The sequence below is a fragment of the Lynx rufus genome, unplaced genomic scaffold, assembly GCF_022079265.1.
Source record: "Lynx rufus isolate CCGP_SWC_20201006 ecotype Redwood Valley unplaced genomic scaffold, mLynRuf1.p SCAF_12, whole genome shotgun sequence".
In the NCBI taxonomy this organism is placed as follows: domain Eukaryota; kingdom Metazoa; phylum Chordata; class Mammalia; order Carnivora; family Felidae; genus Lynx; species Lynx rufus.
This window is the reverse complement of record NW_025814826.1, coordinates 46,485,827-46,557,915: the sequence shown is the minus strand read 5'-3', so window position 1 is coordinate 46,557,915 and position 72,089 is coordinate 46,485,827. Positions and strand designations below refer to the sequence as shown.

At 37.3% G+C, this 72,089-nt stretch overlaps 1 protein-coding gene across 2 annotated transcripts; it reads left to right on the top strand.

Annotated features, from left to right (window-relative positions):
* Window positions 1-32,221: 32,221 nt before the first annotated feature.
* On the top strand, window positions 32,222-62,225 carry RAD21 (RAD21 cohesin complex component). 2 transcript variants are annotated; one of them, XM_047074127.1, is made up of 15 exons: window positions 32,222-32,398; window positions 38,857-38,983; window positions 40,122-40,296; window positions 45,117-45,246; window positions 46,399-46,498; window positions 48,900-49,006; window positions 49,685-49,891; window positions 50,368-50,493; window positions 50,831-50,953; window positions 53,133-53,356; window positions 54,720-54,879; window positions 55,316-55,464; window positions 57,985-58,134; window positions 59,423-59,506; window positions 60,504-62,225. In XM_047074127.1, exons 3-15 carry the CDS (start codon window positions 40,153-40,155, stop codon window positions 60,693-60,695), a joined length of 1,896 nt encoding a protein of 631 aa, XP_046930083.1. In that variant the 5' UTR covers window positions 32,222-32,398; window positions 38,857-38,983; window positions 40,122-40,152; the 3' UTR covers window positions 60,696-62,225. The 2 variants fall into 2 exon arrangements, with proteins under 2 accessions (XP_046930083.1, XP_046930082.1); XM_047074126.1 differs by lacking the exon at window positions 38,857-38,983.
* Window positions 62,226-72,089: the final 9,864 nt, after the last annotated feature.

The window sequence follows — 72,089 nt, the reverse complement described above, 5'->3', positions numbered from 1 at the left end:
ACACACACACACACAAATGGAATATTACTCAGACATTAAAAGGATGAGAGCTTGCCATTTGCAACATGGATGGATCTAGAGGATATAATGCTAAGTGAAATCAGTCCAAGAAACATAAATTCCATATGATTTCACTCATGTATGGAATTTAAGAAACAAAGCAAATGAACAAACAGAGAAAAAAGAGACCAAAAAAAAAAAAAAAAAAAAAAAAAAAGGCCAGACTCTTAACTACAAAGAATAAATTGGTGGTTGCCAAAGGGAAGGTGGGTGGGAGAGGGGCGAGATAGATAAAGGAGATCATGAGTATACTTATCATAATGAGCACTAACGTATAGAATTATTGAATCCTTATATCGTACACTGTATATTAATTATACTTTGATAAAAAAAGAAAGAAAGGGGCACCTGGGTGGCTCAGTCAGTTGAGCATCCAATTCTTTATTTTGGCTCAGGTCATGATCTCATGGTTGGTGAGATTGAGCCCCATGTCGGGCTCCAGGCTGACAGCATGGAGCCTGCTTGAAATTCCCTCTCTCTTCCTCTGTCCATCTCACCCACTCACACTCTCTCTCAAATTAAATGTGTGTGTGTGTATACATACATAAAAATTTAAAAATAATAAGAATGTTCTGATTGGTTTGATAGTTGTATTTCTTATGGCAAATTAATAGGTGGCTCTTTTTGTTTGACAAATCAGAAAGCAAAAATGTGGCTCATATTTATGTAACCAGCTTGAGAGTCAAATAAACTTCCTATAGTACATTCTTTCCTCTAAACATAATACATAAACTTATTAATCAAGTGTGAACCTTTCTTCCAATGTCAGCATTATAAATCGACTCTGTCTTATACCTTAAAAATTTTCACCAGAATGGGAACATTTCTATTTAAATAAAAAAACTATAAGCCAAAGATCTTATTCTAGGAGTTGTTTAAATTTTTAAACACCTCTCAATGGATATTTATGAGTCTTGGACCAGAGAATCAATTTTTGTCTTTCTAGTAACTACTTGAGATTATGAAATTCAGTAGAAATATTTTATTATATTAATTAAGAAACATTGTAGGCACATGTTTAATAGTAATAGCAATCAAACAGTATTATTAATGAAGGGGTGGATGTAAAAAAATGCTATTCCTCACTAAAACTTATCTTGATTCACTTTCTAAAAATAACTCAATATATTTTATTTCTCTGATACATTTATTACAATTCTCTGTGAATATCATTTAGCCTAGGTAGGATATTTCATTAATTAAGTATAAATTGTACCTTGTCAAAGCAGGAACTAATAAAGTTATGTGTAAGTATTAACATAACTGAGCATAAATGATGAAAATTAATCTAACCAAGATGCCAATCATAAAAATAAATTACATGGGTTGAAGAAAAATGTGAACATCAAATAAAAAAGAGGAATTGCATTCTAAATCTAAGGCAAGGTACATGGGTAGGGTTGACTTCCAGATAAAGACAGTTTTAGGTTCACAACTATAACCAGTCTTAACTTCAAAGTAACAAATTTTAATTTAGTTTCTAATCCTGAGCTGCATCCATATGTCTCTATTTCATGATGAATACCATCAAGAATGACAATGCAGGATGAGTTAAACCATCATGAAGCTCCTCCTAGAATAAAACGCCAGCAATGTGAAGGTAAAGAAGACAAATTAAGTCTAAAATTAATGCACAGGGACATCTGGGTGGCTCAGTTGGTTAAGTGTCCTACCAGCTCAAGTCGTGATCTTACAGTTCATGAGTTTGAAACCCGCGTCAGGCTCTGTGCTGACAGCTCGGAGCCTGGAGCCTGCTTCAGATTCTATGTCTCCCTCTCTCTCTGCCTCTTCCCTGTTCACACTCTGTCTCTCTCTCTCCCCCCACTAAAGTAAATAAACATTTAAAAATAATTTTTAATAAAATTAATGCACATTACCAGCATCCCCAAAACACTGACTCATGAACAGGCCAATATATTGTTATATATTCTTCAATTTTCAATGTTTCCTGGATAACTCAGTAAGTATGGGATTTTTTCCAACAGAAAACAAATGTCTCTCCAAGAAGCTATGAGTAAATAGTAGCAATAATAGTGCTAATAGTAAATTGTCAGGAGAAACATTCAATGAAGGCAAAAAAAAAAAATACACTAGGTTATTTCTATTTCATTGTTTCCATTCATTTTTTAAATTGAAGAATAATTTCTTATATTAGTTTCAGGTGTGTAATATTCAACAGTTCTATACATTACTACTTATTATGATAAGTGTACTGTTGATTTCCTTCATCTATTTCACCCATCCCCCTACCCACCTCACCTTCCATCTGGCAACCACCAATTTATTCTGTGTATTTAAGAGTCTGGTTTTTTTGTCTCTTTTTTCTCTGTTCATTTTTTTTCTTAAGTTTCATACATGAGTGAAATCATATGGGATTTATCTTTCTCTGACTTACTTTACTTAACATTATTCCCTCTAGATCCATCCATTTTGTTGCAAATGGCAATGTCTCATTCTTTTTTATGGCTGAGTAATATTCCATTATGCACACACATGCACACACAAACCCACAGTGATCTTTCTTATATTGTACTTTTCAATGCTCACAAACACCCTGTAAAGTAGTCACTTTGAACTATTCCCATTTTACAGATGAGGAAACTCAAGCAGAGAGAAGCCAAGTAATCTTATGTTGGAAGATGGACCAGATGGTGGGGCTGGAAATATGAAGCCAGGCAGTCTGACTCTAGAATCTACATTTAAAAGCACTATCTGCCTCACTTCACAATCTTCTCTTTTTTTTTAATAGCATTTCAATAGAATGTCATATAGTTACTGAAACTCCAGGTTTTTTTGAGTTTATTTATTTTGAGAGAGAGAGCAGGGGAGGGGCAGAGAGAGGGAGAGAGAGCGAGAGAGAGATTGAGAGAGAGGGAGAGAGAGAGTTTCGAGCAGGCTCCACACTGTCAGAATGGAGCCCAATGCAGGGCTCGATCCCACAAACCATGAGACCACGACCTGAGCCAAAATCAAAGAGTTGGATGCTCAGCCAACTGAGCCACCCAGGCTCCCCACTTCATGATCTTTTCTTGATGTCAAGGGGACTCTAATACTTTGAGAACAGACATATAACCCCTTCTATTGTACTATTGAGTCTTATCATTTTAACAATTGCCAATTTGTGTGAGTTGCTTCCATTTAGTGGCAACAATGAAAGTGAACCCAGAAATTGTGATGGCCACCAATTCTAAATTAACCATGTTACTACCATGGCCATCTGTGACATTGGCTACATGTTTGTACAGGTTCCTTCTTCATTACCAGGACTAAACTTCCTCCCTTGTCTACCTCACAACTCTCAAACCTTCAACACTCAGATTAAAAGGAATCAGTTGCCTATTTTAAAACGTGCTGATACTCCTGAGACAGTGCAATGAGTCACAACATCCTCTGGACTCCATAGAATCCCTGGAATTTACTCATCTGTCACTCACTACATGAATTGTAGACAGTATGTGTACCTGCCTACATAAAAGCTTCATGGAGATAGGACCAGCATCTTATTTATCTTGGTCTTCCTTATCATACCAGTTATGTGCTTAAAAAAAATATAGGCTGTTTGGGGCACCTGAGTGGCACAGTTGGTTAAGTATCCAACTTCGGCACAGGACAGGCACAGCACACTCACAGTTCGTGAGTTCAAGCCCTGCATTGGGTGAGCTCAAGCCCACTTCAGGCTCTGCACTCTCTCCCTCTCTCTCCCTCCATTTCTCTATCTCTGTCCCTTGTGGGATATTCTCTCTCTCTCTCTCTCTCTCTCTCTCTCTCTCTGTTTCTGCACTTCACTCACTCTCTCTCTCTCTCAAAAATAAATAATAAATTGTATTTAATGTAGGCTGTTTCATGAATGTTGTAGAAACATAAAATCTAGTCCAATCTTATTTTTGCTGTTTGAATTCCTTGTACTACAATTCTTCTAGTATATCTACTGAGGGCTATGTGAATGTGAGCATAGGGTCCAGTTGTTTTGTGAGTATTTAGCTCTGGGTATGAGGAAACTCAGGAATTGAGAAGAAAGTAAGTAAACATTAGGTATAAGATATTTTTATTTGTTTTTATATAAAAAGTAATACTAGTTGTAGAAAAATATAATCACAAGACAAATCTGTAATGGCATCACATTACTTTAACATCTATATTCCATCTAATCTTTTTAATAGCTGTTCTTAAGTCATTAAAAAATAAAAAGGAATAATAATAAAGCCTCTTGAAAAAGTAAAATATTTTAGTTTAAATGATATGTTAAAAAGAGTAAAGGAAATGAGTAGTTACTAAAGACAGATATGGTGATCAATAGTAATTCCATTCATTCATTCATCAAATTACTGTGACTTGGCATAGTATCCTGCACTGGTTAACCCCTGATAGATTAAACAGAACTGCAGAAAACATTTTCTTTCTATCCAATAAGTTCACCCATGCAAAATTTCCAACCACCCACTGAGCAAAAACAAATTAGGGATAATCCCTGCCTTAGGTGAATATATATACTAATCTCTTGTCAACCTGTGGGGTCTATCATCCTGGAAAATCGTACTTTTGTCAAGCATTAGGTTGGCACAAACCAGGGTCTCATATCAAATAGGGAGTTATAATGATTGAAATGGCAATTTTAAAAATATTCTTAAAAGAAGCAGCTTCCAAAACAAATCAGATCCATGGCATTAAAACCCATACATATTAGGTAACACTTCTCATTAATCACCTTCTTCTGTTGTTCAGGATACATTGCTATGGTATCATTTTGCTAAGACAAAAATGATTTCTCCACAATTTTAATACCTTGCAGGTCTTTTAGGTCTTCATATGCTTGAACTAGCCCTTACTGGCTTGAAATGTAATGTGGTTAACACTTGCATTCTTGCTATTTGTTTCAACGTGCTCAGCAACATCTGCCTTATCATAAACGATCACAGTGCTTGAGGGCAAGGTTCTCCTGATCTCATATCTGTAGAGATGGAGCTTATACACACACACATACCACACACACACACACACACACACACACACACACACACACTCTTTCTGTCTGTAATATCCTCATTAATTATACACCTGTGATCTCCAAGAGTGAAGAGCTAAATTTGGGTTCATTAACAAGACTGAACTAAACCACATATTTTTTCATTAATGTTGTTTATATATACAAGACCTCATTAGCTTTGTAAAAAAAAAAAAAAATCAATGCCTAGTATGAGACAGAGCCCTATTTTGTAATGTTATTCCAAACCTGCCTCTGGGAAGAAATTAGCCCTCCTGAAAAAAATGGATAAGCATTTTCTCATGAGGTCTAATGGGTTTAAGACTTCTGAGAAAGCAATCATTCATCCACCCTCCCAGCTGACTCACTCAGTGACTATTACAAAACATTACTTTCTATGATTCAATATAGATTAGATAATCATCCCCTTTTCCTATAAGTGTCCTTACCAAGACTGAATCCTTGAGTTAAACTTCTAGATGCCTTTTTGCTTGTGTCTTGCTCATAATTAACTCCTCCAAAAACTTTTTTGAACATCTCCATTAGCATCATAGTTTACAAAAGAATCTTCTAGTAAAGAAGACAGTGAAATAAGTTGATAATTACAGTGCAGTGTAATAATGCCACTTTATAAATCTATCCAGTGTGATAGATGGAGATGTGTTGAAAGTAGACTGGGACTGGGTTAACACAAGAGAAATTGAAGGTTGGAGAATTTCTGTGAATATTTCATAGACCACTTTTCATTCAATGTGTCTGTTTAATCATTAGTTATAAGATAGGTATCATTTCCTACCTATTTTTGCTAAAAGTACATTGTTTTACCTATGTGACAGCTCACGCAAATCTTTTGGGAATGGCTTGGAATTTAACCACCATGGTAATGTCATTATTTATGAAAAAATATGTTACAAATTCTAACCAAAAAAAAAAAAAATCCCAAGTTGACATTTGAAACAGAGCCAATTGGTAATTCAAGACTTCTTGCTATCTGTGTGGGAGAATATAAAATGATGAAAATAATTCTTAGATAAATTCAACTGGATTATGCTCAGCAAGATCATTCTCAAAAAAGCAACTCTGATTTTTGAGTTAAAGTCCCAGGTATTTGATAATAGGAAGGAGAATTTCAGCTGATGGACACGATAACATTAGTCACAGAATATAAATCTTCTGTTATAAATCAATCCATTGGCATTCTGGTGTGTGAATTAGTCTTTTGTAAGTTAGAAATGTCTGTGTTAGGGGCAGCTGGATGGCTCAGTCAATTAAGTGTCTGACATCAGCTCAGGTCATGATCTTATGGTTCATGAGTTCAAGCTCTGTATTGGGCTCTGTGCTGACAACTCAGAGCCTGGAGCCTGCTTCAGATTTTGTGTCTCCCTCTCTCTCTCTCTCTGCTCCCCCCCACCTCTCAAAAATAAACATTAAGAAAAAAAAAGTCTGTGTTAATGCTAAAGTTGAGTCCTTGTATATACACACAAGGTAACAGAATCAGTCCAAAGGCTTTAACTAGATATTGACTCTGTCCTTGGTGCTGTCCAGGTAATATTTCTTATTCACTTCATTGTTTACTGTTAATAACTTGGATAAAGTTATAGCCAAAAAATTTCCAGAAGACACTGTTAACAAAATCAAAACTGAAAAAGACCTATATGAACTAAGATGAACCAAAAATTCACAAATAAGAAGTTAACTAATGTAGGAAATGTAGGAAACAATTGTAGGAAACAAATGTAGGAAACAAATGTAGGAAACAAATGTAGGAAACAATTGCACAAATCCAGGGAGATGTGACTTAACAGCAGCAGGTATAATAATAATTTTAAAAATCAGAGGGGCTTATTATGGGTTAAATGTAGGATACAGAAAAAAGGTCATATGAACTTAGCCTATTTTCAAATGCAATTAATATTTAGTAACTTCTTATTTTACACTATGTTTGGGTCTTCCATATTATCATTAAAGGTTTACAATGAGAAAGGAGATCAATCAGTTTTATTCTGTGAAGGTCAGACCCCATTTGAAGAACAGTGCTATGTTTGGATCAAAAGGGGACAGTTTTATATGTTGAATGGAATTGCATGTTTGGGCTTGCAAGTTTTTAGTGAAATAAATTCTCCATAGAAAATGTCTAACAGTATTTATTATAGAAAGGTGTTTAATACAGAATTTCATGTTTACCATTTGCTGAATTCTAAAAAGTGAAATGGTTAATAGAACAGGGTGAACTTGTATGGAACATTGTTCAATTTTTACCATCTGAAGAGTGCTCCTGAAAAGTATCTCAACCGGGGCGCCTGGGTGGCGCAGTCGGTTAAGCGTCCGACTTCAGCCAGGTCACGATCTCGCGGTCCGGGAGTTCGAGCCCCGCGTCAGGCTCTGGGCTGATGGCTCAGAGCCTGGAGCCTGTTTCCGATTCTGTGTCTCCCTCTCTCTCTGCCCCTCTCCCGTTCATGCTCTGTCTCTCTCTGTCCCAAAAATAAATAAACGTTGAAAAAAAAATTAAAAAAAAAAAAAAAAAAGTATCTCAACCTCAGGTGACTTCAGCTTGACAGTCTAATGGTTGAATCAACAATTTCTGATATTGGCTGATAGCTAATTTTTGTCTGCATCATATCTGTTAAAAAAAATTCACTTAATCCCATAGAGATATCTTCTTAAAGTCAAATAAAATGAGAATCACCTAATTAAATCAATGAGCAAACTTCAATCTTTGGCAAAACCAATCTCAGCATAGCAGCAAAGGTTTTTTTCCATCAGGGAAAAGGACTTTCATTCAACCCTGAATTTAGGACAAACTCTACAGAACTGGAGTTCCATGAACTATTAATTTAACAGATAAGAACTAACTCCCAGATGTTTCATGCTATTTAAAGTGAAAGATTCATTTGCCTCTGAGCTACACTCAGAAAACTTCAGATAGTAAAAGGCTTTTCAACATAAATGAACTAAGAAAATTACATGAAAGTCAATTTGCTTTCCTACTTGGAAACTTTCAACTTCTGGGATGAAAAAATGAGTACAATTTTCCATAAATTTATGGATCCAACTATGTGAATGCAAACACCAATAATATATCTTAATGGAAACATGGGAAGTTATTGCTGGCATCCTCTACTTCCCCATTAGAAAACCAAAAGACTGTCTGTTCTCCCATATTTCACGAAGTGGACTAGTTGGTCTCTATGGCCTGTATTTGGAACAAGAATAATAAATGCAATCTGGGATGAGTTGTAAAACCACACTAGATGGGCTGGAATGGCACAATTTAAAGGAGACACTGGGTTCTTAATCCCATCTTTAGGCTTCAGGCAGAGTTTTTATTTCCTTTTATTGGGAAAGACCTGCAGGATGCAGCAGAGACAACTGGCAAAACTGAATTTCCAAAAGCCAAGTACAACTGAGCACATGGTTATGGAGTCAGACCTCATTTCAGAGTGTGTCTGCCACTTACTACCAGATATTTAAACCTCCTTCCATCTCAGTTTCTCTAGCTGTGATATGGGATAAAAATATTACCTACAGCAGAATAAATAATATATAGATATCATAATATATGCATATAATATTTCTTTCTAGAAACTAAATAGTGCCATGTCTAATTTCACTCCCCACCTATCAAAGTTCCTTTAATATAGAAAATGCTGAAGAAATATCAGTGATTATCAATATCATTATTATAGTTTTTGGCAAGAATTAACAACATTAGCCCAATGGTTACAATCAGTCTATGAACCTAGACTAAAGGTTTAAATACAACCTCCACTCTTTCCTAGTGACCTTGGATAAGTTACTAAACCTCTCTGCTATCAATTTCCTTGTCTATAAAATGGGGATGGCACTTAATTCATAAGGTTTTCATAAGGGTTAAATAAATTAACACCTAAAATGTGCTTAGATTCTCAACAAATGATATTGGAACAACTGGATATCCACATGCAAAAAAAAGGAAAAGGAGGAGGAAGAGGAAGGGGAGGAGAGGGAGAAGGGGGAGGATGAGGAAGACCAGGAAGACCTTACACTCTTCACAAAAATTAACTCAAAATGGGCCACAGACCTAAATGTAAAACACAAAACTATAAGAAAAATTAAATGACTTTAGTTTGTTGATGACTTTTTAGATAAAGCAACAAAGGCACAATCTGTGAAAGGAATAATTGATAAGCTAGACCTCTTTAAAATTAAAATTTTCTGGGGGACCTGTGCGGCTCAGTTGGTTAAGCCTCTGACTCTTGTTAGGCTCAGGTCATGATCTCATGGTTTGTGAGATGGAATCCTGCATGGGGCTCTCTACTGTCAGCACAGGGCCTGCTTGGGATTCTCTCTCCCTCTCCCTGTCTCTCTCTGCCCCTCCTGTCTCGTGCGTGCTCTCTCTCTATCTCAAAATAAATAAACATTTAAAAAAGTTAAAGTTTTCTTATCTGCCAGATATCAAGAAAATAAAAAGACAAACCACATAGTAGAAAATATTCTCAAAATACATATCTGTTAAAAGAATGTTATCCAAATTATACAAAGACCTTTTAAAGTCAACAATAAGCAAACTACCTTAACACACACCTTACCAAAGAAAATGCATGATGGCAAATAAGCATACAGAGAGATACTCCGTATCATATGTCATCAGGAAAATGCAAAGTAAAACAATGAGATACTACTATGCACATATTAAGATGGTCAAATCCATTGACAACACCAAATGCTGATGAGGATGTGGATCAACTTTCATTGCTGATAGGAATGCAAGGTGGTACAGGCATTTTGGAAGATAGCTGTGGCTTCTTACAAAACTAAACATATTCTGACCATAAAATCCAGCAATCATGCTCCTTGGCATTTACCCAAAGGAGTTAAAAACTTATGTCCACACAAAAATCTGTACACAGATGTTTACAGCAGCTTTATTTGCAATTGCCAAAACTTGGAAGCAGCCAAAATTTGCTTCAGTAGATGAATGGATAAATAAACTCTGGTATCTCCAGACAGTAGACTATTATACAACACTTTTTTTAATGTTTGTTTGTTTTGAGAGAGAGAAAGAGGGAGCATGAGCAGGGGAGAGAGAGAAGAGAAAGAAAATACCAAGCAGTTTCCTGTGCTGTCAGCACAGAGCCTGATGTGGGGCTGGGTCTCAGGAAATGTGAGATCATGACCTGAGCTGAAATCAAGGGTCAGATGCTGAACCACCCAGGTGCCCCTCAACACTTTTCGAAAAAGAGCTATCAAGCCATGAAAAGACATGGAGGAACTTTAAATATATATTACCAAGTGAAAGAAGCCAATCTGAAAAGGCTACATACTGTATGATCCCAACTGTATGACATTCTAGAAAAGGCAAAACTATGGAGACAGCAAAAAGATCAGGGGTTGCCAAGAGTTGAGAGAGGAGGGATGAATAGGCAGAGCACAGAGGATTTTTAGGGCTGTGAAAATACCCTGTATGACACTATAATGGTGGATACATGAGAGAAGACATGTTGCTCTAGCTCATTGTAACACTGAGCATGTTTAGAGAACTTTGTTATGATCTGTGTTAGATCTCATTGTCAGTTGTACATGTGACACTTGTCCTTCCACACTCACCCTTTTACAGTAATTCCTTTTTTTAAAATTTGTTTTTCTATAAAAATTGTTACCAAGTGTAAACCATCCAATTTGTAACCACAGATAGAAATACAAACTACAGAGTAACTGAATCATCCTCTCATGATGTTTTGTAGCCATGAGAACTGAAGGGTCAAATGGAGCTCTTCATCTTCTTGATAAAATTGTTCAGGTCAGGGGTTCCTGGGTGGCTCTGTCGGTTAAGTGTCCGACTTCAGCTCAGGTCATGATCTCGCGGTTCGTGGGTTCAGGCTCTACGCTGACAGCTCAGAGCCTGGAGCCTGTTGCAGATTCTGTGTCTCCCTCTCTCTCTCTGCCCCTCCCCTGCGCTCACTCGCTCGTGCTCTCCCTCTCTCTCTCTCTCTCTCTCTCTCTCTCAAAAATAAACATTAAAAAAATTTTTTTTAATTACTCATGTCTGATGACTTCAGGGGTTCCCCAAACTGGCTTTGTCTCCCTTGTATTTCACAGGGTAGTAGAAAATATTAAAGATTATACATCATTTGCTTTCTAAACATGTTTTGACCTTGTATTTTCCTGGTTCTTCTCCTTCCTTTTTGATTTCTTTCTCTCTTACCCATTTTGCTGCCTTTTAGTCATTGTTCTGTGCTTCAACACCTGGTGTCTTTAAGGCTCTGGCTTCAGCAAGCAATTCTTCTTTTGGTTAATTCCTTTAATAATAGTCTAATCTACTCCCTTAGAAGATAGATGATATCCAAAAATATGCCTTTGCCTGTATCTTCCCATGAAGATTCTGGTGTCAAACAAGATATGTCCTTTTGGTTGTCTGGTTGTTAGACTCATATCTGGCATCAAAGACCTGTTTTAGCCTTAAAATACCCCAAACAAAGTCCTATTATGATAACACAAACTCTTATTACCAATAAACATTGGCCACCTTCCCAACTAACTATTCCATCAAAGGGAGTTTGCTTATGCTGGTCGCCATATCTGGACACTCATTTGCTTTTTCTTCCACCCACTTGTGCATCTAACAAGAGGCAGCTCCAGTCCAGTCCTTCTCCCTCCCTGAAAGTCTATTTCATATTCTTTTCACCCTTCTTCCAGCAAGGGTCCTGAGTACTATTGAGTTCATGGCTTATTCTCTCATTGTTTTATATACAGTAGTTCTTTTCTGTGCAACTAGATAATAAACTATTCTAAGGACTCAAGCCTAAATCCTCAGTTTTATTTCCAAAGCACAATAGCCCATTGCTAAACCTCTAATAGCAATGCAGTAAATAACTGGTGATTGACTTAGTATTATGATATGACTCTGACAGTAAGAGATACAGTCCCTTCCTTCATGTAGCTTACAATCTAGTCTGAAAACTAGATATTAAAATAGCAATTATTACCAATAATTATGTAACTAGAGTTGCAATTAATACTAAAGTTGTCTCTAAGATCCAGTTTTAAATCACTACGTCTCTCTTCACTGAGTCTTTCTGCTCCCATATTCATGAAGGGAGCTGTCTCTTCCAAATTTCAAGCTCAGATTTATTTTTAAAGTTGTTTCACTCCTCTGACTGTTACTCTGTGGTTCTCAAACCTGGGTGATTTTGCCCCCAGGAGACATTTTGGCAATGCCTAGAGACATATTTGGTTGTAATTTAGGGAGGGAGAGGGAGATGTTACTGGCATCTGGTAGGTGGAGGCCAGAGATACTTCTAAAAATCCTAGGCACTGGACAGCTGCCATGACAAATAATTGTACAGCCCAAAATAACAATAATGCCAAGGCTGAGAACCTCTGCTCAAATGCTTTCTCTCTCAGATGTCTTCTGAGTAGTTTTCTTCTCAGCCCACCTTCCATGTGTTTTTCTTAATCTCTAGCGTTATACATGATTATAATGACCACACAATGGTTTTTACAATAAGATCTCTTTTGCCTCAGACAGAAACTAATATTCATAGAATATGTATATTATTTGTGAGGGTGGAATATTTGTCATAGAAAGATAAATGTAAGTTGCTGTCTCCTACAGAAATGAGTTTATTTTCTCACTCTTAGCCTTCCATTGGAAATAGGTAGTATGTCAAAGACAGCCTGCTTATTATTCTCCATCCTTAAGACATGTTTCCATGATGCATCTGACAACTTATACTCAGATTTTCTTCAGATATAATGACTGTACTATAATAAACCTGAAGCCTATCGTAAAAATCCCCTAAATGGTTGATTTCATCGTGTAACCCATCAATTCTTCACACAAAAATGTTACATCAAAGATGCATGTATTTTTAAATTTTTCATTGATAATATCTAAAACAAATAATTAAAAAAAAAAACCAAACTACACATCACATCTTTAATAGCACAGAATGTTATCTAAAAGCACAATGGCTTCCAATAGATTGGTATCAGTTCTTTCATTTCAAGAAGCATATGTTAGTTTGAATCCTATTTGAATCTTGAATATCCTAGTTCAAAATACAAATAATACAGCAAACCAAGAGATTAATTACTTTAGAAATCTCTGAAGAAATTTTTACTTTGGAGTAAGTGTGAATCTCTGACGGAGACCTCATGTCTTCACTTCATCCAGCCACTCTGGTCTCCATACTGTTCCTTGAAACTTGCAGGGAAGCTTCTGTCTCAGAGATTTTCACCTTGCTCGCTCTCCCCAAAACTCACACGTCTCATCCTCTTACTCCCTTCACGTCTTCACATGTCACTTTCTTGGGGGGCCTTCCCTCACCCCCTCGATACTCTCCACATTTCCTGCACTACTTTTCTCCACTGCGCTCATCGCTGTCTAACATGCCATATATTTTACTTGTTTGTTATAGTAAGTATTCAATAAATGTGTGCTGCGTTCGTTTAGTAAATAAAAAGGAAGGAAAGATGAGGATGCCAGCAACATCCGTCCTGCTGGAGTGGATTTAGTAGGCATGGTCTGGCTCTGGAGCGCTATTTCTAGCGGCAGTTTGAACTCCAATCCAAAGCCAAGGTGGTGTGATCATGGAACCAAGTGTCCCAACAATGCCTTCCTGATTTTTCAGCTTCCTGACAGTGGTAGAAGTTACTCTTCCTCAGTTGATATTCTGAGAGTCACTCTTGGAGACACAGCTAGAGCCAGCCCTTCTCCACAATCTACCTCATTCACCTTAGATTATCCAGATGCTTCCTATTAGACACAACAGTATATCCCCATTTTACAACTAGGAAGCTGAACATCAGGAACACTAAAGAACAATAAGTCAAGCTTAAGTTTATATGATCCCACAAACGAAATGAACACTTCTAGATTCCTCTTTCAGTGACTCAGAATAGTTAAGATTTACTTGGTACCAGATATTCCTCCTCCTAATCCCTCAGAAACATCGATTTCTGGAACTGAGGAATACGTATATTCTTTCCAGAGGAATACGTATATTCTTTCCAGCCGCCCTTTGCCTGGAATAGTTTGCACCTGCTACTGATGCTTGTTAAGACTGCTCCCAAGAGGCAAGAAAATCTTGTATCTCAGTATTTGAGTGTTTTTACACAATGATCCTGTATGGTATTTTTGTGGAATTTTCAGTGTATGTTGTACTGGGAAACTCCAATTAAGTCACAAAAATCATTTGGTATGGTTATGAAACATCCGTTGTGGGTTTACAGTGCATATTACGGATTCAAATCTTCTTGCAACTAAAAGTGGCTTGTTTTCCTTCTGTGATTACTCAGTTGATGACTTCTGTGATTTGGGACAATGAAAGACTGAGAATCTAGCTGTTGCTTCCTGTCTTCTGCACATTCTGTTGAACCAGCTAAACTGTTTTTGTGTCTACTTATCTTCCGTGGATCTGTGGAGTTTGCTTTTGAAACTGAAAACGTTTTTGGAGAAAAAAACCATCTCAGAAAAATATCATGGGGGGAAATCCTCTCCATTATTTATATAATGTTTATACAAACAAGCCAAGGACAGGCTACTTCTCCGAAGAGACAAACTTGGTAAGAGAGGATTCCATAATATAGGAAGTAAATGAAGGAGAAGATATCAGAGGATGAATTTTTTCATAGATACTTGAAACTTAGTAATACAAGGTTGTCAAATAACGTGTTAACTATGTTATGGGGGTGTTTGGTGGGGAAGGGGGGGTGGGAGAAAGGAGAAGGAGAGAGAGAATCTTAAGCAGTCTCCATACCCAGCACGGAGACTGACACAGGGCTCAATCTTACCACTGTGAGAGCATGACCTGAGCCAAAATCAAAAGTTGGACATTTAACCAACTGAATCACCCAGGTGCCCACCTATATTGAATTTTTTAATAAATTGTTTTTTTCTGTTCACTTAAAGAGTTATTCCATGAGTGTTAAGAATTGGTCCAAGAAATTACAGAAGGAATGAACAGTCTTTCTAAAGTTGTAAGATAATAAGAAATTGTCATTATTAGTAAAAGTTATTAAAAGAAAAGAAATATTCTTTCTGCCATCAAAATCAACCATAAATCACCCCCTGCTTAGATAGAAATCAGACTCTCATAACAAAGAGAATGTGCCTGAAAGATGGCACTTTCATATTATTTAGCATAATAGTTTATTAGGTTTAAAAGAGAAGAGATAGGGGAGAGAGAAAGAATAAATTTTTTGCTACCATCAGGGGCACCTGGATGGCTCAATTGGATAAGCATCCGACTTTGGCTCAGGTCACAATCTCATGTTTGTGGGTTCAAGCCCCATGTCGGGCTCTGTGCTGACAGCTCAGAGCCTGGAGCCTGCTTTGGATTCTGTGTCCCCTTCTCTCTCTGCCCCTCCCCCTGCTCATGCTCTGTCTCTCACTCTCTCTCTCTCAAAAATAAACGTTAAGAAGAAAAATTTTTTAATCTTTCCTAGCATCAGTATAAATTATATTTTTAAAAATGATTTTATATTAATGAATTCTATCACAAAAAAATTAGAAAAAGTTATCCTAAAAACATTTTATAGCAAAAATAAATAATAGGATAATTCTTAAAATGTACCAGGAAGGCTCAAAGCAGAGGAATTACCTTAAGTATATAGGGATTGGAGAAAGACCCTGCTACGCAAGGTCAGGCGTGTGTAGAGTGGAAAAGGAATCCCTAGGAAGGACAAGTTTCATATTTGGATATGTAGGAAAGGCCCAGAATATAAAGCATTAGATTTCACAGCCTGACACATTGCCACGCACATGATAGCTCATTAAAATATTTGTCAAATGCAGTTTGATACCAATGATGTCTGCTGAGCATAGGTGCATATGACAACTCCTTTCTTCCTTCTTCTCGTCTTAAATGGTGAAGTGATACCTAGAGCAACAGATACCATGTTCCAACCATGAAGCCACAATATTTTAAGGATGAAAGAGCATAACTGTGAGGCTATCAAGGAACTTCTTCCACCAGATGTTTTGTCAAGCGAGATAATTAAATGTCTTATTCTTTGTTCCTGAAACCACTGTTTTTTATTCCTTGTGGGGGGAGGGGGTCATGTATTACTTTCAGAAAAAAAAATGCATTCTTAATTGATACACACATAAAAGGAAAATTTTATCTTTTATCCTCAAAAATAGGCCTGGTCTGATTTCAAGACCCCTTTACCACAACACTCCCAGACAAAGAAACAAACAAAAAAGTCATCTGCTTGTTGATATCTGCAATTCTTCATTTAATGGAATACTTTATCTAGAACATGTGATATTGACTCATAATTGATTGTATAGCACCTGCTTTGGGCATTATCTTTGGGTCTGCTCCAAAAGAGAACTTCCCGTTTTGGGAACTTTTGGCTCACAAATTCAGATAATCCTCAACATATCTATTTTTTAATTATTACAGGTTTCCTGGTTCAGCTATTGCTAAGCTTTCGTACTCAAATTAATCGCACTGCTACCATGCATTGCACACATAACACCTCTGAGGATTTTTCCTCATCAACCATATTTTTTCTGCATTCTTCCCTCAAATAGTCACAAAACACCCTTTGTGCCAGTTATCAATTTATTGTCTGTCAGCTCCAAATCCACCTTTCTTTGTCTTGCTTTGTGATACAGGGGCTGGACTAAGTGAACTTTTCCCGGTTGGCAGCTGGTGCAATGTTAGGCTTTGTCAGCAGGGGGCGTGGAAGAGACATTACTGGAGGAAGGGGCTGCACTTCCCGGTTCCTCTGTGCAGTTTTTGCTCCCCCACCCCTTAAAAGCAAGAAACCTAGGGGACGCCCAGGGGAGTTCGCACTCCAGCAAGTTTTGCCAGAACCACTGCAAAGTGTCTAGCACCACAGAGGGTGGCTTCCCAGTGAGTTTCCCCAACATTCCAGAACACTGATTACCACCTAGTTTCATTGGGGCCCCAGCAGGTGGTGGCAGGTGGTTTTTGGCTGGCCCTGACTGGTGGCACTGCAGCAGATTTCTCTGCTATTAAGTAGGGCACAGCCACACCCTCTCCATCAGGGTCTGGATGTCAGTGTTTGCTTCAAGTTTTTTCCTTTCATAGGTACTGATCCTGAGCTGTAGAAGTTATTCCCTCTACCTACTATTCTTGTAATCTGAGTTCTCTTTATTGCTTAGTTGTTAATCCTCTGTTATTAGTTAACTATTTAATCCCTTACTGGTTAATTCCATGGGATAAGTTTATTAGTTCATTATTAAATAGTAACACTTTATATTAAAATGTTCCACTCAAACTACTGAGCGATTTCTATCTCCTGGATAGATCCTGACTGACACATCATCTCTAGGTCACTCATAGGAATTCTGCATGGCGTATCTTTATTTTACACAAAGGTCAGGAGTCTACTAACTTCCAAATATCAGTTGTAATGTCAGGCCAAATTTCCAAACCTGGAAATCCAATACATTAAATTTAATCAATATATATTATTTTGCAAAGGTCCAGGAAAAGGAAAGACTCAAAAACATTGAATTTCAGTTGTGGTGATCTTCCTTAAACTCATTAAGATTCATTTTAATTGTGGTCCAAGACAACATTTCAAATATCAGTCTGAGAATTAAATTGCACATCTAGGGGCACCTGGGTGGCTCAATTGGTTAAGCGTCTGGCTCTTTGTTTCCAGCTCAAGTCATGATTGCAAGATTCATAGGATAAGCCCTGTGCCCGGTTCCACACTGACAGTGTGGAGCCTGCTTGGAGTTCTCTCCCTCTCCCTTTATCTCTGCCCCTCCCACTCCCAAAATAAATTTTTTAAAAATTGCACATCTACATATTTCAAGTTTGGGGGCGTGTTTGGGTATCAGAAATGGACTACTATTGCCTACAACTCAAGAATTTGAAATATTTTTTATTCCTGCTAATAATGAGACTATAGGCAAACTACATTTTTTAATCTACACTTGCAATCCATCCTACTGAATATCAGAACATTTGAGATCCTTAGGCTCTTCACTATCCTTTGTCAAAAATGACCAATTATAGAGAAAATATTTACAAATCACATATCTAATAAGAATCTATTATTCAGAATATGTTAAGAAATTCATACAACTCAACAAAGAGACAAAATAACCAATTAAAAATGGACAAAGTGTCAGAATAGACATCCTTCAGAGAAGATATATAAATGGCCAACAAGGACATGAAAAAATGCCTAATGTCATTAGTCAGAAAAATGTCAATTAAAATCATAATGAGATACCATTTCATATCGACTCAGAATTTTTTAAATGCAACATAAAATAACTAGTGTTGGTAAGGATATTGAGAAACTGGAACTCTGATACATTGCTGGTAGGAATCTAAAATAGTACAGACACTGGAAAAGAGTTATGCTGTTCAGTAATTACCATGTGACTTAGCAATTCCACTCCTAGGCATATACCCAAAAGAATTGAAAACAAGCATTCAAACAAATGTACACAAATGTTCATAGCAACACTATTCACAATAGACAAAAGATAGAACCAATACAAATGTTCATCAACTTATGAATGGATAAACAAAATCTGGTATATCTGGAACATTGTTCAGCCATAAAAATGAGTGAAGTACAGACAACAATGTGAATGAGCCTAGAAAACATTATGCTAAGTTAAAGAATCAGGCAAAAAAAAGTCACATATTGTGTAATTCCATGTATATGAAATATCCAGAATAGGAAAATCCATAGATTAGTGGTTTCCAGGGGATGGAGAGAAGAGGAAATAGGAAATAACTGCTGAATGGGTATGGGGTTCCCTTTTGGGGTGATGAGAATATTCTAGATAGTAGTGATGGCTATATAACATTGTGAATGCACTACACTAAATGCCACTGAATTGTACACTACAAAATGGTTAAATGGTGAATTTTATATGTATTTTACCACAGTAAAAAGATAAATTCTGAAAGGAGAGGAATTGGAGGTGGAAAACATAAACAATTCTTTCAAGAAGTTTTGTTCTAAAGGGAAAATAAGAGATGGTACAGTAGTTGAAAGGGGATGTGGAGGGACGAGTAAGTTTTTTAAACATTGGAAATCTTGCTGCTATGTAACAGTTATCAAATAGATGCTTATTGAATGGATGATTAGATGTAGGCAGAGCTTACCTGGGAATGAAAAGATGAAGACTACCATTGATCTTCCAGATCCTTGACAGATGACATCATGATCCACCTTTGCCTCTGATACTCATAGCCTCACTTTGCTAAAGAAATGAATCATGGCAGGAGAGAAGCAACATAAGGCATGGAAAACCATAGAGCCTAACTAATGCATTGCTTAAAATATCAAGTAGATTTCACCCCAGTTGATCTTCCTATAATGAGACAGTGGATAAAGGCTCTCTGCTTAACAACAAGGTATGTAAATGAGAAATCTTTTCAGTTTCCAATTGATGGTGAAAAATTTGTTGAACTGAGTGTTTATACGTAAGTGTACTTTAATAAATTCCAAGTGGTCAACAGCAAATGCCAGTTGAAAACCATTCTGTGAATCTTCGGAAATTTGCTTATTTAAGGTTAAAATTATTCACTTCTCAATCTCATTTTTTTTTATTTTTTAAAAATGTTCAATATTCTAAACATATGCAAAGATAAAGAATTTAAAGTGATCCTTTATATGCACTTCACCCAAATTTGACAACTGTCAGCTCAGAGCCAATGCAGTTTTATTTATAGCCTTACCCACTCCTCTTCCTCCTTCTTGGGGATTATTTTGTAATACATGCCAAACATCCTATCATTTAACATATAAATATTTTAGTATGAATCTCTAAAGGATAAGAATGCTCTTTAAAAATATAACTACAAGTGGAACAAGATGGCAACAGAGTAGGAGGACACTAGGCTCATTTTGTGTCATGAACACAACTAGATGACTATCAAATTATCCTAAATACCCCGGAAATTGACCTTAATACAGAACAAATTCCACAACTAAAGGGAGAGAAGAGGCCACATCGAAGATGGCAGGAAGGCAGGATGTGGTTTAGGGAGAAATGGATCATAGGTGCTGCAAAGGGAAGGGAGCCATGGTCACAGAAAAGGGTGAGAGAGAGAGAGGAGCACACAGGAGAACACACAAGGAGGATGCTTCCCCAAAGCCATTGGCCTGGAAAACAAGAGGGGCTGAATTTTGTGAGTTCATGAAACCATCAGGGCTTAAAGCCTGTAGTGTTAAAAGTCAGTGAGTTTGTGGGGCGCCTGGGTGGCGCAGTCGGTTAAGCGTCTGACTTCAGCCAGGTCACGATCTCGCGGTCTGTGAGTTCGAGCCCCGCATCAGGCTCTGGGCTGATGGCTCAGAGCCTGGAGCCTGCTTCCGATTCTGTGTCTCCCTCTCTCTCTGCCCCTCCCCCGTTCATGCTCTGTCTCTCTGTCCCAAAACTAAATAAACGTTGAAAAAAAAATTTAAAAAAAAAAAAAAAAGTCGGTGAGTTTGGCTGGGATAGACCCCTGAGGGCACTGTCCTGCTCCAGAAGAGAAGGCAGGCAAACAACAGGGGGAGGGGCTGGGACAGACAGTGTGAAAACAGCAATCTGAAGAATGCCTGGGGCACACAGTACGGATATTATTCACTAGTCTAGGAGCTTCCCTGTGAGGCAGTTTTCACAGTGATTCCTCTCCAGGAACAAAAGACCGTCTGGTGCCATTTCACTCTCCTACCCCTCAGCATAAACACAGAGCCACCCGCAGGAAGCAGCGCAGCTCCAACACAGGCTACCTAACTTGCTTACACCATGTCCCACCCCACTGCGGTCTGGAGGGATGGCTCTTCTCAGTCAACCTTGCCTCAGTACCAGCATGGCAGACCCTTTCCCAAGAACACTAGTGGTATGGAAACCTAACACAGGCTAAGGGCAAAGCACAAGCTAGCACATGACCACCACCACCACCCCCACCCCAGGTGGGATATGTGTGATATTCCTCAGGCACTCCTGGCTGCCCAAGAACAAAGGAAAGGAAAGAAAACAAATGGTTAACTGATAGAGATCACAGTCATACAATACATGGGTCTCCGTCAGTTTACAAATATCTTAGTAAATTACAACAAAAAGGCAATCTTATCAATAGCCTAATCTCCAGAAACCTGTAGACTCAGTTTCCTGGAGCCCCAACATCACCCCTCCATAGTGATATGGGGAACAAAGGCAAGAAGGAAAATAGCAGGTAAAATTAAATTTCCTTATAACCTGCAGCCCATTGACAAATACTTGGGACTGGCAGAGTAGAACATTTCTCCAGGAACTCCCTACTCTCTTAATGTTAATGCTCTGCTAGAGGGAAAAACAACCTTACTTTGACAATAGCTAGACCTCTAATATCCTGTGAATCTTCTTTAGCATATGAAAATCTCTTTGAAAACTTTCCCTTGACTTTACCTTCTCCAACTCCATAGTATATAACCTGTCACTCTTCACAACCCCAGTGCAGCTCTTTCTGCCTATGGGTCCTTTCCCATGCTTTAACAAAATCACCTTTTTGCACCAAAGATATCTTCAAGAATTCTTTCTTGGCTGTCCCCACCATCACCCCAAACCTCATCGCCAGCACAAACCCCTATCCACATAATGTCTCCTGACCAGAGAGTTCTACAGGGCCTCAGTTCTGGTGGAGTTGGTGTTGGATCTCATTTTACAAGCAGACCAGAGCACACCTAGTTAAAGTTGCCACATTTAGGCCAAGGACCAAACAATGCCCACTGCAGGCAAGAAGAGCCTCTGCAAATGAATGGCCTAAAGGATATAGAGCAGCCAAAACGCAACAGCAGAGCACATACAGTACACACTGGAGACACTCCATGAAGCACAGACCGTGGGTGCTACATGACCTCTTCTTCATAAAGCCATTACTTTTAGGAGCAGGAGGCAAAAAAGGCTTTTCTAGAAAACACACAGAAGAAGGCAGAGACTTAGCAAAATGCCAAGATGGGGGAATGTATCCCACATGAGAGAACAAGATAAGGTCACAGTCAGATATATAAGTGAAACAGATATAAGTAACATGCGTGATGAAGACTTTAAAGCAAAAATCATACGGATATTCATTGGGCTTGAGAAAAGAATGAAAGACAAGCATCCAACTCTTGATTTTGGCTCAGCTCGTGACCTCACAGTTTCATGAGTTCGAGCCCCACATCAGGCTCTGTGTGCTAAACTAGCTGAGCCTGCTTGGGATTATCTGTCTCCCTCTCTCTCTGCCCCTCCCCCACTCATGCTTTCTCTGTCTCTCTCAAAGAAATTTTAAAAAAGAATCAAAGATAAAGAATGCAATAAACAAGATTGGAAACAGCTTGATGCAATGAACAGCAGGCTGGAAAAAATAGAGGAATGAATTAATGACCTAGAAGCAAAGTAATGGAAAATAATGAAGCTGAACAAAAGAGAGAAAGAAAAATTACGCAACATAAGAATAGACTTGACGAACTCAGTGACTCCATTAAAATATAATAACATTTGTATTATAGGAGACCCAGAAGAAGAAGAGAGAAAATGGGGCAGAAAATTTATCTCAAGAAATAATAGCAGAAAACATCTCAAATCTGGGGGAAGAAATAGCTATCCAGATCCTTGAGGCACAGAGAACTCCCATTAAGATCAACAAAAGCAGGCCAACACGAATTAAATTTACGAAATACAGTGACAAAGGAAAACCTTAAAAGCAGGAAGACAAAGGGCTTAACTTATAAGGGAAACCCCACAAGACTAGCTGGAGATTTCTCGACAGAAACTTGGCAAGCCAGAAGGTAATGGCATGATATATTCAATGTGCTGAATGGGGAAAATCTGCAGGCAACAATACTCTATCCAGCAAGGCCATAATTCAGAATAGAAGAAGAGATAAAGAGTTTACCAGACAAACAAAAATTAAAGGATTTCGTGAGCCAGCCATGTAAGAAATATGAAAGGGGACTCTTTGAGTGCAAAGGAGAGACCAAAAGTAATAAAGACAAGAAAGAATCAGTGAAAATCTCCAGAAACAACAACAAATCAAGTAATAAAATGGCACACAAAAAAGTATCTATCAATAATTACGTTGAATGTAAATGGACTAAACACTCCAATCAAAAGACATAGGGTGTCAGAATGGGTTAAAAAAAATAAAATTAAATAAATAAATAAAATAAAATAAAATAAACCCATCCATATGCTGCCTATAAGAGACTCACTTTAGACCTAAAGACACCTGCAGATTGAAAGTGAGGGGGTAGAGAAACATTTATCATGCAAATGGATGTAAAAAGAAAGTTGGAGTAGCAGTACTTATATTGGACAAACCAGGTTTTTTGTTCTTGTTTTTATCCTTCTTTGGTATCAGGGTAGTACTGGCCTCATGGAATTATTTTGAATGTGTTCTCTCTGTTCCATTATATGTAAGATTTTGATAAAGATTACCATTAATTAAATGTTTATTAGAATTCACCAGTGAACCCATGTAGTCTTGGGCTGTTCTTTGCTGGGAGATTTTTGATTCCTAATACAACACTCGTTCTTGTTATTGATCTAAGATAATTTCCCACCTCTTGGATTCAAGATTCATGATTCAATCTTGATAAATTGTGTATTTTTAGGAATTATCTGGGTTTTTTCCTAAGTTATCTGATTTGTTATTATATAATTATTTACAGTAATGTTATCATACTATGTTATTTCTGTGGTTATCTGTTGTATTGTTTTCGCTTCCATTTCTCATTTTGGTTTTTGAATGTTTTCTCTTTTTTTCTTAGTTAATGTAGGTAAAGCATTACCAATTTTATTTTTTTTTAAACTGGTGATTACTTTCAATATTATGTTATTGTTTATTCTGGTCCCTATTTATTGCTGATTTTTCTTTGTTATTCTTTTTCCCTGATAAATTTCAGCTAAGTTCCTTCTTTTTCTAGGTCCTTATGATGTAATGTTGTTTATATTAAATTTTTATCTTAATATAAGCATTTATAGCATAAATTTATAACATTTGCTTCTGCTGCATCCCATAGATTTGAGAATAATGTGTTTTCTTTTTCTCTTATTTTGAGGCATTTTTTGATTTGCCATTTTATTTCTTATCTGGCTCATTGCTGGTGCAATAGTGTACTGTTTAATATTTACAAATTAAATATTTAATATTTATTTACATTGTTGATTGTTCAGTATGTTTTTGTTGATCTTTAGTTTTGTACGATTGTGGTTGGAAAATACAATTGGTATGATTTCAGTCTTCTTAAATTTGTAATATCTGTTACTTCTCTTTGTATGTGATTTAACCAGAGGATTCTTCTTTGTGTACATGAAGAAAATGCATATTCTTTCTATTTTTCTTAGACAGAATGTTTTATACATATCTTTTAGAACCATCTATTCTGAAGTATGCCTCAAGTAAAAAATGTTCTTGTTGAAAAAAATTACTTTAACTGAGGGTACTCACTCAAAATAAAACATATCCGAGGGGAGGTGGGTAGGGGGATAAGTGAAATAGGTGAAGGAGATTAAGAGTACACTCATCATGATGAGCACTGAATAATGATGTATAGACTTATTGAATCACTATATTGTATGCCTGAAACTTATATAACACTGTATGTTAACTATACTGAAATTAAAATAAAAAACTTAATAAAAAAGTTTTTAATTTTTAAAAAAGTAAATGGACAGAAAATATATATACCATACAAATAGTAACCATAAGAAGAGTGGAGTGGAATTAATTGCAGATAATACAGAATTCAAGACAAAGATCATTATCAATGATAAAGACATTTTATAATGATAAAGGAATTTGTTGTTAGGAAGTTAAGTCTTATAACAGAGTTTTAAAATATATTAATTAAAAATTGATAGAAATAAAGGGAGAGATATTCAATTCCATAATTATAGCTTGAGATTTTAACATGCCTTATTGATAGAACAACTAGACCAAAAAAAAAAAAATCAGTAAAGACATAAAGCATCAGAACATTTAAAAAATGATAAAATAAAAATATAACCACAATACCATTCCATATCTAAAATAAATAATTCTTGACTATCATCCTTTTGAACCTGACCTTCCATGAGCTAGTGGACAAAGAGTTTGTCCAGTTTTAAATGTATTTTTTTAATGTTTTTTTTTTTTAATTTTTAAGACAGAGCATGAGCTGGGGAGGTACAGAGACGGAGGGAGACAGAGTATCTGAAGCTGACTCTACCGACAGCAGAGAGCTCGATGTGGGGCCCAAACTCTTGAACTGTGAAATCATGACCTGAGCTGAAGTCGGACTCTCAGTCGACTGAGCCACCCAGATGCCCTGAGATTGCCCAGTTTTATTCTGCAATTTAAAATCCTATCAATGGTTGAAGTAAAACTTAACATAAATTAAATCCAACTGATTCCAGACAAGAAGTACAGTGCATAAGAAAAGAGTTTAATATCGGATGCACCTTTGCCAATAAACGGTGATCAATTCTGGACCATCAAAAGAAGCAGTTATTGTTACCTATACTCATATAATGCTAAGGAGGAAAAGGTGCTAGTGAGAAAACATCTCCCAGGAATAATCCATGACTGCTACACCTTCATAATTCTACAGTATGTGCAGAGATTTCCCATATGGACTTGACATGCCAAAGAAAAATGCTGCTTGGTTTGGGAGATAGTATCTTGGAGAGAAATGTAATAGAGAGCTTTCTGGGGCTCAACAAATTCATCATGTACTAACAATTTCAGATAACATGAAATGCTGCCTTCCAAGGAAAACCATGAAGTATTGCCAGTGAACTTAAAGTCTAAAATAGGGAATTGCCAAGTCTTGGGATGAAACATGTAAATTTATTTCTTCACCATGAAGGTGGTTACTGGGAAAGCTAAAGGAAGATGCTGGAGAAACTGACCATGACTTTTGATTGATGGGTCCTGATTTTCTCCCTCAAGATTTAAAATGGGTTGTTTTGTTTTGTTTTGGTTTTGGTTTTAAAATTTTTAATGTTTATCTTTCAGAGACAGAGCGTGAGCAGGGGAGGGGAAGAGAGAGAGGGAGACACAGAATCCAAAGCAGGCTCCAGGCTTTGAGCTGTCAGCACAGAGCCTGACATGGAGCTCAGACTTACAAACTGTGAGATCATGACCTGAGCCGAAGTCAGACACTAATCCAACTGAGCCACTCAGGCACCCCTAAAATGTTTTTTTAAAGAAAAATGGAATATATGACAAAGACTTGGAAGAACATATTTGGTGGAAGATTTATTATTTGCATGGCCAAAAAAATAATGAGGGGACAGGGTGCTTGAAAGTGAAGTTTATAGGTGACAAAATTCTTTCAATGAAATTATAAAACAGTACTCTGTGAAAGACAACTAAATGATGTAACATATAAGACTGAGCTACTTGAAGTTAAAGACCAGACATTCATTTTTATATCCCTTGTATCTTATAAAGCACTTGAACCAGGTAAGTGTTTGTATCAGTGAGGATTAGATACCGCTGCAAATAACAGAAAAAACAAAAATATCAAGACATGACTTTATTTCTAAGAAAGAAGCCTGAAGATGGACACTTGAGAGGTCACATGAGAGCTCTGTAAAGTTATCATGGGTCCAAACTTGTCCATTTCACTGCTCTACTATCCTTAGCATAACCCTTGTGCTCATGGTCCAAGATTACTGCTGGAGCACCAGCTATCACATCTACATTCCAAGCAGCAAAATGGAGGAAAAAGAAGTCTGGACTGCTTTTTTTTTTTTAATGTGTATTTATTTTTGACAGAGAGAGTAACAGAGCATGAGTGGGGAAGAGGCATAGAGGGAGGGAAACACAGAATCCAAAGCAGGCTGCAGGCTCTGAGATATCAGCACAGAGCCCTATATGGGGCTTGAACTCAAAGACCATGAGATCATGACCTGAGCAGAAGTCAGACACTTAACCAACTGAGCCACTCAAGTGCCCTGGGCTGCTCCTTTTAAAGAAATCTTTTAGGAACACTCACATATCACTGAGTAGAACATATTCACTTGGCCACACCTACATGCAAGGGAGTTTGGGAAATGTAATGTTTTACCTGGGGCCATGTGCCAAACTAAAGGAAAAGGGAAAGATATTGGGAAGTAGTTCTCAGTTTAGCATGGAACTCAATATAGATCTTTATTCTATATCAACAGGAAAGAGAAAATTATCAGATCCAACTACAATAATATTAAAATAGTAACTATGATTTACTGAGCTAGATGCTTTAGTTCATCTTGAGCAATGAACACCACAGCCATGAGGCTGTAGATACTATTTAGCCTAATTTTACAGATAAGAAAACTGAGTTTCAGAGAAGTTGAGCAACTTGCTGAAGGTCACACAGCTATGGAAAAGCCATGATATAAACCAAGGTCTACCTGGTTCCAAAGTCTGTTCTGTAAAAATCTTTGCTCCTTGATATGGTTCGTGTACCAGCAGCCTCGGAATTACCTGGAATCTTGCCCCCCCCCCTCCGCCGCCAAAAAAAAAAAAAAAAGCAAACAAACAAAAAATAGAATTTTTGGACCCCACCCTAAACTGCCAAATGCAAATCTGCAATTTAACAAGTTCCTGAGCTGTAAATCGATTAAAGTTGGACAAGCCTCATTCCCTGCCATTCTGCCATAAATATATCAGACCTCACTGATAATAAAGTTTGCCTTTATTCTTTAGGGAAAGAATTTCAGTCAGTTATATTTTAGTGTGAGTTTATATAATAATGTTAATTCCTCACATAGGATTAGCAGATAGGGGAATAATTTCCAAATAACATGGAAATTACATTAGTTCAAATATGATTCCTTTCCCCAGCACATTAACTTTTTGCCCCCATCAAGTTAATGCAAAGCAATTAACACAGTTGAGCACCTAGCCACAGAAAGCACAAGACTGTACATCACTCCCAATCACTTCAAGTCAGTACTTGGCTCAGTTTAGCCACATGCTGTGTCTCTAAAGTGCTTACTGCTGGAGTTTCCTTTATCTCTGTGCATTTTGTCCTTGCCTCTTAACTTAGCAGCTCCCACCTTCCCTTTCACCCCTTCCATCAAGTCACCTTCCCCTTCTTTTTAGGAAAAGTACTCCATTTACTATGTTACGTCTTTGATGAATGGTAACTTAGTATGTCTTTTTTAAGTTTGCAAGGATTTTTCATTAAGATGTTAACATTTTCGATAGTTGTATAGGAGTTAAGGGACCTACCCAGCTTAATTTTCTTCCAGTTTGCCCTATTATTTTTAGTAAGCAGTTTTGCTAAATGAAAGGAACAAAGTATATCGTGTTACAACAACACAAATGCCCACATTCTGCAATGATTAGAGAGGTTCAGAAGAAACACTATCCATCTACTTTTGGATAAATACCCATTATTCTCAAAGGTGCAGCACAATGCACAGAAGAGATGATGGGCTTGAAGACAGAAGAAATGCATTAAAATAGTCACTGACAAAAATCCCCAGCTAAAGGGTTAAAATTGCTCTCAGCATTGAAATGCAGTTAGTATGATGAAAGTTTCTGAGACAAGTCCAAGTGATTAACATAGGCCCCTACCCAGCTTCTGCTTTTGCAGCTTCACCTAGTCTCAACCTCAGTTCTTGACAAACTCACAGTCTCACCTGGCCCACAGACCTACAGGATCCCTGGGCCTGCTCTGGCCTCTGGTGATTTTTCTTTGCTGACCCCTACCTGTCTGATCAGACCTTTTGTACACTTGGACAGAGAGATTTGCAGCCCCTCTCCAGTGTACGATACTGACTCAAACCCATATGCTCAAAGCATGGGGCTGTGAATGAAATCTACCATTTCTGTGGCTCACAAAGCTCTCTCTCACACACACCCCATTACCCAGTCATTTACTTAATACCTCAGCACATTAAGAATTAATATTTCCATGTTTTGTCCTCAATCTTATATAATTTCTTATGTCTTCTTATATAATTTCTATGTCTCTTTATAATATTTTTGACTATGGTTGTCCTTAAAATGCATTCCTGCTTTGATCAAAATATTAAAGTCCCTTCTATTTTTAAATGTTTTTAAGCTTATTTATTTTGAGAGAGAGGGAGAAAGAGAGCATGCACACACAGTGGGAAAAGGGTAGAGAGGAAAGACAGAATCCCAAGCAGGCTCCGCACCATTAGCACAGAACTGGAGGCAGGGCTCAAATTCACAAACCAAGTGATCCTGACCTGAGCCAAGATCAAGAGGCAGACACTTAACCAACTGTGCCACCCAGGTGCCCCTCCAGTCCCTTTTAAAGATAAAATGGATATTGTTGACATTAGAGGAAAAGCCAGAATATACAATTGTTTTCCCAGTTATTTTCTGTCCATTTCTCTGCTTAGTCCAGAATCTTAACGACACTATTCACTCTAGATTTTCTTAAATAAAGTTTAGAAGTTTCATGCAACAAATATTTTATACTTTGATTTTTTATTTAAATAAAATTTTTAAAAATTCTGGTGCCACATGCTCAATACTCACCCATTACTAACATTGAAATACTCCTGAACATCTATCCATTTGCCTTATATCTCTCCTAATCGAATGCCTCCTACTTACCATATATATTTTTTATATTATAAAATAACCCTCCTTTTAAAATTTGGCAACTCAAAGGAATAAGTCTACAAAATTGTGTGTAAATCTTAAATAATTACCAGTCAGTTGGTAATTTTTCTCTGTAACCATTTTTGTTTCACATTAAGTCTCAGTTGTGTGTGTATGCATGTGTGTGTGCATGTCATTGTGAAATAAGAAACACAGCTGCTTTCATAAACATATGCAGAACAGTGGCAGCCTCCAGTTCTTCAGACACTGGTTGTCCCAAATCACACAAGTCATCAACTGAATAATCAGAAAAGGAAAACAGGATATTTTCAACCAAAGAAGATGAAAGCCAATTTAAATTGGTCCTGTCATGGTTTCAGTCAAACAAATCTACAGTTATTAAAATTAACATGCAGAATCATCAAATAAGTATTGCCCGGTAAAGGAGATAGTGACTGCAGCTAAATTCTATAACAAGAAAAGTTAACGTGACATTCTGGTACAAGGAGATCAATGAATATGTCGATAGGATGGGACTTTAAGCCATAACAGAACATAAACCTTGGTCAAAAGAATCAAATTCAGCAGATTTAGGTGACCAGGGCTGTATGTGAAGAAACTATATAAAAATCCGTGAAAGGGAAGGTGGGCTTCGGTGGAGATCTAATGAGTATAAAAATGGTTCAAAAGGAAAGAAGTGATAGTACGTTGGCAATTCAGTACTGGAGGGAAAGTGGGAGCGGAAGAAAAGTGAGAGAAGAGAAGGGGAGAGGGGGAGAGAGAAAGACATTTTCATATATGGATTACAAGATGGACATAGAGTATAGTTAAGAGGGACATTTAAGAGTATCCAGGTATTTTCAGTGTTCTTAAAACTTGAGTATCTGATAAATATTTGCCATACCTTGCTATTTCATTGCTCAGAAAGAAGGAACAAGAATGGCCACAATTTATTGAGTAATAACTCAGTTCCAAGCATTATGCTACATACTTTGAATATATGATCTCATTTAATTCTTTCAACAATCGTGAAAATTATCCCCATACAGGCGGTAATTGGTAGGGCCATTTTGTAAAGCCCTCAAATTTGGGGCAGGGAGGGGATTTATTTTACAGTAATAACATTACCCTAAGTAATACAGAAGATCAGGGTAGATTCTCTTGAGGAAATAACTGTGGAACTAAGATTGTGGAAGATTAAGAATTAGACTAAGGGCATGGTCTCATGGTTTGTGAGTTCGAGCCCCATGTCTGGCTCTGTGCTGACAGCACTGTTTAACTAAATAAACATTAAAAAAAGACTGGGGGTGGGGGGGTGGAAATACAAGACTATTCTAAGCACAAGGAACAGCCAGTGCAAAATTCTTGAGGCAGGAGTACTCATAGTGCATTTGATGATTTTAAAAGTGGAGTGACTGGAGCACAGTGCAGGGGCGCAGGGGTGGTGCAGCGAGGAAGCTGGAGCAGGAGACAGGGGCTACATCAAGTATTGTGGCTAATAGCCTAAAAGCTATGGAAGAGTTTTTAAAGGGGAGGGGACTGTTCACACATGTGTTTTGCAAAGGTTCTTTTGGCTGCATTGCAAGGAATTGATTAATTGAAGAACGAGAGTGGAAGTGGAGAGACCAGTTAAAGAAGCCAATGAGAGAAAAGAAACTTGGTGAAATGGACAACAAAAACAGAACAAAACTAACCTTTATATAACCTTCCTCCATCTGCTCTATGTCAGTGTATGGCTACCCAGTCTAGACCATATAATCCTTATAAGTTCCAAACCAGAGGAATCATCTTTGCAACTCCCTCTACCACGACTCCATAAGGAATCAGTTACCATTTCCTATTGGTTTTATTTCCTTAAAAACAAAACAAAACACACACACACAAACGAACACAAATTACACTTGGTCATTTACTCTAGTCCTCTCCAATATGCCTGGATGGTCTTTCTAAAATGCAGAATCCTCCATCAGTGTCCATATACATGACTTTCTTTTTTTTTTCTTCTGTCCTTAGTTTGTTCTCTACCGCCACAGGACTTTTGTACATGCTGTTCTCTCTTCCTGGGACTCAACCTCCACATCCCAGCTGCAAAATTCCTCAAGAAAGACCTCTCTTCCACTCCCAACTGCCCTACTTTTGGGTCTCCTTGTATATTTGACTTTTTTTGTGCCACAGGCATGTCTAAAAATTTAAAAATCCCTCCCTAGCTATACTGAAAGCTTCATGGAGGCAGGTTCTATCTCTGTTGTACCCCAACTATCTATAAATCTAGGTTGACTGAACCCTTAGATTTTATGGAGCTTGTTTAAGGGTTTTATGTTACTTTCGTCGCTACAGAGCCATTAAAATGAGTTTTTGTGTCGTGGCAAACAACGATAGCTCTTCCCTCTAAAACAAGTGCAAGAATAAAGGTAAAAGCCAGGGATTCACTTCACTGGCAAGCACTGCGCGTGCGCTATCTGCCAGGTTCTCAACCCTTGAAGACACTGGCCAGAAAATCACCTTAGCGCCTGCTTAGTTCGGGGCTGCACAACCAGAGGGCGGGGTCCAAAGAGGAGGAAATGGTCACTGCGCCTGCGTCCGCTCCTTCTGGGTCCTAGGCTGGCTGCGCAGGCGCATATGTACCATTTTGACCGTAAACATCCTGCCGATTTGAACCGAGGATTTGGGCGGCAGGAAGAGCCGCGGCGTAACGGCAGCCATCTTGTTTGTTTGAGTGAATCGGAAAGGAGGCGGTGGCTGTGGCGGCGGCGGGAGCTGCTCCGAAGCTACACCTCACAGGGGCTCCCCCCCCTTTCCCCGCCCCCTCCCCCGACCCTTTTCCCCTCCCCAGGCCACCCAGCCCGCCCAGCTCCCGGCGGAGTACAAGGTAAGATACTCGGCCGGCCCCTCTTATCCTCCGGCTCCCTCCCCCTACCCCTTCCCTGCCGTCCTGCCGTCTAGGAGCCGGGCTCGGGGAGGGGGGGGTGGGGGGGGAGCGAGGGAGGAAAGCACTCGCCGTATCCCGGGACGGTGGCCGTGCTGCCACCCTCCGAGCCCTGGAACGGCAGCGCCGCCTGCCCAGGCCGCTTTCCCCGGGCCCGCCCTCGGCCAGGACCCGCGCAACCTGGGCCCGCATTATCGCTTGTCTGGTAACAACTGGTTCTGGTCCGTTCCAAGACCGAAAAAGCCGTTACTCCTCCAGTCCCTCGGGAGCCACATCTCCCCGAGGAGGCAGAGGAAACCTTGGGTCCTGGAGGGAAAGGAGGAGGTTTGAACGAGCCCGCTCTGGGACTGGGCCGCCTACTCGGGCAAAAATGGCTGTCTAGGAAGACGCGGGACGCGGGGCGGGCGGCGGCGGCGGCGGGTCGGCGCCCGCGGTGGCAGCTCGGTGGGGCAGCAACCGTCTGCCGAGCTCGGGTGCGGGGGGTCGGAGACGTGCGGGCACTGCCCTCGCGGGCGCTGTGGACCCGTAGCACGGCGACGGGCCCCTCGCCAGGGATTGCTGCTGCTCCCCCTCCCCTTTTTTTAAGGAAATATTTTACGTTGGGAATATTACACACTGGACAGACCAATAGAAAACGAGACCAAGGGAAGTTGCTTCTGATTCTTAGGAAATTAGCATAATTGGTCCCCCCCACCTTACTTTTCTAATGATTAGGGATATTGAGTGTTTTGGTAATTGATATAGAGACGCTTTGGGAAGGTGGTTTCTGACAAATGCTTGGTGTCTTTCTCCTTTATGAGAAAGTCTTCGCGATTGATCTGCTGTGATAGAGTGGGGTGACACTATCTACTTGTGGTGCCAGACCTAGCGGCATTCTTTCAAATTTGAAAGGAAACGCTGGAGGGTTTGTCTGCCCACCCTATGATTGTAACGCTGTCTTAAGGGTGCAAAACCGCGCTAGTGTTTTAATGATTTCTGGTAAAGGCTTATGTCTCAGCTTTCTTTGCAAGCGAAGTTTAATATTTGCTCTCGTAATGCTGTTTAGAATCATCACTGAAATCCAGAAAAAAAATCTTTTTAAAAATGAATGCAAATGCCAATGAGCTGTGTGAATCGGCAGAATTTTAGAGACGGGCTGGAGAAGCTTTCCTAAGTTGTAGAATCTTTAAATTTATTTTTGTTTTTAATGTTGGAGGCAATTTACAATTATTTTTAGAAAGACACTGATGAGGACATATACCGTAACCAGTGATTAAATTATTTAACAGTTCGTAAATTGTTGAGGTGACAGCAGTGCATAACTAATGGACATAGTGCTTTTCATAAACAAGTCAGAATTACATTGGTAAAGAGTAACCTTAATAACTTTTTTGTTTATAAAGACGACACATTAGTACACTCTACACTTGTTTTTCGCTTAGAGTGGTAGGTTTAAAGTATTCTTAAAATTATTTCTTTCCTGATGAATTTCTATTTATTGGAAGGCAAATATTCTGAAAAAATTTTATCTTTCATAGTTTGGTGCAGAAGGGAAATTTCTAATGTTTAAGAAATAAAGGTTTTGTGTATTTTGTTTAAATGTTGTGATGTCAGATTGTTAGGCATGATCATGCTTTTTATTTTCTGCTGTGAGATTTTTTTCAAATTTACTGTTTATTTACATCCCGGTAGGATTGTGCTAGTTTGCTGTTCTGTTTCATTCTCATAATCCTTTTTGGTTAACATCCTTATTTTATAGATGTGAAAGCTAAGACTCAGTTAAATAACTTTTAACCATTACAGAACAACTCAGGAGGGAGCTGAATTTGAATCTAGGACCTTTTGATTGTAAAATTGTTGTTCAAAGAATGTTAGTAGCAGAAGGGTGGGGAGCTCTAGTGTGCAGGGTTGGAAATAACTTCTGTTCCTGAGACAGCCCCCAAACCTCCAGAGATCATCACATTCTTATCTGAGTTTTAGGTATAGATGTTTTCCAAGGTTAGTAAATCACTGAATTTCAACCTTCCAGGTTTTTATAGTTTGTGAAAATGAACAACACAGACTAAGCTGCTTGTTAGTTAATGGCAAAGCAGGATTGTGTCTTGACTTACAATATAATAGTTTTTACTTTGGGTGATATTTGTGTGTGTTCCAAGTTAAAGTCGAACAGTACAAAAAGATAGGTGTCACTTTCCCAGCAGACCCGCTTTCCAAAGGTAACCAGTGTCATCAGTTTCATTTGTACACCACAGATAATTTATGTAAGTGCATTAAATATATCTTACAGAGAGAGCCTTCCTTTAAAGAGTACATATATGTATATCATTGTTTAAGTCTGCATGGAATTCTGTTATATGGCTGTATTAATTTGTTAAAAGTCACTAATTAGCAGCCAGGTAAATTATTTCTAATGTTTTGCTGTTAAAAGACATGCTGGCAAGGCAACACAGTGTTGCGTTAGAGGTGTGAGCTCTGAAATTCAAGTTTCACTTGCATTAAATGCTAATGACCTTTGGCATTGTCCATTTTCTCTGTTTCCTCATCTGTAAAATGGGCTGGTGCTTACCTCATATGACTGTCGTTAAAAGGATGGACACATCAGTTTTTTAACATTTTTTGTTGTTATTATATATCTCAAGGTATGCCATTGGCATTATTACTGGAAGTGCAGTTTCTATTTCGAGTGTTTGAGATTTTCATAAGATGTTGGCAAATTGCCCTTAAAAGAGGTTATCCCAATTTATACAACTGTTGTCCTGCCCTGCTTTCTAACAGATGAGTGAAATATCGTAATGACTAATATCATGGTAGAAACATTGCTTCTACATTGTAGAAACAAGGCTGTAATTTGCCTTTTTTTGTAAGATCATAAATTGTCATTTTTTCCATTTCTAAATGTGTTCAAAAATACTGATTTGTCATTTCACTTTAGACTTAAATTACTTTTTAGGCTATATTGAAAAAAGTTTGCTGCTTTAGAAAAAAATGAGAAATCCTGAAATTGTGTAAGCTATCCTCTCAGACCAAATACAGGCTTTATGCTAAGATCTTTTACAAAGGATTAACAGACTTAGAATTTTCAACATTTACAGAGATTAATCAACTTTTTTTTAATTAAAGTATGGTAATACTAAGAAAAAAGATTGTTCAAAAGATTGTACTTTATTTAGATATAAGCCAGTTGTTGATCTACCACTGTGCTTCAGACGTCCTGTAGTTATTAGGGTGATTTCCTCTTGCTAATTGTTTCCCAGAATAACTTTCGCACCACTTTGCTTTAGTTACCCCATCCCATGCCAAGAAAGCATCTATTTAGGAATCTTTGCCTCCACATAACTGGGATATTTTAGGCATGGTACTCTGACTAGCAGCTTAAGTCCTGGCCATGAGTTACTGACACCTGTTGAAAAGTGCCAGTAGTTTTAATTTCTAAAATTTCCAGAATTTTTTACATATGTCAATTATGAGATCACTTGGTGTATCTCATTTCCTTATTCATTAAGCATGTATTTAGTAGTTGTTATGCAGCAGGCGGTATTCTAAAATCTAAATATTAAGGAGATATTTGTTTGGAATACAGCTATCTTCTATAGTGAAAATTGGGACTTCTTGTGTATGACAGCAACTGTATTTCTAAGAACACATTGCCATATTGGATTTCTACAAAATCCTGTAGACTTTATTTATAGCGCTGTAGAGGCAGCTTAATTTTCAGGCTAACAAACATTAAGGCTTAAAGTAAAAGCATTGCTTTGCAACATAGGCTCTCTTTGATTATGGGAAGCATATTTGGAAATATAAAATACTGCTGAGCAGGATATAAGATACACTTGAGGAGTTAGTGTTTAATTCTGTCGTAGAGTGTTTAATCTGAATTCTTCCTACTTTTCACATTCCTTAGTCACATTTAAGAGAGTTCACAACATTGGGCAGTTGATGAAGCCTGTTTTTGTTTTTTGTTTTTTGTTTTCTTTTGAAACAGTTTTCCTAGTGTGAATTAATAATGATCCTCTGGACACATCTGGTTCAACGATTGAAAATTTCAGGACCCTTTGCCATTAAGTAATAGAAAAATGGAAAGGAGGCAAACCTGACTGAATTACTCTTGCACAACCACCCTCCACCCTTTCAGACTTTTTTGACAGGCATGAAATGTCTTGCCTATAATATGTTTAACTAATATATATTTCCTGTACAACACTGGAAAGAATGGATACAGTTGTTAATTCAAAATACAATAAGCAAAATTCTCATTATAAAATTTACAGATTCTCATTTTAAAATTTACAGTCTCTGCAAAAACTTGGAAGTTTAGAGTTAACTTACTCTGGATATTTTTTTTAAGCTAATTCTAAATTTTACATTCCCACTGGCAGTGTATAAGAAGTGAAGCTTCTCTGTATCCTCACCCGCCTTTGACGTTGCCATTATTTTTTATTTTACGTTTTAATAATGTGCAGTAATATCTCGTGGGTCTAAATTTGCATTTTCTTAATGACTGGTGATGTTGAACATCTTTTCTTGTTCTTATTTACCTTTGGTATATCCTTTTCTGTGAAATTTCTCTTCATTTCTTTTGCCCATTTTCCAATTAGATTTTTTAAAGTTTATTTTGAGAGAGAGTGCTTGAATGCACGTGTGCAAGTGGGGGAGGGGCAAAGAGAGGGGGAGAGAATCTCAAGCAGGCTCCAGGGTGTCAGTGCAGAGCCTATGCAGGGCTCCAACTCAGGAAACTCTGAGATCATGACCTGAGCCGAAACCAAGAGTCAGACACTTAACTGACTGAGCCACCCGGGCACCTCTCTAATTAGATTTTTTTACTTGTGTTTTTAGAATTCTTTATTCTGGATCTAGGTTCCTGTCAGATATGTCATTTTCAATTTTTTCCCCATTTTGTATCTTTGCATTCTCAGTGAACTCTTTTATATAACAAAATTTCTTAATTTGATAAAGGCCAATTTATTGCCTTTTTTTCCTTTATGGGACATGTTTTTGGTGTCCTGTCTAAAAATTCTTCCCAAGGTTTAGGTACTAAAGGTTTTCCCCTCCGGTTTTTTCTAAAAATTTTATAGTTTTACATTTAAGCCTGTGATTTATTTTAAATTACTTTTTTTTTTTTTTTAAGCTTACTTATTTTGAGAGGGACAGCAGGGGCAGAGAGAGAGTCTAGAGAATCCCAAGCAGGCTCTGCATAGCCAGCTTGCAGTCACGTGCAGAGCCCAATGCGGGGGTCAGACCCATGAAACCATGAGATCATGACCTGAGCCAAAATCGAGCATTGGACCTCAGCCAACTGAGCCACCCAGGCACCCCTGAATTACTGTTTATATAATCCATGAGGTTTGGATCAAGATTCATATTTTGTGGATGATATCCAATCACCATTTGCTGAAAAGACTGTCCTTTCCCCTTTGTCAAGCTTCTTCATCTTTGTGAAAAATCAGTTGGAGTTATTTATGTGGATTTATTTCTGGGTTTCTGTCCTGTTTCATTGATATGTGTGTGTGTGTGTGTGTTTTCTGCCACACAATGTTGACTATTGTAGCTGTTAGGTAAATCTCGAAATTGGTTAGACAAATTCATCCCACTGTATTCTTTTTTAAAAAAGTAGTTTTAGCTATTCTCGTTCCTTTGCCTTTCCAAAGAAATGTTACAAAAATCTTGTCAATGGCTATAAAAAAAACTCAAAAGGATTTCTATAGGCATGATGTTAAAGTTTCTTTTGAAACTAAACATACAGGGGCACCTGGGTGGCTCAGTTCAGCATCCCACTCTTGATTTCAGCTCAGGTCATTGATCTCATAGTTCCGGGGATCAAGCCCCACATTGGGCTCTGTGCTGACATCCTGGAGCCTGCTTGGGATTCTCTCTCTCCTTCTCTCTCTGCCCATGTCCCGCTTGCATGCACATGCATGTGCTCTCTCAAAATAAACATGAAAAAAATAAATAAACATACACTTGTCGTGCTACCCAGCAATCATACTTCAGGACTTTTGCCCCAGAGAAATGAAAACTCTGTTCACCAAAAGTCTATATACACAGGTGTTTATAGCAGCTTTATTTGAAACAGCCTCAAACTGGAAACAACCAAATGTCCTTCGATAGGTGATTGACAAAGCAAATAGTGGTGTACCTCTCTATCCCATGGAATGCTACTCAGTGATCAAAAGGAACATACTGTTGATAGCTTGCAACAACTTGGGTGGATCTCAAAAAGAGTGTTAGACTGCTGAATCCAAAAAACATACTATATGATTCTACTTATATGACCTTCTCAAAATGACCAAGTTAGAGATGAAGAAGAGTGGTGGTTGCTGGGACTTAGGAATGGTAGAGAGGAAGGAATGGGGGTGACAATTAAAAAGGATAGAGAGGAAGAGCTTTGTGTTGATGAACTAGTTTTGTATCTTATTCACTTGCAGTGGTGGTTACACAAATCTGCACATGTGATAAAATGGCATAGAACTATACATACACTTGCACCAATGTCAGTGTCCTGGTTTTGATACTGTATGTGAGATGTCACCATTGGGGGAAACTGGTTAAAGGGTAAGTGGGACCTCTCTACTATTTCTGGGACTCCTGTGAACCTATAATTATTTCAAGAGAAAAAATGTTATAAAAATGTTTATGTACTTTTCATGTGCTATGGGTGTGCTTGAGTTTATTTCTGTAAAAACATGACTTGTATATCTTATTGTAGTTGTAGACATTTTAAAAAAAAGAAAGTCATCTGGTGAAATAGATTTTTTTAATCTTCTATGTAAGGGTAAATAAATAAAGGAAATATCAACACAGGAAATGAAGGAAACATACATAGTTAATGTACTCTATAAACTGGATTTTTTAGGGTGCCTTTTTTTTTCCTTCTATATCAACACATAGCTTGCTAAAAGAAAAATGTGCACTTGTATTTCCACTAAGACTATTTCAGTCATAAGATAAATGTTACGCTGTATCATTGTCCTGATACAATGTCCTGTTAGTGTTTAAATTATAATTGGACAAGTGCTTTTCAAGTTCTTGAGTTGGAAAAACTATATATATAATGCTTTTTTAAGCCTCAGTTTTTCTAAACTACTCACCTGTAAAGGTGGACCAACCCACCTACTTTTATCTGGTACAATATGAAATACTTGTTAGCACAGTACTTGTCATGAGGTAGCAATTATCCTATAAAGCATCTAGCTGAGAATCCATTGTTAATGGGGTTCTAAAAATGGAAATTTACACACTGTTTAATATCTGTTCCTGAGTATTCTTAGATATACTTTTCTTGCAATAAAGAATTTTTTTGTTGTTGTTGTTTTTTTTGGCCAGAGGCAGACTCTTTTCCACAGTCAGTGATCAGGGTAGGAATGGAATGAACACTTGATGGAACTTCAAAATGGAAAAGAGTTTTCTGGTGACAATTTTTACTTTAAAAAAAAATGGCCCTTTTATTTTGGGTATGAAAATGATTTGACTCTTTTGTCCCTTTTCTCTTCAGCTGCTATTTTGGGGTCTTTTTCTTGCCCTCTCAAAACTAACACAGTAGATTGTTTTCATAAATGCATACTGTACTTTCTTCCACCTTTCATGATTCCATATTAAAAAGAATAGGAAACTTTTATTTTCATATTTCTTCTATGTCTTGATAAATGTTTGTTTTCATATGGTAGTTATATTAACTTTTTTTCCCTTTCAGATTTCCTCCTGTTTCATAATCAGCCGGAACAATGTTCTACGCACATTTTGTCCTCAGTAAGAGAGGGCCTCTGGCCAAAATTTGGCTAGCGGCCCATTGGGATAAGAAGCTAACCAAAGCCCATGTGTTTGAGTGTAATTTAGAGAGCAGTGTGGAGAGTATCATCTCACCAAAGGTATGTTTGTTGTTGATATTTTTATTCACTTTGTCAATTGTTTATTGATATGTGAAACAATTCTGTAAAACAGCTTTTTAGGTTTACGTCTTCTTTGGAGGCAAAGAAAACTTTCTAGATTACCCAGAGTTCCAGTTTGGTATGCTATTCCCTTTAAAAATTCTGTAAGTGCACAGATCTTTTCATTTGCCTGTTTTCATGGTAGATCAGCGTGAGATCAGGCACTAGCCAAATATATTTCTAGATGTTTTTGTACTTAAACATGTGTATAGGTGTTTCTAATTTGGGAATTTATAAAATATTCAAAATAAGGACCCTTTAATTAGAAACTGTTGTAGGGATCAGATCTAATTATCGTAGCCATCTAGTAAATAGTATCCATAACTCTTGTACCTCCTCAGCTCCACAGGCCTACTTGCTGTTTCTTAAAGATATCAAGCTTCTTCCCTGTCTCAGAACTTTTATACTTGCTGTGCTCTTCTCCTAAATATTTAATTATTGTGTGTCTCCCACTAGCATGGAAGCCTCATGAATGTCCTTACCTTATCTGCCTTGTTTATGGTTCTGTTCCTAGAGGAGCTTTTATTAACATCCTGTGAAACTGTTCTGAGGCAGTGATTTTTACCCTTGGATTTCACAAACAGTGTAACTAGAAATAATCCATGTTTTTTTGTGTTGCCAAGAAAGGACTTTTACAACATACACAGTTACGTGTATTAACATCATTAACACTTTGTTGAGAAACAGATAACGTTGACTTCAAAATGTATAAGGACTAATCTCAAAGGAAAAGTCCTTAAATATGATACAACACACACACACACACACACACGTTACGTCTGTGTTTTAAAGGTCCTTTTGTGGACCTTGTATTAACCCGTATGCGCTCTAGTTGTCCTGTCGAGAAAATAGTCCAGATACAACTGTCTGGACCGCATTGAGAGCTACTCTTAGAATTGGCAGTTTGGATGATGCTGGCTGCCATGATGTGTTAAATAAATAAGGGTAGTTCTTTATTGCTGAAGAAACAAGGGGATCTGAGATGAATAAAGCTGGGATCTAGAAAAGACTTGTTCAGAAAAGTCGTGTGGGAGAGGATATGTTTTAGGAGAGAAAAGTGAAAGTTTATATGTGTAATGAGGGCTAAATTACAGAGTTTCCACTTGTCTATAGAATTTTGGCTGGTTTTAGAGTTAAATTTGGTGGCATTTATTGGTTTTAAGGAAATTTCTATCATATTATTTCTAAGATATAAAGTGAAAAATTATAAAATGAAAAGTTTACTAACAGGGAAATATGTGACCTCTAGTCCTACCACCTAGAGAAAGTTTTAGTATTTTGGTATGCATTTAAAATGTGTGCATATATTTTACACATAAGCATGTATACACAAACTGCATTATATGTTTTATAACAAGACTACATTCAGGAAAAGCTCTGTTCATAACTTTGTCATCATTTTTCATGGTTGCATTGTATAGTGTCATGGTCTCTTATCCACAGAATTTAAATACAAAACATAGAAACAGGTCATTTGTGTATTCATATGTTCACTGTAGAACTAATGTAAATGATTATTGGAAACAGCTCGAATTAGATGATCCTGGGAATGTCTTAATATATGTCGTATGCACTGTATTACCTTAATAATAAAAAATCTCTTAATTCTAAAACACTTTTGGCCCCAAGGATTTAACATAAAAGATTATAGACCTGTAATTCATTGTTTCGATTATACATGATTTATTTTACCAGTGTCTTTTTTAGATAATCTATAATTTTTCCTAATTTTTTGAATTTTAATTCCACTGGTCCTGTACTGTGCAACCATTAAAATTACAAAGATTTTTATGCTTGGTAGGACTACAGGTTTATTTTCCTCTTTTTAAAAAATAACCATTGAATAAACATTGCTTGCAAAATCTTTTGGTCACATCTGTGGGCTTTTTGTTGTTGTTGTTGTTCATTTTTGAGAAAACATGAACCTGGAAGGGGCAGAGAGAGAGAGGGAGACACAGAATCTGAAGCCGGCTCCAGGCTCTGAGGTGTTAGCACAGAGCCAGACAAGGTGCTTGAACTCACAAACCATGAGATCATGACCTGAGCCGAAGTTGGATGCTTAACCGACTGAGCCACCCAGATGCCCCCCTCTTTTTTTTTGACTCAAGATTGTTTACTATGTGAGGTTAGGATACATCAAAACCAGTCTTGCATTTTCATTGATCTTTTGTTCCCATCTGTAAATTTTTCCTTAGTGTTGATGTTTAGGAAGATAAATGATGGGCCAGGTGGTATATTTCTGATATGCATTAATAGTTTGCTCTGTGGGGAGATAGTACCAGTTTGCACTGCTGGTCTAATTGTATGAGAATATGAGCTTTTCTACTTTTTATAGGTGTGCTTACTGAGGGAAGTGAATGGAAAAAGGAGAAGTTGAGCTCTTTTCTTGAAATTGATATGTGTGACTAATCTTTAACACCCATAAGCAAATATTGAGGGTGATTTGGCTTAAAAGGGTAACATTTTTTCATAGTATGTGCAGAGTACTTTGTACGCCTTTAAGGACACTACAAAAGAATACAAGATAATCTGATATGTGAAGGTATGTAGCAGTTGCCACAAAGTAAGGCATACAGTTCAAGAATAATGTAAAAAACTGTGGAGGGTGTGAGAAAGAACACCTTACTTTAAAAACCATTTCTAAGTGGGTTTTTTTCAATGTTTATTTTGAGAGAGCATGTGTGAGTGGGGGAGGGGCGGAGCAAAGGAGAGAGAATTCCGGGCAGGCTCAGCCCTGTCAGCCCAGAGCCTGATGTGGGCCTCTGACTCATGAACCTCAGGAACCAAACTGTGAGATCATGACCCGAGTCAAAATCAGGAGTTGGATGCTCAACCGATTGAGCCACTTAGGCACCCGTCTAAGTGGGTTTTTATGATTGATCTTGTTTTATTTTGATAGAATATATATTTTCACAGGTGTACTAACTCAAAAATGTCTGTTGTTTGCTCTTGTCCAGTTCTTGTGAGGGATTTTAGAACAAGCGTCAGACATACAGCTCAGTTGTAACCGTGTGGCTTCTGCCCACTCACGATACTCCTCTGTTTGAACAGCCACTGGTAGCCTCTGTAGAGCTTTCCCTGGGTACATAACCTGTGTTCCATATTACATCTATACTCATAACATGGGCTAGCTCAGCAGCAAAAAGGGCCATACTTCATATTACCTACTTCTTTGCTAAACTCTGAACCAAACTCATCCAGAAAGAAATCTTTTGCCCAAACACCACCTTTTTAAAAAGTTTCCAATTCTTTACAAGATAATGGCATGCAGTGGGTTTTAATTTTAAATCCTTCCTCCTTTCTTAGGTAAAGGTGCGGTCAATATTAAATTTTCTAAAACCACATCATAAAAGTAGATTCTTTCTTTCCATTAGGAACAGTGTTTTAATTGGGTCTTTTCATATCAAGGATGATAAGTCCTGATTTGATCACAAATTTTTAATTTTAGATATACTAAGAATAGCAGTAACTTTCGTAATTTATGTTGTAAGTCATGTGAAATTGCCATAAAGACAGAGCCTGAGAGTCCTTGTAAATGGAATCCTAGGCTGCTATAGACAGTACATATATAACTGAGAAATACAGTGTTTCATTTTATAAGTAACATAACATTTTATAAGTAACATTTTATAAGTAACATACTAATTATATTTGAAGCAAATGATTAACAGCTTTCTTTGCTACCTTAGAATTTGAGATCTATGGTATGATTTGGAAAATAATCTGGGAAAGTTTGAGTTCATGTTGTCTTGTTCTCAAAAACTTTTCCATATTCTAGCTAGAGGAATTGTGAATCATGCTGTTTAGTTGAGTGTTTACTGCGCTTTCTTTTCCCAACTACTGCATCTCATCCCACACAAGCATTGATTGAGATCTACCTTGAAAGGGGAAAAAAAAAAAAAAACACAGGCTGAAGAGTGTATTTTCTTGTAAACAAAAAAAAAAAAAAGATGGGTTACCATTACCTTTCAACTGTTATTATGCCTTCCAGTCAACCGATAAACTCCGTGAAAAAGGTCTTAAACAGTGAGGAAATTAACAGTCACTTAATTAGAAGTTTAGAGATAGGAAGATTCAGGTTTAGTTGAGTTCATTCAGTGATGTCATTCATCTAAGGACTCACCAGTCTCCTGTTGGCTTCTTGTTCTTGTACTTACAGCCTCATGACTACAAGCAGGTCCAAACCCCACTGCTCACAACACAGGAGGGAAAAAAGAGAGAGGTGTTATTTTTCTTATTGGGAAAATCTCTCTCAGAAGCTGACATACTTTATACTTTTTCTTGTTGGTTAAACTGAGTTATGTGCCCACTCAAAAAGCATTAGCAAAGAGGAAAGAGACAGTTCTTCAAGGCTGAGAACATTCACTCCCCGGACAAAATAGAGTTCAGCTAGCTAGCAAAGAGCAATGGCTCTGGATTGGCAAACAAAAGCGCCACACATTCCTTAATGTGCTTATGATGTCAGTCTGTGGGATGCCTTGGTACCTGCTGCATAGCTACCTTTGTGTCTGTGTTCACTCATGAATTACTGCTAGTCTAGTCCTGGTCAATACAGATACTCGAAATTTACAGGTAAAGGCACAAGTAAAATAATTATAGGTGATTTATAAGGTAACTTCAAATAAATGATTGAAAGTATGAAGAGAGAAAGTGAAACCTGCCCATCAATTGCACAGAATACAAGCTTTGAAGTATGATTACCTTTAAAACCAAAAAAATTAACTTTGTAAATTAGATTAATATTAATGTTTTATTCCTAGGTGAAGATGGCGCTCCGAACATCAGGACATCTCTTACTGGGAGTAGTTCGAATCTATCACAGAAAAGCCAAATATCTCCTTGCAGACTGTAATGAAGCATTCATTAAGATAAAGATGGCTTTTCGGCCAGGTATTGTTGACTTTTTTTTTTTTTTAACCTTGGATTTTCTCATGCAGTATGAAAAATTGCAAAACCTATATTCTAGTTCCACTTGTTTTGTTCTAATATTAATACAGGGGAACCTTTCAAAAACAAGGCTAGGCTTGGAGAGGCAGTGGTTCAAGGGAAGAAACCCACTTCAGTCGTACATATGGAATTATGGCAGTCACCCCTTTCTAAATGCCTTTTCATTATCTTAGATAGAACTGAGTCAGAGTTGAAATGTTGAAAGCTGATTGTTACATGAATTTTTTAAATGTAACTTAAGAAAATCTGAAGATTTAAAATTTTTTTCCCAAATTTTAGCATATTCTTAAAATTCACTTTTAACTTGAGACTTTTATTAAACATTCTTTATAGTGTTTTGTTGTTTTAGGTAGTGATTGGCTCTAAAACTGGATTCTAGCAACCAAATTTCCATCTGCATAGATAATAATTATGATATCTGAATTCATATGTCATTTTATAATTTTTAAAACAATGATGGAATTTTATTCTAATTAAAATAAGAGATGCCTTATATGGTAGTTTTTACCGAAGTTATGTTTTACTACTTCAATTTATTTTAACATATGAACAGTGATTTTTGAGATCTAAGATTTTATTTAAAAGCAAATTGTTTAGGTAGAGGCTATGGTACTTGAATGATTTCTAACATGTAGATAATTGCATTTTGCTTAAGTAACCATGCTTTTTTATTTTTTCTTATTTAAAGCAATGCGTTTTTAGCATACACTGAAGAATATAAGGAAAACCAAAATAATGTAATCCCGCTTACCCTAAAATAACCAACTCCTCTTGATATTTAGGGTGTTCCTTTCCAGTCATTCCCCTTCTTCATAAATGACATGTTTATGAATAAAACTGTTATTTATTTGTCATGTCCTTTTCAAGACTTAACCACCTTAATGCATTATTAGTGCTTTGACTTTTTTTGGAAAGTAAGTAATTTGGCGTATGAGTATAGAAAAACAAAAGTACTTGAGCTTTGGTGTGGTACTTTGCATACATTATCAATCTTCCAGGACTATAACCTTAGGAGATCATACTGACTTTACCTTCTCTCATTCCTAGATAACCTGTGATATAACCAGGCCTTCAAGCTTACCATTTCCTTTCCAGGTGTTGTTGACCTACCTGAAGAAAATCGAGAAGCTGCTTACAATGCTATTACCTTACCTGAAGAATTTCATGACTTTGATCAGCCACTGCCTGACTTAGAGTATGTCTCTCCCTCTTTTAATTGTTGACTTGGTCTACAAATAACATTATTGGTTTCCAAATGTATAGTTTTCCATGGAATGTTTTTTTTTTTTTAACATTTATTTTCAAGAGACAGACACACACAGTGCAAGGGGGGAGGTGCAGAGAAAGGGGGTTACAGAATCGGAAGCAGGCTCCAGGCTCTGAGCTGTCCGTGCAGAGCCCAACGCGGGGCTTGAACCCACCAACACTGAGATCATGACCTGAGCTGAAGTTGGACGCTCAACTGACTGAGCCACCCAAGCGCCCCTTCCTTGGAATGTTTTGACACCAAATTAACATGAGTCTCAAATGTATAAGCTTTCAATTAGGATAAAGTATAAATATGAAACATATAACCTAGAATTGTTTCTTCTGTAAGAAAACTGTACAGATGTCAACTTTAACAAAGCTAAGATAGAAGAATTCACATGTGCTTAGGCCAAAGCTTGTGTAAACAGTTTCCCAGGTTTGTGCTTTACATAAGGATATTAGTAAACATGAACTATTGGTTCATGATTTTTCTCTGGAGGTATATATTAAAGTCATCTATAGTTATCCTCTTTGCCAAGCTAACTTAAAGAGCAAGAAAGGGTCATTGTCACAACATCCAGTTGAGAAAGTTGTACAGAGATGACCATTCTAGCATAATATTGTAGTATATTTCTCTTTTCTCGAGTCCTCAAAATCCAGCTGTTACCATGACAGGGAATGTGCCTATAACTTTCCATGTGATTTAGTAGCACAAGTGACAACCAGAAAACTCTTACGCTACGCCCCATTTTTTTTTTTTTTTGACAAATTTTTCTGCTTTGTAAAATGATCTATGACTCCTGATTTATTTTTGTGTGTGTGTGAAATAATGCTAGGTGCTATCTAGCTCCTTTCCTGTTTTCTTTTTCCTCTTAAACTTCCATTTTTAAAAAATTTTTATCATGGAAATTTAACAGCCAAAAATTAGATTAGTATAATGAACCCCATGCACTGTTGTTTAATTTGAATATGTTACCAGTTTTATTTCATATGTATTTCCCCAATTCAACCTCCAACGCACACTGGATTATTTTAAAGAATATAGATCTTCCTTTCTCTGTAAATACTTCAGTATGTGTCTCTTTTGAGGTAAGGAATTTTCTTTTTTTTTTTTTTTTTTAATTTTTTTTTTAACATTTAATTTTGAGAGAGAGAGAGAGCGAGCCCAAATTGGGAAGAGGCAGAGAGGGAGGGAGACACAGAATCTGAAGGAGGCTCCAGGCTCTGAGCTGTCAGCACAGAGCCCGACATGGGGCTTGAACCCACGAACTGTGAGATCATGACCTGAGCCGAAGTCGGACACTTAACTGACTGAGCTACCCCGGCGCCCCAGGAATTTTCTAAATATATCCATAACAACATTCCATCTTAAAAATACAACATTTCTTTAATGTGATATCCAGTCAGCATTCAAATGTCCCCCGTTGACACATAGGCCTTTTTCCCCCCAGTTTAAGTTAGGGTCTGTACACATTCTGTAAGCTGCATTTGGTTGGTATGTTTCAGAAGTCTCTTGTGTTTTTATTGACATTTGCTAAAAAAAAAAAAAAAAAAAAAAAAACGGATGTTTTGTTTTGAAGCATTTACATTCTGAATTTTCCTGGTATTCTACATTGTTTAATGTTACATGTTTTTTATTTAATATTTTTTAAATAATAGAGATTATTTGTTAGAAGAAGAAAGTCTCAGAAAAGCTGGGTAGCTTCAGTGTTCGTAACACCTGTAAGTTTCACAACCCTGATGAAAACTCATGCCTGTCTAAACCATGCACTTCTAAGTTTTTCCTCTGTATACTCTATTACCTTATGTAGTGATTTCAGCATATTCTATTTTGCCTGCCGGTCACTTATGATTTTTAAATAAGCATACAAAATAAATTCCAAATCACTGTTAAAATTCTTAAATTGTAGGGGTGCCTGGGTGGCTCAGTCAGTTAAGCATCCCAACTTTAGCTCAGGTTGGGATCTCACAGTTCACAGATTCGAGCCCCGCATCGGGCTCTGTGCTGACAGCTCAGAGCCTGGAGCCTGCTTCGGATTCTGTGTCTCCCTCTCTCTCTGCCCCTCCCCCACTCATGCTCTGTCTCTCTCCATCTCTCAAAAATGAATAAACGTTAAAAAAAAAAAACTGAAAAAGATTCTTTAATTGTATTTAGTATTCTATATTAAGACTTATAAACCATGATAACTTGTGTGCGTGTTTTTTCCTTATAGAGAGAATTAGGATTTTATATATATATATATATATATATATATATATATATATATATGTATATGTATATGTATATATGTATGTATATGCATTACGGTAAGACTTGAGACTAAAATGTATTTGAAATTCTTTTAAAGTGACATAGATGTGGCCCAGCAGTTCAGCCTGAACCAGAGTAGAGTGGAAGAAATAACCATGAGAGAAGAAGTTGGGAACATCAGTATTCTACAAGAAAATGATTTTGGTAATAGAGAAACAGATCACTAGACACTAGCTAATGTTAGAATTATGTTGTTGCACTACTAGCAATTTGAAAAAGAAAACCCAGACATATGTCACATTCATGATGACAGAAAAAATTTTATCTCCTGTATTTTCATCAAAAAAAGAATTTGCCTTCCTACCAGTATATGAACCGTCATTTCCATTTATGCACCAAACTTGATTTCGTCTACTCCTTCCCCCCATACACAGTGATAGAACCTATGTATGGATCTGTGTGAAAAGTTTGAATATTGAAGTAATACATTTAAACTAACCACTTTGGAACAATTTCATTATGTACCTACTATTCTTTTTGAATAGTGTTTAAAACAAGTTAGCGGAAGTATTTTCTTGATGAAAACACATTGTAACAAAATCTGAGTATTTATGCGACCTAACCTACATACATAGTTAAATTTACCTGATATATTTAAAATGATGTAAATATGGATCCTACTTTTGAATTTGCTAGTCATGCCCCAGAATCAGTTTATGAAATATAAATGCTAAAGGTTTAAAGTTTAAACTAGATGTTTTATACTCAAGTAAGACTTCCATAAGTAGATGTGGCATCACAATTATCATAAATCGTTAGGTGCTTTCTTTTATAACAGTGATGTTTGTAACTTTGTTTACCTTATCACTAAAATTTGTTCAGGCGACTTTGGAATGGATGATCGTGAGATAATGAGAGAAGGCAGCGCTTTTGAGGATGACGACATGTTAGTGAGCACTAGCGCCTCTAACCTCCTGTTAGAGCCTGAACAGAGCACCAGCAATCTGAATGAGAAAATTAACCATTTAGAATATGAAGACCAATATAAGGATGACAATTTTGGAGAAGGAAATGATGGTGGTATATTAGGTAGGTCACAACAAGGTGGTTATTTTAACATTTCCTTGTTCAGTTGTCTTGGTTTAGAGCAATCACTAATTTTATGCCTTAAGCAGCTCTTTGGGTACAGATGTGTGAATTGTGACCATTTGATTTCATTGAAGTTCTCTGAAACTAGCCTAAAAATATGATGTACCTGATTTTCTTAAAGGTGCTTGTCTCAGAGTGTTAAGGTTTACTAGTTCTTAAAACTTCTCTATTTGTGTTTGATATCTATATTAAGTAAATATGTTTTAAATAGAGACATGAACCAGAAAATCTAAATTAAGAATGAGAAATTTTTTTGTATATGGTTTTATACTTTCGTATGCTACCTTGAAGAGAAACAGATGGAAGTTGAAGTTTTTTAATTTGGTTGATTTTCATATAATCGTATTTCCTAGTGATTAGCTATTCTTTTAGCATTTCTTTTTCAAGTTATAACTAAATTACATTCCCTATTTCAGATGACAAACTTATAAGTAATAATGATGGTGGTATCTTTGACGATCCCCCTGCCCTGTCTGAGGCAGGTGTGATGTTGCCAGAACAGCCTGCACATGATGATATGGATGAGGATGATAACGTATCAAGTAAGCATTTCCTGTTCAGTGACCTGGACATGATTATGTGGTAGCTAGAAAGGTATTTAATGTGGACGACCGTAAACTAAAAGTTCCAGCTTTTAATGAATTGTACATCTTCTTAAAAACAGTGTTTGGTTCTTATTCTCTTTCATGTTTAACTCTGTCCCTCCACTTTTGTGGCCAGTAGGGTTCACGTCTGGAGCAACTCCTTCATAACTAGAAAAGTGTTGGTTATTGGTACCAGTGGGTTTCTTTCAGTTTCTCAAGGGGATTTTTGCCCTGCCATTTGTAGGAGATGTATTACATACCCAAGGCTTTTGTGACCAAATTTCTGTTTTTATAGTGGGTGGGCCTGATAGTCCTGATTCGGTGGATCCTGTTGAACCAATGCCAACTATGACTGATCAGACAACACTTGTTCCAAATGAGGAAGAAGCCTTTGCTTTGGAACCTATTGATATCACTGGTGAGCAAACAGACTTTTTCGACATATAAAATTTAGAATATAAGGTCCTAGTTCTGGTTGCTCTCTCTAATCTGCTACTCTTGTTTTAGATAACTAAGCTTCTTTCTTTTTGTCAGGTATCTATTATAGAATCTTCAGTTATAATCCAGATATCTTACAGAATATCTGTACAGGTCGCTCTGAAATATAGAGAACACGTTTTTTGCTAACGTGTATCTTAGTCTTTGGGGGTTCCCAAAAAAGATCACAGGTAACAATTAGAAAACATTACAAGGCATTTTACAAGATGGATTACTTCCAAAGTTCTAGGTTCTGTAGAGTTGGGCTACAATCTGGGAAAAGCTAAGCATATTCTTTTTTTATTTTTATTTTTTTAACTGGAAATGTGATTCTAAAATAAGCACTTTTAGTGCTTATTAAGAAACAAAGCCAAGGGGCGCCTGGGTGGCGCAGTCGGTTAAGCGTCCGACTTCAGCCAGGTCACGATCTCGCGGTCCGTGAGTTCGAGCCCCGCGTCGGGCTCTGGGCTGATGGCTCAGAGCCTGGAGCCTGTTTCCGATTCTGTGTCTCCCTCTCTCTCTGCCCCTCCCCCGTTCATGCTCTGTCTCTCTCTGTCCCAAAAATAAATAAACGTTGAAAAAAAAAAAAAATTAAAAAAAAAAAAAAAAAAAAAGAAACAAAGCCAAACATACTGGGGTGCTGTTTCTCAATAAAAGGGGCAATTTAAGATAGGTAAATTAGATGTGAAACTAAAATTTCTAGATGGTTTATGGGTACTTTGGGGTGAATACTTGAAATTAGTTACACTATAATTCAGGATACAGCTATCACTTTTAAATAGAACAAGATAAACTTTTTTTTCTACCTAAAACTAGAATTTGATCACCAAAAATTGCCTTGGGCTTCTGGTATATAAAGAGTGCTTGGTAGACATCTATTTAGAAACTGAAAATAGAACAAAGAACAAGTCTTTATCCCATGGAACTTAAGTACTAATTAGGGGAGCATGAGTAAGTACAATATGTACTGTATTAGTGACCAATTTTGTAGAGAGCTATAAATAAAGGCAAAATAGGTACACCGCACTGGTTAAAATAGGATAATCAGAGGGCACCTGAGTGGTTCGGTTGAGCATCCAACTTCGGCTCAGGTTGTAATCTTGCAGTTTGTGAGTTTGAGCCCCACATCAGGCTCGTTACCATCAGCCTGTCAGCACAGAACCCACTTGGGATCCTCTGTCCCCCTCACTCTGCCCTTCCCCCCTGACTTGCACTCTCTAAAAAAATAGTAAAAAAAAAAAATAATAATAATAATAATAATCAGAATTTGCAGTCTGTTTTAAGAACTTCAACTTTCAGAGACGGGAACTCAGTAGCTGGAGAATAAGTGTTGTACAGGGGCTGTCACTGTATAACATCTTTTTGAATCTTGAATTCTGAACTCCCTGAATGTTTTATACATAAAAATCGTGGAGGTATAACATTTCTGACAGGATGTGATGTTGAGGAATTTGTAGCCTAAGAAATTGAGAGAATGCTGCCTACTTTGCTGAGTTTTTGGTAAGGATTACGAGTGAGTGTACAGGCAGGATGGAGAGTAGAGCTCCAGGTCCATCTGGGTGTGGGCTTTTGTTTTACTTCATCAGTCTGCTTGTACAAGTGCCATATGTGAATTGTAACTTCTCCACTAAAAATCATAATAATTGCAACCATTTACAGAAGACTAAGTATTTTACAACTCCTATAAGTGGTTGGCATTATTTCAAGTGAGAAAATAAAGGGATAAGCAAGATGAAGTTAACTTTTCTAAGTGGTCACTTGGGTAATAATAAATTACAAAACCCAGTTCTTGAGCCCAGATCTGAATCAAGTATGATAGGTTCCTTTTTACACTGTAAACCTACATGGGAAAAATATATTGGCACTTGAATTATTTTACTCATTTTGTGCCTAAAGTCTATAAATATTCATTCAGCAAATTTTTATCAAGCACCTATTGTGTATGCCAGTCTCTGTTCTACATGGTACTGCAGAAACGTCAGTTAAAACGGATTCTGCCCTCTTGATGTTTTTCTACCAGGTGTATAGAAAAGCAGGGATACAATGAGACCAACTCTGGTGGCTCTTTATTTCATGATGGCCTCACAGGAAAATGACCTTATTTTCTTCTATCATTCCAGTCAAAGAAACAAAAGCCAAGAGGAAGAGGAAGCTGATTGTTGATAGTGTCAAAGAGTTGGATAGTAAGACCATTAGAGCCCAGCTCAGTGATTATTCTGATATTGTTACTACTTTGGATCTGGCACCACCCACCAAGAAATTGATGATGTGGAAAGAAACAGGGGGAGTGGAAAAACTCTTCTCCTTACCTGCTCAGCCTTTATGGAATAACAGACTACTGAAGGTAATAGAGTTTGCAGAATTTTTTTAAGTTAATTTTTAAAACTTTTGAATCATTTTTGATCAAGTATTTTCAACTATATGGCACTTTTTTTTACTTAAATCACAATATACTGAACATAACCTATCTGAAAGATTGTGTTGACACCTGCATTTCTAAAAGATGCAGAAGGAATTTTTTCTGTATGAAAAAGCTGCTGCGGTTTTTAATAATTCTCTCTCCTCAACCTCTCTCTGATAAATTACTAATTCTATTACCTTAGCATACACTGTACTTCAAGTCTACAATCCTTAGATACCGCTTTCAAGCCAAACCATGGTGTGGTTCTCCTTTTCCTGGAATAAAGAATTCTCTGATGGGGCGCCTGGGTGGCTCAGTCCACTGAGCGTCAAACACTTGGTTTCCACTCTGGTCACAATTTCATGGTTTGTGGGTTTGAGGCCTGCTTGGGATTCTCTCTCTTTGCCCTTCCCCTGCTTGTGCACTTGCTCACTCTCAAAACAAAACAAAACTATCTGGCTTTAAATTTATTTAATAAGAATTACTTTCATCTCTAGGCTCTTTTCTACTCATTTTAGGTTCCATACTATTCCAAAACAAGGTCCAAAAGTGGAGAATGCTGAGTGAAGCAGTACTATTAGACTGTTATTCTAAAGTAGAAATATGCATAGAATTGATTTTACGATAGATGTTACTAGAAAGTATTTCAGAGCAGCCATGCTATTGTAAAATTTATTTATTGGAATCTGAGTGATGGAATTATTTGGAAGAAAGTCTTCAAGGTATTTCTACTCTTTGACTTAGTGATCTCATTATTAGGAAAATTCCTAAGGAAGTAATTCAGAATATGGAAAACCGTTTCTGTGAGTATGGTCCATTACAGTGTTTGCAATAGAGCAACAACAAAATAGCAAAAAAATGGTTCAAATGTGATATGTACACATGTACATATATATCTCCACTCTGTGGAATATTAAATAGTTATTAAAATTAAAAGTGATAGTATTATATGGAAATCTCATTAACTAAGTGAAAAAAAAACAGTATGTAAAACCACTTGGTATGTTTCCAGTTAGAGTAAGTGTATGACTATGAAAATAAACTGCAGGCAAACAAATTTAAAATTTTAGTGTTCTCTCCAGGTTACAGGATAGTGGATAATTTTTCTTTATTGATTTTTCTGAAATTGCTGTACTTAATAATTTGTTAACCTGTATTTAAAAATTAAGACGGAATGAAGTGTGGATTTAACATGAAGTAGAAATCATACAACTATATTAAAATGTACTTAATGGAAAATAGAAATGTCAGTGGTGGATTTTAATATGATTTTTATTTTATAATTGAGATTTTTTTTTTTCCCTAGCTCTTTACACGCTGTCTTACACCACTAGTACCAGAAGATCTTAGAAAAAGGAGGAAAGGAGGAGAGGCTGATAATTTGGATGAATTCCTCAAAGAATTTGAAAATCCAGAGGTTCCCAGAGAGGACCAGCAGCAGCAGCACCAGCAGCGTGATGTTATCGGTATGTTCTGTTAGAATAGTTCCTTGATGACTTACCTGTATATTGGCAGAGTAGAAGAAATCGGGAACAAAGGGGTATACTCAAATTTTTGGACCTGGAAATACATTCCTTACTATAGTGTTCGATTTCTTTGTTAAATATAAGCTTTCTGTTTTTGGAAAGGTTTAAAGTAGGACTGGCTGAGTAATCTTCTGCTAAAAGGATTATCCTGCATTGGGTTGGAGGTGGTGAAACTTGTCCTTTTAAGGCCCTTTTCCACCTTTAAATGTATTGACAACTTGAGTAATATTTGTCGGGGGGAGAGGTGGTAAAAATTTATTTGGCCTTCTTCATTAGAGAAAAAGTACTCTTAATATATTAATATTAAAAGTAAATTCTCTAAAATATTATTAAAGACTGTATGATCCACATGTCCTCTTCATATGACCAATTGCAGATGAGCCCATTTTGGAAGAACCAAGCCGCCTCCAGGAGTCCGTGATGGAGACCAGCAGGACAAACTTGGATGACTCAGCCATGCCCCCACCACCTCCCCAGGGAGTGAAGCGAAAAGCAGGACAAATTGACCCAGAGCCTGTGATCCCTGTAAGTAAGCATATCCGTTATTAAGAATTTTAGATCCCTAGTAATAAGGTTATCTAAGGAGCTCTTATGAAGTATTAATGGCAGGGAATCGGTCTAGAGAGAAAGAATAGCAACCGAAGATGTGAACACAGTGTGCCCTAAGTGGGAGAAGATATCTGGGAGTTTGAGCCTTTCTGACTCTTCTTGGATAGTTTTGTTTCAGAGGGGCCTAACAGGACCATCCTTGGTTAATGTGAAATCCTTGATTCTGAACTTGGGTCCAGTTTATTATTTATTTTTCTTTCTCAGACAATAGTCCAGGTGAATCTGACAATTCTAGATTAAAGATGAAAATCATTATATAGAACCTGTTAAATTCTTTAAGTATCAAATATGTCATGAGTAAAGTGAACACAGGTTGTCACTTTTGTAATTAACACCTAGTTCCAGGTGTCTGACCAGTTTTTTAATAGGTTTTCTTCTCCTTGTCAGCAAGATTGAACAGTTTTTTCCAGTTTAACGGATACAAATGACATACTTATTACTTTACAGTATACAACATAATGATTTGATATTATGAAATCATTTCCCAACACACATACATATATATATTGTCTTACATGATTCTTTTTTTCTTGTCCTGAGAACTTGTAAGATCACCATACTGTGTATTAGATCTCCAGAACTTACAACTGTAAGTTTATACTGTTGGACCATCTTCTTAACCTCTAGTAACTACTGTTGTACTCTTTTATGAATTAACCTTTTTTTATTCTACCTGTGAGAGCATACAGTATCTGTCTTTCTCTGACTTACTTCAAGTAGCATAATGCCTTTATAGTCCATCCTTGTTGTTACAAAAGGCAGGATTTTCTTTCTCGTGGTAAATATTCCATAGTATATGTATCATATCTTTATCCATTAATGGACACGTTGTTTTCATGTCTTGGCTGTTATAAATAATGCTGCAGTGAACATGAGGGTGCAGATAACTGTTGAAGGTGGTGATTTCATTTCTGTTGGATAAATACCCAGAAGTGGAAGTGCTGTTCTAATCTTTTAAGGAACCTTCATACAGTTTTCCATAGTGGCTGCACCAACAGTGCACAGGGGCTTCTCTTTTGATGCTAGTCATTCTAACAGTGTGAGGGGATCCTTCATTGTGGTTTTGATTTGCATTTCCTTGCTTCAAAGATGTTGAGCACCATTTCATGGACCTTTTGACCATCTCTAGGGTCTTTGGAAAATGTTTATTCACCTCCTGTGTCCATTTTTGAATCAAACTGGTTTTATTTTTGCTCTTGAATTGTGTGAATTCTTTATTAGGGATATTAACCCCTTATCAGATAAATGATATGCAAAGATTTTTTTCCATTCTATAGACTGCCTTTTCCTTTTATCCATAGCATCCTTTGCAGAGCTTTTTAGTTTGATGTAGGTCTATTTGTGCTTTTATTTCCAAGACCTATTTTGAGGAGCTTACCCATCCTATGTTTTCTCCTAGTAGTTTTGTGGTTTCAGATCTTACATTCAAGTCTTTAATACATTTTGAGTTGATTTGTGTGTGTGGTGTAAGATAGGGGTCCAATTTTTCCAGAACCATTATTGAAATAAGATTTCCACATTGTAGGCTATATATATGGGTTGATTCTTGGGCTCTCTATTCTGTTCCAGGTTCCTGTAGTATGAGACCGTTTTAGGCTATCTTATTAAATAATCAGAATATACTTGTCATGAAGTAACATCTGGCTACCCTTAAGTTCATGTAGGATAGGAAAACTAAAATAAGTATAAAGGGAGTAAGGTGTAGTGTGAGGCTCCCTAATCCTAAGTTTATAGAATAAATGAATCTGGGCAAAAGGATGATTTTTTATAACCTTAGGCTCTTGGTTCAGCCTCCATCAGGAGGTTTTGGCAGAAGATTCCTCTGCCAATTTTAAGAACTAGTTTCCTGTGCCCTCTGATGGTAGAGTTGTCAAGGAGAGCATCTTCCTGTATGAGCTCAGGAATGAGGGTGGAAACAGGTATCAAGAGAGTTACTCTAGTACTACTATCCTGGAGGAACTTGTTTTGTAATGTTCTTCACTGTTTACATTAAGCCTGTGAGAGGAAGGATATTCAAGAGATGGACTCAGAAAGATAGTCTCCTCATTCCTATAATTTGCTGCCAGTAAGAACTCCAAGGCAAGCCCACGCTTAGTTGTAATAATCTTAAGACAGTTGTATGTAGTAATGGTTGATAGTACAGGCTATTTAACGTTAAAGCCTTTTTGCGTTGCCTTAGAGTTAGTGGGTGAGTCTGTTTTGTATGGTTATTCCTAAAATGCTACTAGACAAAGTTCTGGGGGTTACAACTTTCTCACATGGACTTTATAGGTATTTGATGCCTAAAAAGTAAGTATAAGAACACAACACTTTTATTATAATGGATTAATTTCTTCTGTACCCTAATGTTAAAGCTCTTTAAGAAGAACAGATCATCAAGTTTTGGTTTTAAGGAAGTATGGCAATATGACTCAGTATTTCTTTCTACTGTTTCAGCCCCAGCAGGTAGAGCAGGTGGAAATCCCCCCTGTAGAGCTGCCCCCAGAAGAGCCTCCAAATATCTGTCAGTTAATTCCAGAGTTAGAACTTCTACCAGAGAAAGAGAAGGAGAAAGAGAAGGAGAAGGAAGATGATGAGGAGGAGGAGGTAAGGAAATATTGGAAAAGATCTGATGAATAAATTCCCATCCCAGATTTAGCAAAAATCTTAAAACAGCTCTCTTTTACTTCTCATATTAGAGCTAAGGTAATTGATGTTGACCATCACAGTGATGAAAAATGTTCACACATAAACAAAATTTAACCAAATTCTTAATGATCTGGATCATCATTAAGAATATCAAGTTTTATGCTCTGCTATACCTCATTGTTTCCCTTGTGGGCTTTTGAAGGACACACGACTGCCCTCTCACTGATTTCTTAAAGTCTAGGTGGTTTGTACCTGCTTTTATTATCTTGTGGCCAATTCTTACTATTAGTGTCTGCCTCTGGTATGACCTCGCTCTCTGTGGCCTGGAAATCACATAACCATTTTCCATGAGTTTTGTTTTCATTAGATTGGGGTGAGATGTGACTTGGCTAAAAGAAAGGTTTGAATGGCTTTATTTTTTTAAAAGAAGAGGTGCTTTGAGAATGGCTTTTCTTGGCTGTTTGGGGTCTTTCTGGACCTTTGAAGCTGTTCTAGGTAACTTAGGATTTATTATTTTGATGCTGTCAGATATTTTAGATTTACAATAAAAATGTTAATAAAATATCTTCCAGGAAGTTTAAGTTTCTTCTAAGACTAAAGGTTATGGATTGGGTATATATTTTCATGAGTATCTGTATTTATAATTTATCATCATTATGCCAACCATAGATTTTATAACCATTTAGTGCTTGAGTACCACCTTTTTTTACAGTGAGGATTTAGCCCCAGAGCTGCTACTCTTTTATGCACTAATGTATGCCGCATTATCTCAGACTGTGTTGAGTCAGTATTTAAAATTCTTGTGCATTTTATTATGTATGAAGCTGTAAACTCCCGGTTCTTGGAAATGGGTATGTAGTCCCGGCATAGCAGGTCTCAGCAGTTGCCCCATGCCAGCTTCACAGAAGACAGGTCTGCAGGTGACTGGGAGCCAGGCAGCTCAAGTAAAATCAAGTATTAGCCCATTTCTTTTAAAACACTATCCAGACCAGTAGTACTTCCTCGTCTGCTAATCTGTATGCTCTTTGGTACTAGTCCACAAGGAGATGAGCTATATATTCAGTTAAGTGTTTGCTTACAGGTACAGAAGACTTTCTTCTGTAAGTTAGGCAAGTTCATACTAGACACAGATATTTTCTGTTACTCAATACACAATTTAAATTAGACCTTTCAGGATAAAGGAAATCATTTTGCAGAACACTTTTGCCAGCTTTTTTATGTGTCGGGTGGGGTCATTTTCATTCAGGATGAAGATGCTTCTGGGGGTGATCAGGATCAAGAAGAAAGAAGATGGAATAAAAGGACTCAGCAGATGCTTCATGGTCTTCAGGTACGTGTGCCAGTCCAGACTTAGAAAGACTTGAGTGAAAACTTGACATTGCTCCCTCAAAAAGCAACATGCTATAACCAGAAAGTCTACGTTTGTGACACTTTTTCCAGCACTACGTATTCCAATACATATGCCAAGAGTAAGCCTGGGCTGCCTCAGTCCACTAAGTGTCCAGCTCTTGATATCTGCTCAGGTCATAATCACACAGTTTGTGGGATCGAGCCCTGTGTCAGGCTCCACGCTGCCTCTCCGCCTCCAAACAAATAAGGCCTTAAAAAAGAAAGAGTAAGCCTGGAAAGCATCCAGGTGAACACTTTGCAGTGGTTATGCTGCGAAGGTAGACTCTGGTGGTGGCTTATAGAATTCCTCTGTGTGTCTCCTACTTTTTAGTGATCATTGAACGTATTTGTTGGATCATTTGAGCATCTGTGAAATACCAGGCATGTTGCTTAAGGTTTCCCAAAATAGAGGGGCGCCTGGGTGGCTCAGTCAGTTAAACACCTGACTTTGGCTCAGAGCCTGCTTCGGATTCTGTGTCTCCCTCTGCCCCTCCCCGACTCATTCTCTGTCTCTCTCAAAGACATTAAAAAAAGTAAGTTGAAATCTTAGGAAGAGTTAGTGCTCAGTTTTACTATCGTATCACATTTGCTTTTCCCCTTTACCTTCAATATTGAAAAAAGTCCACTCCCACCAGAATACATAGTATACTCTTCCTAGTATCCAAAATTAGCATCTTTTTAAAATTAGCACTTTACTGGGGCTGTCGGTTCAGTGTCCAACTTCAGCTCAAGTCATGATCTCACAGCTCATAAGTTCCGAGCCCCACATCAGGCTGTGCTGACAGCTCAGGGCCTGGAGCCTGCTTCCAATTCTGTGTCTCCCTGTCTCTCTCTGCCCCTCCCCTGTTCATGCTCTGGCTCTCAAACATTAAAAAAAAAAAAAAAAAAAAAGCACTTTCCTGTGAGATTACTTTAATTCTTCCTTTGTTTTATTTCAGCGAGCTCTTGCTAAAACTGGAGCTGAATCTATCAGTTTGCTTGAGTTATGTCGAAACACAAACAGAAAGCAAGCTGCAGCAAAATTCTACAGTTTTTTGGTTCTTAAAAAGCAACAAGCTATCGAGCTGACACAGGAAGAACCATACAGTGACATCATTGCAACACCTGGACCAAGGTTCCACATTATTTGAGCAGCTAGAAGCATTATAGCTAGTGTTCATTTCACTAGTGTATACAAATTGCCCCCATGTGTAGGGCACACAAAACCCTTTGAGAAAATTTAGATTTTTGTCTGTACAAAGTCTCTGCCTTTTTCTTCATTTTCCAGTATTTTAAATTTATCAGTTTCATCTTTAAGGGAAACTGCTTATATGAATGTGTTTGTGTTCTGATGGAGAAACAAGCACACCCAAGGACCCAGAAGATCATTTTAACAGTTCAGAACAGTTGTGTGCAATATTGGCGCATGTGATGATGAGTAGCAGTTGAAAGTCAGGATTTTTATCTTAGTTCTCCATTATTGCAGTGGAAAGGAAAACATGTCAGGAAAAAAACGCTGGACAGTTTAAGAACTATGGTGTGAGTCTTTGACAGAAGTTGTCTTTTCCCACTAGTAACACTGGCAATCTTAACACCTATTTTTAGGGATGGTGCCCAAAACAAATTGTCCTCTTGAGATACATTTTAAGGTGTAATTCCGTAATGACCAAGAGGGCACGTGAAATTGTGATATATATAAGTAAAACCCTTCAGCTACAAAATGATAGAACTTGGTTTAAAGTGTTCTATTTTGTAAGTCATTCCATTTGAAACTTTTTAATGAACCTGACTATCCTGAAATCTGTTGTTTTAGTGAGGCTCTAAAATGAGCCAAAGTAGACTTTTTAGAGTAGAATAAATATAAAAACATTTTATAACTTTCCAGAAGCTATAAATCAAAGTTTTAAAAAGATGTTTGGATATATTTGAGTATTCAGATCATGAAAATAGAAATTGCTATGCCAACTAAAAGGACAGACTGATGGGAAATTATACACCTGGTTGACTTAGCCCTTAAGCAGACAATGCTGTTAATAACTAATGGCTTCTCTGATATTTATTACAAGTTTAGTACTGATCTTTTCCCAATGCTGCACACTCCTATGTTTGGAACTTTATTTTTAATGGCTTTGCAACAGAAATTCTATATCCGGTTTCCTGTAATTTAAGAAAAACATCCAAATAAAGGCTTTATTATTAACAGACCAGATAGCACCAGAAATTATGTGACTATTATGATTCTCAAAATATGTCTTAACTTTTTAGGGCAAAATTACACTGAAAGTTCTAGCTTAAATGTTGGCACTTTTGTGGAAAAAAAAATCACTTTTCAAACTCAGACTTCAGTGTATACCCAATAATTTTAAATTATGTGAAATGTTTTAAATTAGTGAACTCGTAATTACTGTTTTGATGATTCAGTTTCTTGAGAATGGTAATTGTATAAAATTGCTATTGCAGCTTTATTTTCAATATGTGCCTGTAAACCATGGATTTTTCTCCCTTTGTAAAAAGTCATTGTAGATAATTGAATGTTTGATTATAGAAAGGTCATTAGTTTCTTGTTAACACATTTTGTTAGTCTGGTTTTGTTGCTTATCGGGTTTAATATTGTTCTTGAAAATAGTTGATGCTATGTTATGTATAACTTTTCTAATAAAAGTTGTGTTATAAGCTGTAAATTTTGGAGTATTGTTTTGTTGATCGTGTTCCCCAGGAAAATGTTAATTATGCCTCATCTTATGTTTGCCTTCTCTAGAAAAATTGTTCATACAGATAGTGAATTTTTCAAGAAGTCTTGGGTTAAAAAAATGAAAGATTAGTGTCTTTGTCAACAGAAGGGCCATATGATCTGAAACTTGGGTAGATATACAGTAATGATATATATTAGCATGTAATGAAATTAAAATGAAAGTAACCAATGGCTAGTGCTGAGGAATCTTTGGGGCACAGATACATCCCTGTAACTGCTAAGTACCTGCAAATTATGACGTGCCTATTGGTATATGCCCTTGCAGCCCTAAACAAAGCCGATGAACTGGAGGCTTCCTGAGCCCATCTGAGAAGGCTACTGAAAGCCAGGGCATTCAGTAATTTGACATGTCCCTACCTGTGCACATTCAGCCTTACCCTGTTCCCAACTGTGAGCTTTAAGAAACTAAGATGGTTTAAGCCTTGCTAAATCTTAAGCATTAGTTTACTGCTGTTTGTAATAGGAAAACCAGTGTTTACTAAGCACCTATTGTACTCAAACCCAAACATTCTTCAATTTGAGGCTCACCACCTATGGTAAAACAGACTAGGGGAAAATTATAACCTAATGTGAAAGTGATGGAGTCTAGAATACAGCATGCCAAAATATCTGGGAATGGTCCAGAAAACGTCCCAGAAAATAAAAATCTTTTGGCCAACATTTAAAAGATGGAAAATAACTTAGATTTAGGGTCCAAGATGGCAACGTAGAAAGATCAACTCCCCTCCTCCAGGAACACACCAAATCTATGCCTATTTATAGGACCGCTGTTCCTGAAGAAGAGGGCTGGATGACACCTTCACAAGAGAGACCACATACAGAAGCAAGAGGCAGACAGGACAACAAGGGGATCAGATGCTATGAACGGTGATGGGAGGGATAGTACTGAGGGACTGACTGCAGATTCATCTGCCCTGGGGCACAGAAAAGGAGCTGTGGTGTAAAAGAGCAACCAGTATATAAAAGATCCAGCCCTAGAACCCTGCCAAATGGTGGGAGAACTGCTGGAACTCTCTCTGGGTATGAGGGGTTTACATTCCCACTCTACCTTGATTAGGGGCACAGTCCCTGCACCATAGCCAGCCAGTTCCCTCAATGACCCCTGGGACATTTCTTATAAGGAAATGTCCGCACACCTCTCCTGGATATCCTGGGGCACAGAAAAAATAAAGTTTGAAAGACCAGAAAATAAAAGATGCAGCCCCACAACTCCACTGAACAGCAAGGAAGCTGCTGGAACTCTCCCAAGTCAGGTCAAAGCACCATGGTTTACGTTCCCCCCTACACTTTGGTCAGAAGGGAAGGCCTGGGTGCCCTAGCCAGCTTACCACTTCGATGAGCCCCAGGCCCTTAACCTAGAGTAGTCCCAAGAACTAAATGAAACAGATAAGCAATATGCCTGATAAAGAGTTAAGTGATCATAAAAATGCTTTCTGGACTGGAGAAAAGAGTGGAAGAACTCAGAGTTGCAACAAAGAGGTAGAAAATATGAAAAAAGAGCCAACTAGATTTGAATACAATAACAGTGAAAAGTACACTAGAGGGAATCAACAGATTAGCAGATGCAGAAGAACAGATTAGCAATCTAGAAAATGGGGTAATGGAAGTCAGCACCCAAGCTGAACAGCATAAAGAGTTTTTAAAAATAAAGATATGTTAAGTGATTTCTTGGACATCAACAGAACATTCACATTATAGAAATCCCAGAAGGAGAAGAGAGAGAAAAAGGAGGAAAACTAACTTAAATATACAGCTGAAAATTTCACTAACCTAGGAAAGAGATATCTGGTTCAGGAAGCAGAGAGTTCCAAACAAGATGAACCCAAGGAGATCCACACCACAACATGTAATAATTAAAATATTAATGGATAAAGAGAATTCTTTAAACAGTAAGAGAGAAGCAAAAGATTATATGCAAGAGAAACCCCATAAAACAGGTAAATCTTGAGCAGAAAATTTTCATGCCGAAAGGGAGTGGAATGATATATTCAAAGTGCTGGGAGGAAAAAACCTACAACCAAGAATGACCTAGCAAGATTCAGAATTGAAAGACAACGACTTTCCCAGGTAAATAAAAGTTAAAAGCACATCACCACTAAATTGGCCTTATAACAAATGTTAAAGGGACTTCTCTAAGAGGAAAAGTCCATAATTAGACATAATAAAAATATGAATAAAAAAGATATAAAAACATGACATACACATAAAAATGTGGAGAAGTGAGCAAAAAATTATTTTAGAATATGTTTGAAGCAAAATGACAATAACTTAATAGAGATTGCTACGTACTTAAGATGTTATTTATGAAACTCATGGTAACCACAAACCCAAAACCAATAACAGATGCACAAAAAAATAAAGCCAAACATAACGCTACAGAAAGTCATTTTTAAAAAAAGGCAAGAGAAGAGACAACTACAAAAACAACCTGAAAACAATTAACAAAATGCCAATAAGTACATACCTAATAATGATTACTTTAAATGTAAGTGGTCTAAGTGCTCCATTCTAAAGACACAGAGTGGAATGGCTTAAAAACACAGGACCCATCTATGTGCTACCTACAGAAAGACCGACTTCGGACCCAAAGACATACAGACTGAATGCGAAGGTATGAAAAGATATTTCATACAGGTGAAAGCAAAAAAAAAAAAAAAAAAAAAAGGCCAGGGTAGCAGGTCAGCAATACTTATATCAGGCAAAATACACGTTAAGACAAAGATTGTAACAAGAGACTAAAGCCATTACATAATGATAAAGGAGCCAATCCAATAAGAGGATATAACAAAAAATATCCACCCAACATTGGAACACCTAAATACATAAAGCAAATATTAACAGACATACAGAGAGATTACCAGTAATAACACGAGTAGGGGACTTTAATACTCCACATGTCCATGGACAGATTTTTCAGTCAGAATATAAGGAAACTGTCTTTCAGTGACACATTAGACCAGATGGACCTAACATACATATAGAATATTCCATCCCAAAACAGAATATACATTTTTTTCCGTTGCATATGGAACATTCTCCTGGATAGATCATGTTAAGCCACAAAACAAGTCTCAACAAATTTACATGTGATCCAGACTAATGCCATGTTGGACAAATCTACCATGAGGACCTTTCTGTGACCAAAAATATTCTCAAGTACAGCTCCTCCCACCCTGATTCTTTTCTTTTGCTTTACCACACCCTTAAGTACACACTCAGGGCATAATGTTCTTGATCTGTTTTGGAGATAGGTTTACTAAATCCCACAGTATCCACCAGAAATTATTAGGATGGACAAATGACTTCAGTAAAGCTGCAGGAAACAATTAATATAGAGAAATCTGTTGCATTTCTATACACTAATACTGATGTAACAGAAAGAGAAATTAAGAAAACAATCCCATTTACAGTTGCATCAAGAAGAATGAAACACACAGGAATAGATTCAACTATGGAGGAGAAAGACCTATATTCTGAAAACTGTAGAACACTGATGAGAGAAATTGAGAATGACACAAATGGGAAGATATTCTGTGATAATGGATTGGAAGAATACTGTTACAATGGATTAGAAAAATAGTATCATTACAATGTCTATATTACCCAAGCAATCTACAGATTCAATGCAATCCCTATCAAAATACCAACTAAAGAACTAAAACAATCCTCAAAGTTATATGGAAGCACGAAACACCTAAATAGCCAAAGCAATCTTGAGAAAGAAGAACAAAACTAGAGATATCATAATTCCAGATTCTGAGATATATAACAAAGCTGTAGTAATCAAGATAGTATGGTACTGACACAAATACATAGACATATATATCTACAGAACAGAATAGCAAGCCCAGAAGTAAACCCACCATTTTATGATCAATTAGTCTATGGCAAAAGAGGCAAGAATATACAATAGGAAAAAGATAGTCTCTTCAATAAATGGTGATGGGAAAACTGGACAGCTATATGAAATAAATTCAAACTGGACCGATTTTTTACATCATACACAAAAATAAACTCAAAATGGATAAAGTCCTAAATGTAAAATCTGAAACTATAAAACTAGAAGAAAACATAGGTGGTAATCTCTTTGACATCAGCTTTAGCAACATTTTTCTAGATATGTCTCCTTAGGCAAGGGAAAACAAAATTAAAAATAAACTATTGGACTCCACCAAACTAAAAAGACTTTGCATAGCAAAGGAAACCATCAACAAAACAAAAAGGCAACCTGCTGAATGGGAGAAGATATTTCCAAATGACATATCCAAAAAAGGGTTAATATCTAAAATACATAAAGAATGAGAGGAGGGGCCAAGATGGTAGAACAGCATGGAAGGTTTTTTTTGGATCTCTAGTCCCTGAAATGCAGCCATATCAACACTAAACCATCTTGCACACTGAGAAAACTGATTTGAGGATTAACACAACAATCTGTACAACCTGAACCACAGAACTCATCAGGTATATGGGGCAGAGAGATGAATAGGGGAGAGAGAAGCCATGGAGGATGGGGACCTGTTTTTGCTTGTGGAGAGAGGACAGACACTGGGGGAGAGTATGGGAAAAGCACCCTCCACCCCGAAAGCAGCTGGAGAAAAGTGGAAGAGTGGCAACAGTCGCAGGGATTGAACTAAAATGGGAGAAAGGAGAAAGGAGAGGGTTTAAATTCCATTAAGACCCTATAAACAGGGGAAGTGCAGAGTCTGAAACTCCACAGCTGGACACCTGGCAGTGCCCTGGTGGGAAGGGCAAAACTCCAGGTATGGAGAGGGAGGTCCAAGGAGTCCTTGGGCCACAATGAGAGTGGCAGTTCCCCTTCTGGGAAGACATTTGGTAGAGGCTGTGTGTGGCCTCCCCTCAAACAAAGGTCCCAGTGGACCCCAGAGAACAACCACATTTGCTGGTATTGGAACAAGGATGTTAAGGGGGAAGGCTGGTGCCAGATGTGTGTTGAGATTTACCATAATCCCTGAAGTGCTGCTGCGACATGATCATACAAACTTTTTCTGGAGTGGCTGGCATCCAGCCGCAGTCTCTGGGCATGGATTGCCAGCAGCATGGTCTGGGGAATGTTGCTGGGAGCAGGCGAGCACCTGGTCATTGCTCAGCAAGACCCTCCCCCAGAGGGAGGGAGGTGCCGCCTGGCAGGCTGATGTCTTGGTCACAGACAATGTAGAAGTAGTGATGAGTGGACGGAAGCTGGAGAAAAAGGAGGGGTGCTTGATTGCCAGTTAGGGAGAGAACAGAGTTCTGAACTAGAGACTGGGTAGCTGGGTGGGGCCATTTTCACCCCTCCTGCACATGTGCATACATGCCTACACGTGCCACAACAATCCACCCCAGTAAGCCGAGCAGCACCCTCTAGTGGAGAATGGAGCCGTTACACTAAGCTGTGCCCAGCTAGGCCAACCTCACTCTTGAGGAACCCCACAAGTCTCCCCTCTGCTTAGTTTACAGACTATAAAGTGCTTCATATTTTGACTTCTAGGGGAAACTGGATGTAAGTTCAATCGTATTTCATTCTGTTTACTGATCCATCTATTCAATTTTTTTCTTTCTGTATTCTTTTTTTTTTTTTTTATTTTTTTTAAATTTTTTTTTTTCAACGTTTATTTATTTTTGGGACAGAGAGAGACGGAGCATGAACGGGGGAGGGGCAGAGAGAGAGGGAGACACAGAATCGGAAACAGGCTCCAGGCTCCGAGCCATCAGCCCAGAGCCTGATGCGGGGCTCGAACTCACGGACCGCGAGATCGTGACCTGGTTGAAGTCGGACGCTTAACCGACTGCGCCACCCAGGCGCCCCTTCTTTCTGTATTCTTGAATACAGAAAGAAAAAAATATTTTTACTTCCCATTTTTATTAAAAAGATTTTTCTTTATTTTTTTTCTACTATATTTTTTACTTTTTTGTAGATTTTTTAAATTCTAATTTACTTTCATCATTTCATTTTATTCTATTTATTGTATTCATTTTTTCAAATGAATTTTTTTCCCTTTTTTTCCTTATCTTTCCCCAGATAAGGAACCAAATACACCTAGGATCTAGCATTCTTTATTTGATTTTTTTTATGTTTTTTTCACTTTTTAATTTTAATTTTATTTTTATTTTTTACTTTATTACTTCCTTCTCTTCCTTCAAAATGACTAAATGAAGGAATTCACCCCAGAAAAAAGAACAGGAAGAAATGACAGCCAGGGACTTAACACAGATACAAGCCAGATGTCTGAACCAGAATTTAGAATCACCATAATACTACTACTAGCTGGGGTTGAAAATAGATTAGAATCCCTTTCTGCAGAGATAAAGGAAGTAAAAGCTAGTCAGGATGAAATAAAAAATGCTATAACTGAGTTGCAATTTCCAATGGATGCCACAACGGTAAGGATGGATGAAGCAGAACAGCGAATCAGCCAAATAGAGAGCAAACTTATGAAGAATAATGAAACAGAAAAAAAGAGGAAGACTAAGGCAAAAGAGCACGACATAAGAATTAGAGAACTCAGTGACTTATTGAAAAGGAATAACATCAGAATCATAGGAGTCCCAGAAGATGAAGAGAGAAAAAGGGGTAGAAGGCTTATGTGAGCAAATCATGGCAGAAAACTTCCATAACCTGGGGTAAGACACAGACATCAAAACCCAGGAAGCACAGAGAACTCCCATTAGATTTAACAAAAACCGACCATCAACAAGGCATATCATAGTCAAATTCACAAAATACTCAGGCCAGGAAAGAACCATGAAAGCAGCAAGGGAAAAAAAGTCTACAAGGGACTTACCTACAAGGGAAGACAAATCAGGTTCACAGCAGACCTATCCACAGAAACTTGGCAGGCCAGCAAGGCTGTCATTCAAAATAGGAGAGATAAAGTTTCTGAGACAAAAATTAAAGGAGTTGGTGACTACTAAACCAGCCCTGCAAGAAGTTTTAAGGGAGATTCTGAGGGGAGAAAAGAGGAAAAAAAAAAAAAAAAAAAAGACCAAAAGCAACAAAGACTAGAAAGGACCAGAGAACACCACCAGAAACTCCACTCTACAGGCAACATAATGGCAGTAAATTCAAATCTCTCAGTACTCACTGTAAACATCAATGGACTAAGTGCTCCAAGAAAAATACATAGAGTAATGGAATGGATAAGAAAACAAGATCCATCTATATGTTGTTTTGTTCAAGAGATCCATTTTAGACCTAAAGACACCTTCAGATTGAAAGTAAGGGGATGGAGAACCATCTATCATGCTAATGGTCACCAAAAGAAAGCCAGAGTAGCCAGAGTGATATCAGACAATCTAGATTTTAAAATAAAGACTGTAACAAGAGATGATGAAGGGCATTATATAATTAAGGGATCTACCCCCTTAAGAAAATCTAACAATTATAAGCATTTATGCTCCAAACGTGATAGCACCCAAATATATAAATCAATTAATTACACACATAAAGAAACTCATTGATAATAATACCATAATAATAGGGAGCTTCAGCATCCCACTTACAACAATGGACAGATCATCTAAACAGAAGATCAACAAGGAAACAATGACTTTGAATGATACACTGGACCAGATGGACTTAACAGATATATTCAGAACAGTTCATCATAAATCAGCAGAATACACATTTTTCTCAAGTGCATATGGAACATTCTCCAGAATAGATCACATACTGGGACACAAGTCAGCCTTCAACAAGTCCAAAAAGATTGAGATCATACTGTGCATATTTTCAGACCACAACACTATGAAAGCTGAAATCAACCACAAGAAAAAATTTGGAAAGATAAATACTTGGAAACTAAAGAACAGCCAACTAAAGAATGAATGGGCTAACCAAGAAGTTAAAAAGGAATTTAAAAAGTACATGGAAGCCAATGAAAATGATAACATCACAGTCCAACCTCTGGGACACAGCAAAGGTAGTCATAAGAGGGAAGTATATAACAATCCAGACCTTCCTAAAGAAGGAAGAAAGGTCTCAGATATAAAACCTAACATTATACCTTACAGACCTGGAAAAAGAATAGTACATAAAACTGAAAACCAGCAGAAAACAGGAAATAATAAAGATTAGAGCAGAAATCAATGCTATCAAAACAAAACAAACAAACAAACAAAAAACAGTAGAACACATCAATGAAACCAGGAGCTGGTTCTTTGAAAGAATTAACAAAATTGATAAACTCTTAGCCAGTCTGATCAAAAAGAAAAAGGAAAGGGCCCAAACAAATAAAATCAAGAAGGAAAGAGGAGAGATCACAACCAACATAGCAGAAATACAAACAATAATAAGAGAATATTATGAGCAATTATATGCCAATAAAATGGGCAATCTGGAAGAAATGGTCAAATTCCTAGAAACATATAAACTACCAAACTGAAACAGGAAGAAATAGAAAATTTGAACAGACCCATAACCAGCAAAGAAATCAAATTAGTAATCAAAAATCTCCCAGAAACAAGAGTCCAGGGCCAGATGGTTTTCCAGGAGAATTCTACCAAACATTTAAAGAAAAGTTAACACCTATTCTTTTGAAGCTGTTCCAAAAAACAGAAATGGAAGGCAGACTTCCAAATGCATTCTCTGAAGCCAGCATTACCTTGATTCCAAAACCAGACAAAGACCCCACTAAAAAGGAGAACTACAGACCAATTTCCCTGATGAACATGGATGCAAAAATCCTCAGGAAGATACTAGCCAACTGGATCCAACAATATATTAAAGGAATTATTCACTACAACCAATTGGGATTTATACCTGGGATGGAGGGCTGGTTCAATATTCAGAAAGCAATCAATGTATAAAAGAAAGAACAAGAACCACATGATCCTCTCAATAGATTCAGAGAAAGCATTTGACAAAATACAGTATCCATATATGAAAGACCCACCAATAATATCCTCAATGGGGAAAAACTGAGAACTTTCTCTGTAAGGTCAGAAACACGACAGGGATGTCCACTCTCACCACTGTTGTTCAACATAGTATTGGAAGTCTTAGCCTCACCAATCAGAAAACACAAAAGAATAAAAGGCATCAAAAACAGCTAGGAGGAAGTCAGACTTTCACTCTTTGCAGATGACATGATACTCTATATGGAAAACCCAAAAGATTCCACCAAAAAACTGCTAGAACTGATCCATGAATTCAGCAAAGTTGCAGGATATAAAATCAATGCACAGAAATCCGTTTCATTCCTATACACCAATAATGAAGCAACAGAAAAAGAAATCCAGGAATTGATCCCATTTACAATTGCACCAAAAACCATGAAATACCTAGGAATAAACCTAACCAAAGAGGTGAAAAATCTGGACACTGAAAACTATAGAAAGCTTATGAAAGAAATTGAAGAAGACACAAAAAAATGGAAAAAGATTCCATGCTCCTGGATTGGAAGAACAAACATTGTGAAAATGTCCAATACTACCCAAAACAATCTACATATTCAATGCAATCCCTATCAAAATAACACCCGCATTCTTCACAGAGCTAGAACAAACAATCCTAAAATTTGTATGGAACCACAAAAGACCCTAAATAGCCAAAGCAATCTTGAAAAAGAAAACCAAAGATGGAGGCATCACAATCCCGGACTTCAAGATGTATTACAAAGCTATAATCATCAAGACAGTATGGTACTGGCACAAAAACAGACACACAGATCAATGGAAGAGAATACAGAACCTAGAAATAGACCCAAAAACGTATGGCCAACTAATCTTTCATAAAGCAGAAAAGAATACCCAATGGAATAAAGACAGTCTCTTCAGCAAGTGGTGCTGGGAAAAC

Coding starts and splice junctions, on each gene's coding strand:
- RAD21 (XM_047074126.1), top strand. CDS start 40,153: ATGTTCTACGCACATTTTGTCCTCAGTAAGAGAGGGCCTCTGGCCAAA. Junction 45,247..46,398: donor AAAGATGGCTTTTCGGCCAG/GTATTGTTGACT, acceptor TTTCCTTTCCAG/GTGTTGTTGACCTACCTGAA. Junction 50,954..53,132: donor GGAACCTATTGATATCACTG/GTGAGCAAACAG, acceptor CTATCATTCCAG/TCAAAGAAACAAAAGCCAAG.